Here is a 60,948-nt window from a genome sequence, read left to right on the forward strand (position 1 = left end):
TATACCAATGACTATTGTACCCTGTTTAATTCTGAGAAATAGTAACGTTTCATGGCTCCGAAGATCCCCTGATCTGTTAACATGTGATCTCTTCTTAGTGGCATCACCTTAAAAGCAAGATGTACTGTATTCAACCTGCTAGGATTTAAAACTGGAAGCCAAGATCTGAGCACTAATCATCAAAATTTGTGTTGAAATGGCGGCCTTATTAAATATCACTAGAGACTGAGGAAGTCTGTATAGAGATGGAACTCACCTGGAACAATTGTCAAATAAATTTCAGGTTTCTCTTCTTAATTGGCATATTTTGTACTATTAAATCTCATTAATAAATCATCAAATATCTTTTTAAAAATTTTTGTTCCAAAATTTTCTCTTTTCTTAAGATATATTAGAAAAAAAGAAGATTATTAATTTTGTAATCTAATATAATAGTAGTCTAATATCAGTAATTTGAATTTCGTTAACTTGAAAATTTTGATATGCAATTTTTTTTTATTTTCTGTCTTCTTAAAGTAAAATTTCTTTTAGTAGAAAATTTTAAACAGCTAACTTAATATGTAATCATATTTAAATTTATTTAGGATAGATAGATTATTAATATAGCAAAAATTATACTTTCAATTTAGTCAGTTTTCCTTGTTTGTTGTGGTTGTGTTTGGAGAGAGCAGCTGCTTCTTAAAAAAAAAAAACCATCACATAAGAAACTAGTGTTTTTAAGTTTGATTTATATCCTTCACTGAAAGTTAACAATAAAATTTATGTTCTATTTTCAGTATGTGACATCTGTCACAATTTCATTTTGATTTTTACTACATAATATATAATGCAGTAACAGATATTACCATGCATAGTTATGGTTTAGTAAATTCTTTGCTGGGTGAATTAAATTTGTTTATAATACTAAAGCTAGTTTTAATACTTGTGGATAGAGTACCAGTGATAGAGTTCTTGTGCTTAATAAATAGTACCAGGGAATAATTTATTTATTAATTTATATATCAACAACAGTCTGACATTCAGCAATAGTTACTGATGGTTGAATCTGTAGCAAGTGAAAAATGCCATGCCTGACAAGGACTCAAACCTGGAACCTGGATGAATGCAGAGATTTTATCTCTTCTGTCACAGAAATCATTGAAATAATACAGTGATATAGTGTAAAATAAATATATTTACTTGTTTATTTTATCAAAAGCTAACTCCCAGTTATTCTAAAAAATGACATACTGTTCAATCTTATCAGCAAGTGAAATTTCAGTAAAATGAAAAAATATTTCCCTTATACTTCGATTTATTAGTATTTGACTGCATAGATGTTTGTACAGAATGCTGACTTGAAAACCACAAAAAAGTGTGGTTTTTGATTTATATGAATAATCAAAGTTTTTTATTTAACAGGGTTCAAGTTATTGAGATTTGACTACATATTAAATTCTGCTTTTGTGTTTTATTTTGGCCCCCCAAATTATTTTTAGTTTTTCAATTCATGTGTATATATATATATATATATATATACGACATGATTTATTTAATAAATTTTAATATGACATGATTTATTTATTAAACATTTAGATGGTTACTGATCTTTGTAAAGTATTATTGGAATAAAACAGCTTTACTTAAGTTCATTAGTTTATTCTAGGGTTTTTATAAGAAGCATACAGGAAAGTTAAGGAAAGTTTTGGGGTACATAAGTTAAAATCTAATAATGTGTTAGATTTTAATTTATGTACCCCAAAATTTTCGTAAGCAAAGATGGTACACCGATTGGTACCGATTTATAATATAGAAGAAAAGGTCGATAGGTGAGTGAAATACATTGAAGAGTTATACAGAGGGAATTGAATTAATAACTGGTGTTATAGATGAAGAAGAGGAAGTCAAAGAGAATGAAAAAGAAGACACAATACTGAGATCTGAATTTAATAGAACATTAAAGGATTTGATTGGGAGAAAGGCTCCTGGGATAGGTGAAATACCTGCAGAATTACTGTGCAGTGCCGGTGAGGAAGAAATTGATATATTATACAATCTAGTCTGTAATATTTACAAAAAAGGGGAAGTTCAGTTAGAGATTAAAAAGAGTGTTATTGTCACGGTACCAAAGAAAGCAGGAGCAGATAAATGTGAATAATACAAAATAATTAGCTTAACTACTCATGTATCAAAAATTTTATCCAGAATTCTGCACAGAAGAATTGAGAGGAGAGTGGAAGAAGTGTTAGGAGAAGACCAATTTGCTTTTGCTTTCAGGAAAATTATATGGACAAGAGAAACAATTTTAGCACTCAGATTAATAGTAGAAGGAAGATTAAAGAAAAACAAACCAACATACATGGAATTTATAGACTTAGAAAGGCATTTGATAACATAGACTGGAATAAAATGTTCAGCATTTTAAAAAATTCAGGGTTCAAGTATAGAAATAGAACAATTGCTAACATTTACAGGAACCAAACTGCAGCAGTAATAATCAAAGAACATAAAAAGGGAGTCTGACAAGGATGTTCTCTAAACCCGTTATTTTTTAATCTTTACATAGAACTAGCCGTTGATGATGTTGAAGAACAATTTAGATCCGAAGTAAAAGTGCAAGGTGAAAAGATAAAGATGTTACAATTTGCCAATGATATGGTAATTCTTGCTGAGAGTAAAATAGATTTGTAAGAAATAATGAATGGCATGGATGAAGTCCTACGCAAGAGCTACTGTGTGAAAATAAACAAGAACAAAATTAAAGTAGGAATAATGTAGATGGACCTCTAAATATAAAAATAGGAAGAGAAAAAGATTACAGAGGTAGTAGAATTTTGTTATTTGGGAAGTAGAATTACTAAAGATGGATGAAGCAGGAGGGATATAAAATGCCGAATAGCATAGGCGAAATGAGCTTTCAGTCAAAAATTTGATTTTCTTACATCAAAAATTAATTTAAACGCCATCAAAACAGTTTTGAAAGTATATGTTAGGAGTGTAGCTTTATATGGAAGTGAAATGTGGTCAGTCAGAGTACCCGAGAAGAAAATATTAGAAGCTTTTGAAATGTGGTGCTATAGGAGAATGTTAAAAATCAGATGGGTGGATAAAGTGACAAATGAAGAGGTGTTGTGGCAAATTGATGAAGAGAAAACTATTTGGAAAAATATAGGTAAAAGAAGAGACAGACTTATAAGCCACATATTAAGGCATCCTGGGATAGTCATTTTAATATTGGAGGGACATGTAGATGGGAAAAATTGTGCAGGTAGGCAACGTTTGGAATGCATAAAACAAATTGTTAGGGATGTAGGATGTAAGGGGTATAACGAAATGAAACAACTGGCACTAGGTAGGGAGTTTTAGAGAGTTGTATCAAACCAGTCAAATGACTGAAGACAAAAAAAACAAAGTTATTGTTTTTCAAATATAAAAAACAGTGTTTTTTACCCCATTTTATTGGTTTTCACACTACATCTCTTTAAAACCTACTGTTCTTAGACCTATTTTATTCAATTTTTCAGGCCAAAAACTATAAAAATCACTAATTTTGTTCCCTTAATTAATGTTCTAAAAAATTCAGTATGACTTTATCTCGCCAGGTAGCTGAAATCTGAGTAAAATCTTTTACTACCTGTAACTTTCAAACAAAGCATTAGAGTGGGAGAAGACTTGGATTTTTGCCTGCTGAATGATTGATCAATCACATTTATGTCGTCATCAACTGGTACTTATCCAATATCAACCTGTCATTATGCTCACTGAGATTATTCAACTTTTACAGCAGTTACCTTTAATCAGTTATTGCTTCTGGTGCTGACTGCGTGGTGAACAAAAGATCATGGAGATGGATTGTTGAAAGAGTAAATTGGAATGGTTCCACCATTCAACCTTCTCATCACAGGGGTTCAAAATATTCTAGGAAACAATCCAAGGATATCATGTTCTTTCTTAAAGCCAGACATCTATATTCGATTATCTAATACTTCCTGTGTTATTGTGCGGATTGTTGGTTTTATTTTTTCTGTTATTTAGTTTATATATTGTTAGGCTTAGCACATGTGTTAAAAATTAGTTTATTGTTTTCATTATTGTAAAAATATTACTATTTCCTTACTTTTATGTATGTTTTCTTTTTGTTAAGAGATGCTTATTCAAAACATGTGATGTAGTTCTTAATTAAGTTGGAGTACTTATCTTGTCTTATGTGTGCATCTGTAATTAGATGTTATTATTATACATATTATATCTGGTCCTTTTTTGTATATGTGATTTTTTCCATGTGTTAATTATAATTTATAAGTTCATTTATTATTTATTTTATTTCAGTGTGTTTTCTTCGTCTGGTGTTTTGTGCCACTAGAAAATAATGGTTCAGTCATTATTTATCATAAAGTTATCCGTCCCATCTTTCTTCAGCATGAAGAAGGGATTGATAATGCTTTATCAAACATGGCTGCTTGCGGTAAGCTTTGGTCATAAATTTTTAATTTTTAAATCAATTGGCTTTTTCATTATGTTTTCCTATATTAGAATGAGTAAGAAATAAATGCATTATGGAATAATTTTTTTTTTCAGTACCATACCAACATAATTTAGATTTATTACAAGATGTAAAACGATCTGATAAGCTTCTCAAGAATTGAGTAACAATTTTTGATCATTCCTAAGAAGATGCACTACACCTTGTTGTCATGTATTAATGTTACTATAATTTCTGTTAAATTCTAATGTCTTGGGAAGTCAGTAATCATGAAACAACTTGCTGCATTCATTGCCCACCTAAAGTTACATTAAATCCAGTTCCTGTACATAGGAAAAATGTTTTATAGTTCTTTACATTCCAGCAGGTTTAAATTAATTCTGTTCGCCCAATACCTGTTTGGATATATGGATTTCTTAAATTTTAGCATTCTTATACAGTTTCCTCATACAAATTAAACTAATTTCAAAATAGTTTAAAACTAATGGTTGTAGAGTGAGTAAGTATATTGAAAATACATTTTTCTCTGTGCATCTTCATTGAAAAATTTGTGCAGAGATAAATGACACCAGTTTTTGGTTTAGCTAATAGCAGAATTTTAAAAAGTATGGAAGGAATTAAAAATATAATTAACTTCAATATTTTAGAATGAACCTTAAACTTAAAGTTTCTAAAATTGATTTTCATTTAATCTCAAAGTTTTCACACCACATACTATTTAATTTTAAAAATTAAAAAGTTTATATTTAATATCAGTTTGATAACACGAGTTACGAAGTTGTAAATAGTCTTCACAGATTTTAAGATGTTTTAAAAATTTTGGGGACATTCATTAAAATCTCATATTTAAAATATTAATTGAAATTTTTGATTAGCATTTCCCTGGGTTTCAGTTAGTTAGGTTTTATAGTAATATCTTTGGACATAAGTAGTTTTGTTTATATACATCATTGTTCTTTTTAACTTATCTTTTTATTGCTCATAGCTGAGTTAAGTTATATAATGTCACAGTTGGCAGCAGAAGTCATTTTCCTTAAGTGTGTGTAGCTCATCGGTTACAGGTTTTTTTATATTTTCCATCGTCCTGAAATTATGACCCTTCAACTTAGGGAAGAGGTAGATGTCACACGAAGCTAGATCTGGGAAGGCTGTGGAAGTAGGGGAATGTTTTCCTTCATCAGAAATTGTTAAGTTGAAAGCGAAGTGTGAGCTGGCACGTTATCGTGGTACAGCACCCAATCGTGTGCAATGTCCATTCGGACTCACTGGACCTGTTTTCAGTCTTTTCAAGACATCTTGGTAAAAGGCGCTTTTAACTGTCTGTCCTGGAGATACAAATTTTTTGCGCACAATATCACAGCTGTCGAAAAAAATAATCACTGTTTTCACCTTGGGTTTGCTCTCATGCGTACTTTCTTCAGACGAGGAGAACTTTTTGTGTGCCATTTTGAACTTGATATTTAGTCTCGGAATCTTATTCAAACGCCTACATTATTCATCGCTAGTTACTACTTTATCCAAAAAATTTGGTTCAATTTCAAGTCTTTCCAGTAAATCCTGACAATATTTCTACCTGGTTCGTTTTTGCTTCACAGACAAGTTTTTCACAGTAAGTTTCTAACAAATTTTTTGCATGTGGAAACTATCTGTTAAAATTCTATGAACTGCATTTTTATCCAGTTGAAACAAGTATGCACATGCAGCCAAGGTTTAACGTTGAAATAAATTTGCTAAATCATAAAACATAATTAGTAATTAACAGAAAGTAACAGGAAAAATAAAACAGAATTATTTCCAGATGCACATTAAGATGTAAAAGATAATATGAAATATTAAAATATAAAGAAAAAATACAGTAATTTGAAAAAATAAAGTATTAACCATATTTTGATACTAGTTGGTAAAGAGTTGTTTATATTTTTTATATATCACTCAAATATAACTACAGTCGCATAACTTTGGCTAGCTAGTCTACATGGATTTCTATTTTTGTCTTAATTTAATTAAAATTAATGAATGCATATTTTATGTATATGCAATTTTTAATTTTAATTTAAAATTAAAATTTAAAAAAATTTAGTTTTATTTCTGTTTTGATTTAATTGGAAAAGGATTTTTTAACAATTTTAAATCTCATGTATAGTTTAGGGTTTTTAATTTTAATGTCTAATTTGCAACAAACTATTTGAAAAATTTCATAGCAACTGATGATGCGAGGTACTTGCAAAAGCAAGCTCTTGCTTGGTTTATGGAATAAGATAGGTGTCATCCTATTTTATTTTATTAATTCTATACTCGAGTTGATAGAATTAATGTAATATATTTATTTATGTTTTGCAGGTCTACAAAATTAATTAAATTTCACTTTTTGGTCTTTCTACTAAAAATATATGTGTAAGATTAAGTTAAAATATTCAGTAATCAATCATTTTTACTTAGTTTTGAATTGTATTCTTTTTTAATAGTTTTTGATTAATTTAATGGGAAATTTCATCACTAGTGTATTTTATCAGAACTTATATTTCCTTTTTGTTTAATTTGTGGTTTGTGGTTTCTTCCTGTCTCACTAGTTCAGTAAATTTAGAAATGTGTGTATAGTTAAATTTCAATTAAATCCTCATTCTTCTTATTTTAAATGTGAATTTTTATTTTCATTAATATACTGAATTAAAATCTTTTTTGTATTTTTTTACAGATTTTTTTTTCATGAACAGCACACTTTTGTGTTTCCTCTTTCCTCATCCTACTCCCCATTTATCATTATTGTTGATTTTATTACAATTTTTACTTTATTTATTCTTGTTTAATCTTTTTCAGCCACTAAGGCTATTTCCAAAAAGCTGGCAGATGCTACACTTAACAGTAAGTCCGAATAATAAAAAAAAAAAGCAAAGCTAGATGCTTTCTAGGTGCTCACTGTCATTTTCTAGGTAACATTACATCTTTTTATTAAGCATGTTTTTTATTTACTTTGAAATGGTTTTTTTGTAAGGTCTTCCATAGTGGGTTACTTTCAAAGTTGATAAATTATATGTTGTCACTGATATTAAAAGCTTTAATATTTTATCAGCAGTAAGTAGTTAATTCCTTTATATTATTTTAATTGAATACATCGTTTTTTATTCGGTTTTTTTATGATGAAATATAAAAGATTAGATATTCGTATTATGAACACCAGTTTTTTTATCTTAATTTAATTGACATTGTTGCAACTGATCTGTTTTTATAAATATGATTTTTTTTTTACTTCATTAAAATCTTGTGATCAGTATAAAAACTGTCAAAAAAATTTGATAGTCATATTTTACTAATTTGTAATTTTTTATGCTGAATATACTGTATTTAATTATTACGTTTAAGTAGTCTTAATTAACATGTATAATCAATCATCTTATAAAAATTAGCATACAAACAACATAAGTGATGTAATTAATAATATATCTACAGAAATTATTTTATTTCTGTACATCTATACAATATACTCAAAAATAAAGATAAAACTAATTATATCTAATCCTTTAAATTTTTAATAAAAGCTGTTTTTTACTTGTTTTAATAAAAAAAATTCAATTCAGAAATAAAAGATTTCTAAGTATCAGTAAATTAATTACTAAGAAGAGATTGGCAATTCTTCATTAGCTGTCAACAACGTCTGAAGATTTAAACAAATATTGTTGATATTATCAAAAAAAAAAGTTAATAATTTATTTTATTTTGAATTCTTGCTAAACAAAGCAATTATCTAACTTCTGTTTTTGATTGTTTAATAATAAAACTTATCCATACAAAAGATCCTTGGCATCTAATTGGCCATATTCCAGTTTATATAAATAGTATAAAAAAATTTATCTGCTAACATTAAGATTTTAAATTTAAATTGAAAATGCCTAACAACAATTATAAACTAATCTTTCTATAGTAAAACAGAAATACAATGAAATTTCGCTGTAATGGAATTGAAGGGACCAACAGTTTTTCACGGTTGTACCATGATTTTGGTTATAAAAGAGATTAGAAGTTTAGTGTAATGTAACTCTAATAAACATTTTCATTATTCAAAAAATCTAAATGTAAAGAAAAGAAACACAGAGAGAGAAATGAAGACAAGCTTCTGAAAATATTTCCTTTAATAATGACATAAGCAAAATATTCTGGTATACAAGACATAATTTACACAATTAACAAATATATTATCTATCCCAATATATTGTCAAAGTAAATAGTCACTGCACTGTACTGATTGTTGAAAACATCCAAAAAAAACTGTACATTTTAATTAGTAGCATATACCTTCAATTTTACTTTTAATATGTATGATTTACCATTGTGGTCTATCCTACCTATGTTGTGGCTTTGAAAATGTATAGAAATCAGCCAACTAGCATTTAACACTGGTTTGTTGGCAGTATTTCTAGTTCACTTTCATAGTCTTCTTCACTTGTTTATTCTCAAAGAGAGTGTTTTTGATGATAGTATTGTCATCAAAAACTGCTGAGGTAGCTAAACCAACATCGACCCCTATATAAAGATCCAAATCTGTTTCCTAAAGAGGACTGTTGAATATTAAGTTGTTTGATCCACTCATTTAGTGAAAGATATCTTCATCATAAATATTGTTTTTCTGGGTTTAGAATAAGGCCAACATGTTGAAATGAATTTTTTTACTTTCGTAAAAATTTTCTTCCCTGTTTTTTGCAGTATACAGATCATAATGCTTAAATAGATTTTTTTTTAAATGATTTTTTACTAAGCCTTTTTCTTTGGCTACCTAATATTTTATATATGAGGGATGTTCAATAATTAAAGAGACAAATTGACATAGAGAAAAATCTATTTATTCAATGACAATGAAACTACGCTACTTTTCATGTCCCACCATTCTATGAGCTTTGCTGTGATTCCCACAGCACAGAAATCTTTACCTTGCTGATTGAACCATTCATGTAAGCGCTTTTTTGACCACTTTGTTGCCATCAGACTTCTTGCTATATAAAAAGACTTTGAGTGGGCCAAACAAATGAAAATCAGTTGGGGCTAAGTCTTGTAAGATCTAGAAAGTCATCAGCTCATTGGCTTGAGTCAACTATTTTTAGAACCTGTCTCAAACACATTTTGCAATAATTCAGCACATCATTAATGATTGAATGTGCTGTTCCAACATTAATATTATACAAACTATTAGTTTGGGAAATTTTGACTCGCCTGTCTTTACAAATAAGATCATTTATTGCAGCGTGGTATTCGAAACTTCAACTGGTCTTCCAGAGCAGTGGAGATCAGTCGCTGGTTCTGTCCAAATTAAACTGTTCCACCCACTTATACATGTTAATATGGTTTAAATACTTTTCACTATACTGTTTCAGCATTATTGAGTAAATTTCTGCCAGTTTCACACCTTCCGATAGCAAAAATCTTATCACTGAATGTTGCTCTTCCGGCGTATTTCAAGCAGAGCTGAAATTCTGAAATCAAAAGTGATTATATTTAGATTAATTATGATTGAACAGTTGATTAAATGTGTTCCCATGGTTGCCATCTTGACTTTTAAAAGTTTCAATTTCATTGAGTGAACCTTTTTTCTATTCATCAATTTGTCTCGTTAATTATTGAACTTCCCTTGTATTTTGACATACTGGTTCATCGGCTGCGAATAGTTATAGTTAATGTTATATTATATAACATTATTAATATATTAATGTTATATTATATAATTAATATATCCCTCCCTCTTTACAGATATTTATCAGTAACTATTTACCAATCGACCTTTCTTAATTTATCACCTTGTAAACTAATTTCTTCAAAACTTTCATAAGCTACCTATGCTCATTTGTTTCTTTGATATTTTACTTGTAGATTTTCAGTATTCTTTAAATATCTCAGGTTCTTTGACTTGCAATTACTAATAACAAACCTTTATCAATTTCTGATATATTGGTACAGACTTGGTCCTTAGATAATTTTCTTCTGACGTTTTTCACCATTAAATTTATAAAATACTCCTTTCATGAAGATTGAATTTGTTGTCTTCCATAAAAGCATTACTTACACAAGTCTGCTTTCTTAATTTCATTTTTTCAAACAAAATACTATGACTACTTGAATCTTTCCATTCAACTATTAGAAATTCTAATCTTCAGTTGAAAGAAATCGAGTAAAGAATTCAACTTTTAGTTTTATTACTCTGCTTTTTATTTGAATATTTGATCTTTGTTTGCTGTAACCACTGCAGAACTGCTTGATCAATTTACTTGAATTCTAGTGCACAAATCTTTTTTTTCCCCATACAAAACCAAGGTTAGCTAAGTTAAGCTGCATTAAATTTTAATTTTTTTTTCAGTTTTAAATAAAAATTTGTAATAAATTTTTTCTAGGTGGAGCTGGTGATGAGTGAAGGCTAAGTTGTATGCAGTATATATTTGTCTGCCAAGCTGTGCTATATTTATAAAAGTATATTCATTGTATCTTACCATTTTATTATTTTTTTTAATATGATTAATTTTATTTAGCACAATTTTGTACTCTTTTATACTATATACACTCAAGTATTGTAATTTTAAACCTTTAAAAATTATTCATGGGATGTTTTTGTTTAAATGGTAAAATTTCATTGTTAAAATGTTGTACTTGAAATATGAAAATAAAATCAAAAGAAATTTATTATTTTAATTTATTTTTTTATTTTTTTTTTGAAGTGCACTCATTTAATATTACTATGAAGATTTATATGTTTTGACACATTTATATAGTTCTGGCTTATCTCTATTTTTATAGATACTTCTTTCTTCAGTTATTCGAAAATAAGTTTTTGTAACTTTTTTATCCAAAGTTTAGTGTGGTTGATTAAAATGGGTTGTTGTTGAACAGTAAACATAACTAGATGAGTTTAAATATGTTTAACAAATGTTAATGTGTTTAAATATTGGACTTCTAACTTGCCCCTGCTCAAACATTTTCAACCTTAATTGAGCGTAATTCAAGAATGATTAATCTTCATCAAATTTTGTAATGCATAACTTCAGATTCACTATCATGATTCAGATTCACTAGTCATCTTTAATATGGCACATACCCACTACAACACACAACATAGCTGCATTTTCAGTAGTTTAATTCATTGCATTTTTACCTGTAATTTTTCAAATGTGTTGTAGCTTGTGAGATTGAATGTAATTTAATAAATAATAATTTTTAAAATGAGTGACAGTGAAACAGATACTGTTACAAAGAAGGGAAAACCATTGGGTACATGATGGATTGTGCCCAACAAAGTCTTGTACAGAGTTAGAACCCGTCACTGATACCATGCATAAGAGGAGACTAGGATTCTTGGACATCATGAAAATGCAAGATTCAAGACTTTTGAAACAGCTAGTACAGTACAATCTTGACTCGAAAAACACCAAGACAGGATGCAGATGGATCAGAGAAATAAGAAAGCATCTGAAGGAAATTGGCCTTACATCAGAAGACACCATAGATAAGATAAAATTAAACAAGAAAATCAAGAACAAAAAACTCAAAACATGAACATTTTCAACAGTGGAAAAGACATAAAGATCGAAACGTATGAAAAAGTACTGGGAGGACCACAAGGCCTGAATAGTCCCATTGAAGAAACTTGGGTAATGGACTGACTAAAGTGATGCTATGCAGTCATAAAAGATAATAATAATTAAGTTTAATAGTAAAAAGCATAAATTGTATGACAAATGCTAATTTTTTTCTGTATATTCTATGTAAATTTAAAAACATTCTGTGGTTGTAATTAACTAACAATAAACCATGTAATACTAAGTAACTATTTTCGAATAGACTAGTTATTAAAGTAAACATACAAAAGTGCAAGTTTACAGTACTGTAGTCAGGTGGAAAAGAGCAATGTTTTTTACCAGGAGGCAAATTGAAAATTTGTTTTTTTCTCTGGCTATTTCTATCCACCTCTATCCTTTTTTATTTATTGTAATTTTTTTCACTATCTAATGGAACGTTTACCACATATCTCAATTATTTTATTTTTTCCCTGGTTTTATGTTAGTGGACATAGTGCTCTTTTCCTCCAATATGAAATTAATAAATAATGTAAATTTCATGATTAAAAAAAAGCACTACGTCCTGTGTAATGCAAAGGAATAGTACAATTAAAATTAAAAGGAATTACAATTACAATTACAATTAAAAGGAATAGTATAATTAAAATTGATGTAACAATGTAAAACATTGTAGTTTATTTTGAATGTATAAAATAACAGTAGATTTAACAATTATATGGCAAAAGATAATAATTATTACAGTAGAAATAATTATCTTTGTTACTAAAACACAATAAAAAAAATACTTTGATATAAAATGAAATAAAATTAATATCTTATACGTAATAATCCATGTGCATTATTTTCATACATTCAAATCAACACTGTTAGCAAGTTGACAACAACTTGCGAAAAAACGCAAAAGAAAATTAGAAATGAAAAGTTACAAGATAATCTAATGACGAAATATACACTTAAATTTAAATTCTTACTTAAAACAGTAACCTTTAAAAAGATTTAATACAGTTTTATTTAAATTTTAAACAAATAAATATACCAGAATATAGTAATTGTAGACTGTAAAATGACATAATATTATTTAAAAACTACCTACTATTGTAATTATATTTCTAAAACAAAAAAAATTATAACATCATATTTCCAAAAAAAATATCAGAATAAAAAATTAGGAAATAATAAAATTGCAATTAAATTAGTTCTAAATACAAAAAAAAAATCCAAAAATCTAAAGTAAACTCATCAATGCAATAGTTATAAAAAGGAAGTTAAAAAAAATTAAATATTTCAATAATAATGTACTTATGAAAAATATTGTCACATTTAAAAAGAATTCTTATTCCTGTAAGAATGCATTTTATAACAGCTTAAAAACTGTAATAGTGTGCCTCTTTTACAAATACGAAAAAATTATAACATAATATTAAGAAAAAAAAATTTGTTAGTATAAGTTTTAAGTGTCATTTTCAGCTTCATAACCATCTTCAACTGGCAAGTCTTAAGCACTTGTGGAGTGGTGTAAATTTTTATAAAAATCATGAAAGTCACTTGGCAAAAACTGTAAAACTGACATAAGATCATTACATTTTTGGGTAGAGATTTCTTTCATTGCATCAGAGATGGTAGACAATCCTGTGCATTTTCTTAATTGATTAACTTCTCTAACTCATTATCGTCAAATGTTTCTTTAACGTAAGTGATACTGATTTTTCATGACTTGTAGGTGAGTACATTATGAGAGTAATAGTGAGTATTTATTTACAACTTGCTTTCTGTAAACAAAAGAAGTTTTTATGTTCATGTATTCTCTTACAGTTTGCCAGTTTTCTCGTTGTTTTGTCTTTTTTTGCAAATACAAAGTCTGAAGCTTTTTGAAGTTATGTATTTCCATGTAAACTGTGTATTTATTGGAATTGCCATATCAACTGTTGTCAGTCCCAAGGGGTTGAAATAGTAAGTCGCTTGTATTTCTCCTTTTCCTCTCTGTGACTCCATGGATAGCATCCATCCATGTGAGTATGTCCTTTTAGAAGGAATTTGTGATTTTTAACTTTGATTTGTAGTTGTTCAAAATCCAGAAAAAGCAACTGACATTTTTATTTTGCCCGCAGCAATTATCAGTCCACAAACTTATTTCATTAACATCAGTATTAGAAATTATTTCTTCAGCTGATTTTATTATTGCAGATGCAATTTCATTCCCTCCTCAGCCTGCTTTCGATTCATCTCGCATAATGTGACTAATTGAACCATCACTAGAATCATAAAGAGTGTAGTTAAATGTCCACAACTTTAGTTTATAAAAGCGTATAGTACTAGTGCAGAGGGGTGTAGGGAGACACTTTTGAAGATCTCTGGTCAGGACTTGAAAGTTTTTGTTACTTTTCGAAGATGTAGTGTCAAGTTTTTTTAGAGTATATCAATTCTCTACTTCTTGGAGATGATTTTGTTGATCGGTTTTTATTTTTTCTCTTTCTTCTTCTGAAGATGCACACTTTAACTACGCTATAAAAGTATCGTAGCAAGTATCTATTCTATTTCTAGAGGTGTAAACAATAAATTATATTTTTTATTAAAAATATCACCAACCAGTAGCCTAAAATATTTTTTTTGTCAACATTATTGTCATTGCAGAATTTCAAACAATCTGTGCATTTCAGCAATAGAAGTCCTGGTTCTAGACATTTCTTTCCTGTACATTCTCTACAATAATGGCTTTCATAATACAGGAATAAAGCTATGTGTTTACATACTAAGTTAACAGCTTCTTGTAGAATCTTATTTGCTAGATATCCCTTTCCTTGTAAATATGGTTCCATAATTCCCCCTTTTTTTAATAGCATTTATGACCATTCTGTTTGAAATAGAAACTATATTCAAGAACATTAATCTACAAACTTTAATTTTTTCATTATTTTTGGTAAATGTGTAAATCAAAGTTTGGTTTGCTGCCATCTCTTTCCTGTGATTTTTTAATGGGTTAACTTCTAAACGCAAAGCCGCAAATTGGTGTTTATTAATAAAATCTTTTTTATCATCCCAATATTTATTAAATATAGCAAACTTTATGTTTTATGTAATTTTCTCATAACACTTAAATCTGCACAAATCCTCTGGCAGGTTCGAGAAGCGGTTTTCCCCTCCAACCTAGCCGGTGGTAGGAGCATTTTATTCTGCGACTCCTCGACTGGGCTGCCGAACAGACGGTCCGTCGAGGTATAAGAGGTTTAGACGCTCACCAGGACTTGTGACAGGTGATATAGGTTTCTAACAAACTGTGATTGTAGTGTCTGGCAACACAGTTGGTGTAGTGTCGGAAACAGCGATGGAGCAACCCGGGGGAGGTTGCATGGATGACTTGGTCGGTGTAGCCAAGGACCTGGTCTCCGGTGACCCCTTCTTGCCGAGGAGGTCACTCGTCAGAGGCCCCGGTCCTCCGATAAGGAGGTCACGGAAGGCCCTCGGGCAGTGGAGCGTCCAAGTGGTGCGGCATTGCAGCAAATCCTGCCTGAAACCGCGGTTCCAAGCTGTCCGGTGAAGGCGAAAGCTGGGCCCGTCCAGCGAGGACCAGGCAGAGAGGGGGGCGCCAGGTCAGAAGTGCGGCGCCCTACGAAGTCCGGGAAGGAGGAAAGCGGGGACGCTACATCCGTTCCCGCACCCAAGGCTCCGGAGGTTAAGCTTGTCGAAAGGCGGGAGGCCTCGGGGGCTGGAAGTATGGGACGGATTGAGGAGATGAGGGCTGAGTGGGCCAAGATCTCCTCTAAGAAGGAATCGAGAGTCGCGGTGGAATTACGCCACTTAGTCGACTCGTATTTAAGCGAATGTATGTTGATGGTGACCGGGCTGGCTTTAAAGTGTGAGGGCCTCCAGGGTGCAAACCTTGCGTTGGATTCGGTCGTCAGTCGACTATCCGGCAAGGTGGACCAGGTGGTGGAAGGAGTCCGCAGCTTCAAGCCTGTAACGGGCGAGGCTTTGGGCGAGTTCCACAAATCTATAAAGAGAGTGGAGGAGAAGGTAAAGAAGCCTGTCTGTCTCCTTCGCCTCGATAACTGCCGCGCCTGCGCCTAAGCGGGTAGGTCCGCCGCCGCCAGCACAGGCGCCGGCCAAAATTAAGCGGGCCACTGTAAAGGTGGTCCCAATTAAGCCTGGTCAGGGGGCTTCGTCGGCTATGACGGAGCTAACCCTCAAGAAGATCCTGGACCCGAGGAAGGAAAAGTTCCAGATTTCCCGGGTCACGAAAACCAGGGATCATGGCGTAGTCCTGGAGGTCATAAATGAGCGACAGGCGAAACAACTGCTGGAGGCCGAAGTTCTTGCTAAGAACGGGCTGAAGGCTCAGCTGCTGGCCGAGCGGAAGCCGCAGATATTGGTGTACGATATGCCAAGGGCAACGCGGGTGGAGGAGCCTGAAATCCTTGCAGCGATACACGGTCAAAATCCAATATTGGATATGACCGTCGAGGACTTCCTTAGGGAAACTAAGGTGATCCGGCAGCTGGGGAGAAAGGAATCCCTGAAGAGTCACTGGGTACTCGAGACCTCGCCAAAGATCCGGCAGGTCTTAGTGGCCAGTGGAAGATTGTTTTTTGGGTGGAAGGCCTGTAGAGTGGTCGACCATATTTAGGTAGCCCGATGTTTTAAATGTCAGGGATTTGGGCACACCGCTCTCCGATGCCGTGCGCAGAAGGAGATGTGTGGCCACTGTGCCGCTCCGGGGCACAGGGCAACCAACTGCCCTGACAAGTCGACGCCACCGAAGTGTGCCGCCTGCTGCCAGGTGAAAGGCAGTAATTCTGGACACAGGGTAGGGGGTTGGCTGTGCAAGGCGTACGATATAGCACGAGCTCGAGCTGTTAACAACACAGCTTATGGCGACGCTTGTACGGTCAGAAGCCCTTGGGAACATCTTCCACTTCGAACGCATACGCCTGGGGCAGATTAATCTGCATCATTCCCGGGCAGCCATGAGGCTCCTTGAGGAGTACAACCTTGAGGTCCTCTTGGTCCAGGAGCCGTACGCAGTCGCGGATAGGGTGGTCGGCTTCCACGGGGTGAAAGTTATTCATTCATTCTCGTGGGGGACGGCCGCTCTCTGCGATTGTGGTTGGCTCTGACGATTTGGGTGTATTCTGGATGACCCAGTGGTCAGATGAGCAATTCACCGTCGTGCGGATCACGAGGGGTACGCTCGATGTTGTACTCGTGTCGGGATACTTCCAGCTTGGATGGAGTATCGATGACTTGTTGGCGAAGTTGGGCGGGATTCTGGACAGTCTCCCGGGCACCAGAGTGCTGGTTGCCCTGGATGCTAACGCCAAGTCTACCGCCTGGGGTTCACCACTCACAGACCCCAGAGGCGCTGGTCTCGAACAGTTCGCAGAAGCCAGGAACCTCTACCTAATTAATGATGCGGAGCAGCCACCAACTTTCTCCAGCGAACTGGGGGAAAGTTATATAGACGTCACCTTGGTGACGGGTGACCTGCTTCGAAGGATAGGTAGTTGGACTGTCTGGCCCGAGGCCAGTGTGAGCGATCATAGGCTTATAACCCATGAAATTGCTTACGGAGGCGGTCCAAGGGCACCAAATCCAGGTCGCTACAACCTAAGGGGCCTGGATCGACACAGGCTGAGGCGGGTATGCGATGCTGCATTGCAGGGATTGCGGTGGAGCATGGAGTCTAGGGAGGAGGTGGAATTGATGGCGGAGCTAATCGGCCGGGCCATCAAGACTGGTTGCGACGAGGTCTTACGGCGGCCTAGGCCAATGGACGGACCCGTCACAAGCAACCAGTCCGCTGATCTGAGCGTGCCTGGAGCCGTCATGACCCCATTTTCCGGGGGGTCGTCTGTGGAAGGCAGACGGAGGCCCGGCAAGAAATGGTGGTCCTCTGACCTTAGCGTGCTGCGCGCAAGAGTGAGGTCCGCGCGGATAAGGTACCAGCGTTGCCCCCCAACGGGGACCATCGTTAACCACGTGCACGCTGAGCGTCTTCGGATCTACCGGCGTGCCCGTAATACATATGTTCACGCCATCAAGGAAGCCAAACTCAAGTTTTGGAAAGACTCCATGCGGGAATTGCAGCGCGATTCCTGGCAGCTCGCGAAGACCTGTTACCGACCGAAGCCATTGCACGTGTTGTCCAGTGTTCGGTGCGGGTTAGGTGGTCGTGACCACACTTTAACATCTGTGGCGACTTACCGGGCGTTCCTGGATACTCTGTTTCCAGATGCTCCGGAGGGGGAAGCGGAAATCGGCGTTAGGGCGGGTGAAACACCATTCCCTGGCGTTCGGACCGTGGAACCCGAAGATATAGACCGAGTGGTTTCTCGAATGGCACTAAAGAAGGCACCGGGGATTGACCAACTTGACCCGGATATTTTCCATCATTTATTGCCTGTCATAAGAGAGCCACTGGGCAGACTGTTCACGGGATGACTAAGCTGGGGCTGCTTTCCGGCTTGCTGGAAGGTGGCTTTGGTAAGGGTAATCCTGAAACCTGGAAAGGATCCTGGTGAGGTCGGCAGTTATCGACCCATCAGCCTCTTGCCGGTTCTCGGCAAGTTGCTTGAAAGGCTGGTTGTGGAACGGCTCGAAGAAGGCATCGATATGAGCTGTATTCTAAATCGAGGCCAATATGGCTTCATGAAAGGGGTTGGCACCGAGGATTGCATCTTAAATGCTCTTACCGAGGTGGAAAGCGCCGACTGCAAATATGTTTTGGCTATTTTTATTGATATAGAGGCAGCATTTCCTTCCTTGTGTTGGAGTTCTGTCCTCTATGCTATGGAAGGCCGCGATGTTCCCGAAGCCATACAGGCCGTGGTACGAGACTATTTGTCTAACCGTACGGCCCTGTTTAAAGATGCGCACCTAGTTGTGGAAAAATCCGTCACCAGGGGAAGCCCGCAGGGTTCCGTTCTCGGTCCCCTGCTGTGGAACCTGGTGTTCGATGGATTTCTGGGGTTGACATTCCCAGAAGGAGTCACGGCCCAGGCTTTCGCCGATGACTGTCTCCTTTTAGTTCGTGGAAATTCACGACCACAGCTGGAAAGTAGAGCGCAGGCGGCCTTGTCAACCGCCGAAGGCTGGATGGACATGCAAAATTTAAAGATTTCTGTGCCCAAGACGAAGTTTATGCTTCTAAAGGGCGCAGACAAATTATCATGCAGTCGAAACCCCCACATTAAGTATAAAGGCTGTGTAATCAGCCGAGTAAGGGTTCATAAGTACCTAGGTGTTTTGTTTGATGATAAGTTGCTTTTTGGCAACCACATCAAACAAGTTGCGGCGGACGCTGTCTCTGTGATGCACAAATTTAGAAGGATTGCTCGGAAAGACTACGGGCTGTCTGGTCGCCAAATGTACTTGGTGTACCGAGGTGTCTTCGAGAGTATGATCGCATACGCGGCGCATAGGTTGGACAGAAATAGAGCACTGCTTCTAAATTTAAGGAGTGCCCAGCGCAGAGCCTTAATTGTATGCACTGGTGTTTTTAAAACAACCTCCTATGAGGCTACTACCGTATTGGAAAAGGCTCTCCCAATCGATTTAGTGGTGAAAGTTCGAGCAGCCATGTGGAAGTTGCGAAGAGGTCGGGAAGCCGAGGTATTTGGGATGCGGTTTCGGGCCGGGCTAGAACCGGAACGGAACGACTATCACAATGCACCGGGTCTAAATTTCGAACAGTTGCCCATTTCCCGCCTGCGGAAGAGGCTTTGGGGCCTCGCGATGGAGGCATGGCAGCATGAATGGCACACCACGTCTAAGAGAAGATCTCTGTATAGATTTATACAGGATCTGGGGGGATGGTATGCCTCAAGTTCATTTTTAAGGGCGGCGAGTGCCCAAGTGCTCACCAACCACGTGAATTTGATGCAATATCTGTTCAGGTTTCGCCTAGCGGCTGATGAGTTGTGCGTCTGTGGGGAGGTCCAGTCGAACGAACATCTAATGTTCGACTACCCTGCTCTTGGGGGAGCCAGAGACCGGACCACCCTGGAACTTAGAGGTCAGGGGGAAAACTGGCCGCTCATAAACGGCGAGTCAATGTGGCGTGAGCCGCATTGTCGGACCGTGTGGGAGTTCCTCGATGAGGTTGCGATGTTCAACCGTCATCGGTAGTTTAATTTTAATGGGGATTTACTGATTCCTGTGGCGTGTCGGTGGAAAACCTTCCCGGAATTAATGGCTGCCATCAGCCAATAAAGCTCCAAGCGCTTTAAATGGTGGACAGACACTAGCGGGCAAACAGCGACCGAGGCGTGGCGGTTTAAATTACCGTCTTTTATTTGTTTGTAACTTCTATAGTTTTAATTGTAACAAGGGGTGCGCCTCCCCGATTTAGTTTTAATGTGACAAGTGAGCGGTAGGGACACATAGGCGGGTGCTGTATGGCGCTCAGCTTAACCGCTCACGCAAGATAGTTGCTCATTAGGAGCCATTAATGTAAACGAGGTCGCAAATCTGTTTCGAGGCTCAGTAGCCGTTTCTTGGCACGGTACATTTGGTCTATGCTCTAGGGCGACCGAATGGGGTGGTGGCGGGAGAAATGCCAGCTAACCAACAAATCCCAATATTTATTAAATATAGCAAACTTTATGTTTTATGTAATTTTCTCATAACACTTAAATCTGCACAAACCCCGTGGTGGTTTCCCCTTATTGATAATATATTCTTTTCCAGCTACACATTTAGCCTTCCATTTGTTACTGACCATTCCTGTGGGTTCCTGCCACATTTCCTTCCTACTTGTACAGTTTTTAGCTTGTTAACAACCTTCCTCGTGATATTAATTCTGAAATTTTCACCATCTGAATTTGAATTTTCTCCTTGTAGTACAAACATTTTGTCATTATCTGTGTCAATTGCTTCACTGCTGCTCAAAAACAAGTCACTTCTGCCCTAGAAATTTGCTGCCCAGGATATGGCTGTTCATTGGTTTTTTTGAACAGGAGGCTTGATTATAGTAATAACTCATAGTACTTGTACTTTCTGCTTTAGGCATACCTGACTCTTCTTTGTCAGAAATTGACGTTCCTGGTGCATGAAGATCAAATGAATGCAGAACTGTTGAAATTGAGAGCAATAAAACACTATCTGGGCATAATGGTAGTAATAAAATTAGAAGTGCCAAGGGAAATGTTTATATGTCCAAATAGTGCCTTTTTCTTTGGTATCATCTGTACATGCTGTATTATAGTGCTATTTAAACCTGCTAAATCATGTTTTATGTAACTGAGGGCATAATGCTGTATACCACTGAAAAGAGCATAAAACGTTAGGGACTATGGTGCAAAAATACTCACTTTCAAAAAATTTGGATGTAGTGCCCTTTTCCTCTGGAATACTACTAAAATAATATTAAACGTACAGCGTGCATCATCTGGAATCATATATAAATAATTAATTAGCCAAGATATAAATAAGATTGAAAATTAAAAGCAAGTTGGTATATGTTCAATAGCTAGGTTTTCAAAATGCCTCATGAATCACATACTGTACTGCCCCAGTCATAATAAAAAGTTCTGCTGCTGCTCTTTTTTGAAGTTTATTTCAGTTAATTAAAACAATGAAACTCAGCTCACAAAGCAACTATACAACTACTTCTGATAAAGACCAAAAACAACTGGTTCAAAGAGATCCAAGATGAATTGGGTATAACAATGAAACAGATTGGGAAAAGACAAGAGAAGAGAATTCTGAAAAACAAGGACATAAGACTTAAACTGAAAATATTTGAATGGAAACCATACACTATGACTGATGACCAAAGGGCAATCAGAGCAGAAAGAATGAAAAAGTTGTGGTAACAAAAGAGGAAGCTAGAAGCAAAACCTTCAACTCATTTTTCAGAGACATAAATGTATACGGACTGATTCAAGTGCTTCTATGTGGGTGGAAATTATAAAAAAAATTTAAAACAAGAATATTTCCATAATAATCGTATAAATAGTATGACATACAAAAATCAAGAAACAGAAGCATTAAGAATGACACAAATTTAATAAATAATTAATGTTTTTACATGATTATATTTTAAACAAAAGAAAAACAATTGTAGAAAATCTGTATGATTTTACAAGTTTATGCACAAATTTTACAAAATCATGAGTAAAATTACTTTTCATTTGAGTTATACACTTGTACACATTTTTTGGTTACTAATTAACAAGTAATGAAGAACTAAGGAAAACAATAGTGTAAAACCCTTACATACTTTTTTCTTTTCTGTAGAGGAAGCTCCTCTGGTCCTGCAGCAAGTTTAGTTTCAGATAATCTATATGAATGAAAGTTTTTTAACAAAATTTGGTCTACACAGGCACTATGAAGATTTTTTACTTTCGTTTAACACTGATATGCAGATTGTATCATTCATATATCCATTATATTCACCCACAAAATCCGAGTAGGTTAAATAAAATACATTTTGTGAATTCTGAATGTCTAAACTAAGCTTGTTATAAGTCTCAACATAACTTTTCTGCACAGACACTAATTTTTTGTTTTAAGGCACAGATTTCTCTCCTTTCGTGTTTCTAAGGTGATTTCTTCACGTGACCTACATTTTTATTAGTCTGTGCATAAAACTAAGATATTTAAAGCCAAAGAAACTAAATCAATAAAGAGTTAGAAATAATAAAAATATAATACTTTTTGAATCCTACAGAGTTCGACGTTTGAATTCCATATCAAATTAAGGACTTGTTTAGGTTATTTTGTTTTTAATTTACTACAAATACTTTTTTTTTTTTGCTGAATCCCTTTATTAACTTACAATCAGCTTCTACAATTAAGCTATAAATAAGACATATAACTGACCATCACTTGAAAGAGGACCACCCAATGATAATCCTCAAGTAATACAAAAACAAGTAGTATAACAACAAGCAAACAATAGTATAACATAAATACATTTGATAGTACCTTACACACATACATTTGATACATAACACACATTACAATGCATTTGATAGTATATACATACATAGATACATTTGATAGTGCCTTTGAATGTCCAGTCAACAGTAACATTAAAAGAACAAAATAAATAACGTTAAATAGAACAGTAACTTTGAAAGGGATAAGAAACAATAAACATGAGCACCAAGTTACCAAACCAGATCTTCATAACAGGCCATCAACAAGATCAAGGACATGGAGCCTTTTTACTTTTCTAACGTCCTCACTGTTGTCTAGCAGATTTAAAGCGACAGATGCCTTTCAACAGACACCTTTAGGAACCTTCCACATGTAGTCATATTGAATATGCCACATGATTGTGCCATAGCCCATTTCTTATCACAATCACAATACCCCCATACGCCCTTCCTCAGGATGGTTGATTGTGTATACTGGACAACCCCTAACTCTCAAATAGTTCCTACCAGTAAAATGAGTTTCTGAAATAAGAACGACATCTAATAATAATAATAATAAGCTCGCAGATCATCTCCAGTTCCTTATACCATTGATGTTTTATACAGCCAGTTTCAGGTAATTCCTCATCAACAAAGTTTAGAAATCAGCTTCATCATTAGAACCAAGAGGTTCCCAATCTGTAAAACCAAGAACTCAGTGTTACTTTGTTAGCTTTTCAAATCTATTCAGTGTAACCGAAGCCTTATTATCGGTTCCTGCCACTGCCTCAGCAAAGGACCTGGATGCGGAGTCCAATGAATATTGCCAGTGTCACATTTACTAATATTCGCATTACTACTGGCCCGTTAACCTAAAGACAGGAAATCATGGCCTAGGTCATACAATTTAACCCACCGGGTTGGTCTAGTGGTAATTGCATCTTCCCAAATCAGCTGATTTGGAAGTTGAGAGTTCCAGTGTTCATGTTCTAGTAAAGGCAATTACTTTTACATGAATTTGAATACTAGATCGTGGATACTGGTGTTCTTTGGTGGTTTCAATTAACCACACATCTTGGGAATGGTTGAATTGAGACTGTACAAGACTACACTTCATTTACACTCATACATATCATCCTCTAAAGTAATTCCTGGATGCTAAACAGAAAAAAGAAAGAAAAGATAGTACAATTTGCCTCTCAGACCCTTGGACCTTACAGGAGCATGACTCATTCTCCTCATCTCTTTCCTCTCAAAGTGTTCAGTTTCATGTCCTCCTTATTAATGATAAACAATGTAACACTTTTCTTCTTACTTATGTAAGGCATATAAATATGTTACTCTAGCTGAGTTCAACAGCTGTTTTATAATATATATTTTGTATTAATAATACTACTGTAAATTAATTCAGTTTAGATGTACTAATAGTCAATTCAATTCAATTAAAAATGTAGTTAAAGTTAAATCAGTTCAATAAAAGCTGTATTTAAAGTTAATTCAGTTCTGTTAAAGATATAACTTAAATGTGAATCTAAATAAAATATAATACTTCTTAAAATATAAATATTGTATATGTACATCATAATTAATCTCAACAATGTGAAATAAATTAACTACTAATAATTCAATACTAAAATAAATAAAATGTATCTAAATCTGTTATAAATTACATATAATAAAAATATAATTGTATAAATAACGTTCCACTTACTAACAATTTTCAAATATATAGCCAACTACTTTGGAGTTGCTACTCCCCAAGATCGGGGATTTCTAAAAGATGTTAATTCAAAATTCATATGACGTATGTATAATTATATTAAATTAAAATGTTTATAATACTAGGTCATTAATATATAAAAAATAATTTATGTCAATAAGACTGTAATGTCATGTCCATAAGGTGTTTATGACTTATATTAGAAAATTAAATCTAAAAAATATAATTGATCACACAAACAAGGTATTTATTGAAAGAATTTTATTTCTTTCAATATCTTTCTTATATCCATCGGCATAAGTTCTGGATACTGGAAGGTGCATTTAGACACAGTTATTCGAACACAAGGATCTCCTTATTGACCCTGCAACCTTTATAATTTGCAGGATGATCCTCAGGACATAGAGGACAAATTTCCGGTGTGCTCCTATCTACCTTCTGGTAATCAGGGGTCCTGTGTCCCCCTGCACACTTCACACAGCAATACGATGTCATGCAATTATTTTTAGTGTGACTGTACTGTTGACACCTCATATACTGCACCAACCCTGTTGTTTTCTTTAGTGTTTCAAATCTAACCCAACAGTTTGCTATGTATTTTATACCGAACACCTCTTTATTATTATCCTTAAGTTCCAGATTTACGAAAAAAAATCACCAACGGCTCCCGTTACTCGGTGGGGTGTGTTTACGATGCTCCGAACCTTGTGCCCCAGACTGTGTAACTGCAACTGTAATCGAATGGTAAAGATTCTTAAGCACCACCCGATAAGCCCTATCAGGTTATTCTCGGGGAGAATATGAATTATTTTTTTGTAGTTCTCAATATACTTCGACAGCAACCTAAGTTGCTTACTGTTTATAATTCTCACGTTGTATTCCGCCTTGTTCACTACCAATTCCAAGTCATACAGCTTCGTGATAGCCGAAATACCATACAATACTATCGTTGGCAGTTTAACCTCTTCCTTTTGTGGAGCAACACCATCACACTATCAAATCTACTCGAGAGAGGTATGTCAATCCCAGAAGTTGTGTCGGCTACCTGCAACGTGCGTAAAACCGGCACTGTTTTCAATGGTGAAGCGGCCGGAATCTATTCCAAAATATGAGTCACTGCTATTACCTGTAGAACCACTCATATTTTGAACTATCTCATCCCTTATTAATTTCCTCCGCGACGACTTCCGTGGATCTCGGTTGGAGTAACTGAATGGGTCACGTTTTCTACTCACCTACGTGCTGTTGCTCACCGCCTTGCAGATGCCGTTTGCTGATCGGTTGCCATGCGTTACAGCCGTAAACTGGTCTTTGGCATCGCCGCGACCGCTAGGATATGTAGCCTAGCCAAGACCTATAACTGAAAAATAAAAGAAAAACACAAACCTGAAGAAAACAAACCCTTAATACAACTAACAGAGCAAAGCAAACTCAAACTAACACACAATTGAAAAAATAAAAATAATTGACTCTAACGAGGAGCAACTTGTAGATAGATCCGAACTTAAATGTTATTATTATTTTTAATTTATTTACACCCTATTATTTTTAATTTATTTTACTTGAACATATCAGTTACGTATAAAAACAGAAAATATAATTTAAATTGCCTCACTGTAAACAGCTGTCGTAAACTCCGCTTCTTAACATGTGATCTGGTAAACATTTTATAATCTTTAACCTCAAAGTCTAAAATAAGTATATGTATGATAGTGAAAGAGAGTGCAGTTATTTTATTTTAAATTTCTTTTAGTTTTATGAATAATGGACAGACAGCTACCAAACATTTTAATTACAGGTAAGTTTCTATTTGATCACTTTAAAGTTTTCTGGCATTTCTGTATACATAACAAAAATTAAAATTCAAGAGGTGGCAAACATAAACATTACGGTCACATTCACAAATAAAAGTAATCATAAAGAATAAGCCTTATGTCGTGTGATTTTTAATCACCGATATATTTGTGGGATTTACCCTATGGTTAATCTAATCAAATATAACATTTAAATGTGCTACCTGTTTGTACTGTTAATTAAAATTAATTTTTGTGAATATTTATGTAAGGCTAGGTTACAATTGCCTGTTATTTAGTTCCTAAAGTATGTTCTTATTTTAAATTAAGAACTTCTCTTGCTGTAACTTCATATATTTGTTGAAGAACAGAAATATTTGTTATGGTGTAGAACATTTTCACATTTATATTAACAGACCTGCTAATATGCAAGTTTAAAAATCTGTAGATCAAGTTGAAATGGCATAAGTTAACATTAAACAATATAGTTATATAGGGAGTTTTGGTATCACCTCCATACTAATAATTCTGTTTGTATTTATACTAAGCTACTGAGTATAGAGTATGTAAAATTGTTCAGACATAAAAAGAAATGAATGTGTTAATAATACTTGTTAGGCAAGGTTTAGATTAATATTCCCTTTGAACTGCTTACTTAACAATTATTCCAAAAGACCTCATTGCATAAAACATTCTATTCAATTGATAAATCATTCATTTATTGACTGCTTTGAGGATTGGTAGACTCAGAGAATGAGAAACTTGTGACTGAATTGCACTTAGTAATCGAAGCAATGGTTATATTTAGCATATTACTTTTTTAACATACTCACCATATTAATTATTCTATTATTAATCTAATTAGATTTTCACCATCACTTTCTTTATCCTCCTGCCAGTAAAGTATGATTCAAATTGCATTACTTGTAATCCCAGCCACTTATATCTTGTACTGTAGTCAACCTTAACACCTAATGCTAGATTCATTACTGAAGATTTCAGTTAAGGGAACATCAGCTACAAAACCTAGTGTTGAAATATGCAAATCCTTCAAACTTTCAAAATCTGCTCTCCAATCCTTTTACAATAAACTTGAAAAACCATTGATCTGTTTCATCCAGGTAGCAGGGAGAAAAAGAACACATATTTTGAGAAATGAATACAGATTGTTCGTAAAATCATAGTGGGGTTTTAAATGGTTATAGCTTCTTAACAAAGAATTGGAGAGAGATGAACTGTATAATAAATGAAAGAGAAACACTCCAAGTTTATGTATGCAAAAGCTAGCGCTTGTGCATTGTGTTTCAAATACAGCATGTACGCATTAGTCATCATGTTTGCAGTGCACAGGAAGTTCAATATATGTTGTGGTTTGTTATGTTTGAGTCGGTTACATGTGATAGGTGTGAATACCACATTGTGTGTATAATGAAGAACCCCCTTGCATAAAAATAGCACTTGGTGATGAGACAAACAACTCAAAGAAACAGGCAGCCTACTGAAGTAAACAATCCAGGGTGGCTGTGTTTGCATCAGATCAGTGTTTCATCAAATACTGATGGCTATCAGTATCTGATGAAACGATGGAAGCAGTGTGAACAAATTTCTTGCGCAGCCTTAAGAAATTCGTGCAGAAATGTTCTAGACAGTTGAGCATTCCTAAAACAACTGTCACAATGTATTAAAAAAACTTACGTTTCACTGCACACAAACTTCAGATGTTACAACTTTATCCACAGGACAAAGTATTACAATTTGATTATGGTGTAGACATTCTGGATAGTTCGAGCAGGGTGATGGTTTTTTAACACGTTCATTTTCAGTGATGAAGCAATGTTTCATGTTTCTGGATGAGTACATTGGCATAATGTTCATATATGAGGTACTGAACATGCTGTTATTGAATATCAGCATGACAGTAAAAATGTGAATGTGTGGTACCCTATTAGATAAGACAAGAGTTATTGGCCCCTTTTTTTGTTAAAAAGAGTATAATGGGAAAGATCTTCCTGGGTATGCAGCGCCACAAATACCAGAAAATTCCATTTCTCAGTTTGAAGGAGCTCCTCCACATTTTGCCGCAATCATGCAGGGTTTTCTTAACAAGACATTTCCTCAGCAATGGGTCAGTTGAGAAGGGTGGATTGCCTGGTCCTCATGGCCTCCAGACCTTACTCCCATGGATTTCTATTTTTGGGTTATGTAAAAATACAAGTGTATCCGTTCAAGTTTAAAATCTGGACCATTTAAAAGAAAGGATCTGTGAAGCTGTTTGTTCTATCTCACTGGATTTTCTCTGCCTTGTATGGGAAGAGGCTGAATATCTTCTTAGTGTTTGCAGGGCAACTGAAGAAGGGCACATCGAAATCTACTAAACAGGTAAGAAACTTGGAGAGTTTCTCTTTTTCATTTAACATACAGTTCATGTCTCTACAACGCTTTGTTCTGAAGCTATAACCATTTAAAACCCCACTATTATTGTATGGATACATTGTATAATACAATCAAATGTCCCAAATTTTAATTTTTTTTTTCATCTCATCTCCAGCCAACAGAACAAATTTACTATAAAAAAGATCAGTGTTTTAGATATGATTCTCCAGATATGGTAGAGGCCATGAAATGACATACTTCCAAACATCTGTGTGCTATTGATGCTAAATATATCCAATGTACATGTAGCATTTTTTTTTTCACCTTCACTGTTTGCCCTCACTTTGAACAGGTTACTAGCACAACTTATATGAAGGTAGTCACAAAAGATTGGTGATCACTTCTATTCAAGTCATGCATTGTTTTTTGTGATTGAGAACAACCTTTTGGGTTGTTCACTCCTTGAAAAAATGTATAGTATTAAAAATTTGTGAATTATAAAAATTGACAATTCATCATAATTCTGAAGAATTTCATAGTAAGTAAAAATTAAAAATCTCTATCATTACACTTTTCTGATTAAAAAGACATTATATTGTTACTATACACATCAAGAGAAACAAACTGTGTATTTCTGGGATTTTTATGCCCGATTTTTAAATTTAAAAAAATTAAGATTAGAAAATTCTCTTATGAATTTCTGATCAAGTCTTCTGGAAATTACAAATAGCTGGTATACCTTTTTTCACATGTGATAAAAACTTAATGTCAATTCACATTTAAAAAATTTCTGTTGCAGCATGAATTATTTGTGAACATGAAAAATGTTAAATGACGTACAGAGCATATATATATTTTTTTATTAATGCACATAATATGTGTTTGCTTGTCTAGTTTTAAGTTCCTTTTTTAAGACGTTTAAATGTAATTCTGGAGAAAAAATATAAAAATGCACAAATTAGCTTCAACATTCCCTTATTTTTCCAAAGGAAATATAATAATAATATATTATACTAATATAGTAATGAAATTCTGCATTTAAACAATTATTAAAAAATATTTTATTTATTTTCAGGTACCCCTGGGGTTGGTAAGTCCACTCTATGTGATGAGCTAGCAAAAAGAACTGGTTTTGAGTGGCTAGAAGTCAGCAAAATCGCTAAACAGTGTGATTGCCTAGAATCATACGATGAAAAATATGAATGTCATGTGCTTGATGAGGATAAGGTAGGGATTCTGTTCAGAATTTTTTTTTCTTAATCATCAGTAATCTTTATCTGTAAAGCAACTTGTCCTGACTGACTGATATTCAATGCCCAGCAAAAACTACTGAAGATAAATTGATAAAAATTTGTATACATGTTCTTCTTATGATGAAATTCTGAGTTTAAAAGGCTAAAATGGTGTAACAATGAAATTTACTACTTTTTAATTTCTCAGTAACAAATGAAGATATCAACTTGATTTTTGGTATGCTTAATTTTTTATGTAAATATCTAAATGTCAATTTCTAGATTTTTTTTTAATTCAGTACTGAAAGGGATGAAGAAAGGTAAAAAAATTTAAATACCGATTTCTGATTTCCCCCATTTCTGACCATACTAAACAAGATATTTATTAAATTGGTGCATGCAAATATTCTTCAGATAAATATCTAAAACCCATTTTTGGGTTTTTCTGAATTTTGATATTTTAAGGGGTGCGATGGTGTATAGCATGGCAGCTCAACCAATACAACTTGTTACTGTATATTTGACAAAACTGTCTGCACCTGCCTCCAGTTACTTGATTAAAAAACATAAAATAAAAGTAATTAAAAAATTAAAATAAATGAGAAGCAATTTATAAAACTGATATTGTTTTATAAATTGAACAGGCTTTAATTTTTATTTATCATTATTATTCTGACAAGTATGAGTTTAATGAACACAACAGGGTTCACGGGCAGAGCCCTACGACTAAATGGGAAGGGCAAGCCATGACTGGCTAAATATCCCCTGACCGCGACAGGAAACGCAAGTAACCATATAGCACAGGTGAAGCCGTAACAGGGATGCTAGGACATTTAATATGTCATCGGTAAAGATGTATTATCATATATAGAGCGAGTCAGAAGTATGAAAACCCAACAACTTTAAAACCTTTTCAGATAGAATTCTGTAAACCCACCAAGTTGATCTAGTGGTGAACGCGTCATAGTAAATCAGCTGATTTTGAAGTCAAGAGTTCTAAGGTTCAAATCCTAGTAAAGGCAGTTACTTTTATATGGATTTGAATACTAGATCATGATACTGATGTTCTTTGGTGGTAGGGTTTCAATTAACAACATATCTCAGGAATGGTCGACATGAGACTGTACAAGACTACACTTCATTTCATTCATATAGACATATCATCCTCTTTCAACCTCTGCAATAGTACCTTCCAATGATTCTGGAGGCTACACATAAAAAGAAGGTAAAGATAGGAATTTCAGGATAAGGTGATGGTCAACTACTTCAGTCCCTTCTTGAGGGGGTTGTAATTGAGATATTATAAATAGTAACACCCTTTCTGTGTACGTAATTTTAAACCCAATTTATTATGTTTAAGATTATAAAGTTGGTATAAATAAAAAATTGATATGACGTTTGTACCCAAAATGGCAGTAATAATAAAATTGAATAAAAAAATTAAACTTAATTAAAATTTAATCTTATTTAATTGAAATTTATTTAAAAAGTTAAATTAAATTTTTTTTAATTTTTATTTTTTAACAAAAATTGTTTTTGTTCTTGTTTAATGAGAAGTAAATAAAAATATTTTCATCTCATCATGCTAATCATCATTTATGATCTCTTACCATTGATGCCCGATTATGATGATGATGATGAGGTAGAGTATGTATACAAAGAAATTGACGAAGCAATTAAACACATAAAAGGAGATGAAAATTAATTAATAGTGGGAGATTGGAATGCAAGTATTGGAAAAGGCAAGGAAGGAAATATAGTGGGTGAATATGGGTTGGGCAAAAGTAATGAAAGAGGGGACCCACTTATAGAGTTTTGCATGAAAAATATAATTTAATAGTTGCCAACAACCAGTTTAAGAATCATAATAGAAGAATATACACATGGAAAAAGCTAGGCGATACTGCAAGGTATAGATAGATAGATGATAGATTATATCATGGTTAAGCAAAGATTTAGAAATCAACTCGTCAACTGCAAAACTTACCCTGGAGCAGATATTGATAGCAACCATAATTTAGTGATAATGAAATGTAGACTGGGGTTTAAAAACCATAAGAAAAGGTGTCAGATAAATCGGTGGAATTTAGAGAAGCTTGTTGAAGAGGAGGTACAGCAAATTTTTAAGCAGGACATCGCAAGAGGTCTGAGTAAAAAAGATAAAGTAGAAATTGTAGAAGAAGAATGGGAGAATGTTAAAAAGTAAATTCTTAAATTAGCAGAAGCAAACTTAGGCAGAACAAAGAGAACTGGTAAACTGGAAAACCTTAGATTTCAGATGATATATTGCAGCTGATGGATGAACGTAGAAAATATAATAATGCTAGTAATGAAGAAACTAAAAGGAACTATAGACAATTAAGATATACTATAAACAGGAAGTGCAAACTAGTGAAAGAAGTGGATTAAAGAAAAGTGTTCAGAAGTGGAAAGAGAAATGAACATTGATAAAATAGACGGAGCATACAGGAAAGTTAAGGAAAATTTTGGGGTACATAAATTAAAATCTAATAATGTGTTAAACAAAGATGGTACACCAATATATAATACGAAAGGTAAAGTCGATAGATGGGTGGAATATATTGAAGAGTTATACGGAGGAAATGAATTAGAAAATGGTGTTATAGAGGAAGAAGCGGAAGTCGAAGAGGATGAAAGGGGAGAAACCATACTGAGATCTGAATTTAAGAGAGCATTAAACGATTTGAATGGCAGGAAGGCTCCTGGAATAGACGGAATGCCTGTAGAGTTATTGTGCAGTACAGATAAGGAAGCGATTGATAGATTATACAAACTGGTGTGTAATATTTATGAAATATTATAATTATAATATTATATAAATATAATATTATATTATAATTCTGTCAGACTTCAAAAAGAAAGTTATAGTCATGATACCAAAGAAATCAGGAGCAGATAAATGTAAAGAATACAGAACAATTAGCTTAACTAGCTATGCATTGTAAATCTTAACTAGAATTCTGTACAGAAGAATTGAGAGGAGAGTGGAAGAAGTATTAGGAGAAGACCAATTTGGTTTCAGAAAAGGTATAGGGACAAGGGAAGCAATTTTAGGCCTCAGATTAATAGTAGAAGGAAGATTAATGAAAAACAAACCAACATACTTGGCATTTATAGACCTAGAAAAGGCATTGATAAAGTAGACTGGAATAAAATGTTCAGCATTTTAAAAAATTTAGGGTTCAAATACAGATTTAGAAGAACGATTGCTAACATTTACAGGAACCAAACAGCAACAGTAATAATTGAAGAACATAAGAAAGAAGTCGTAATAAGAAAGGGAGTCTGACAAGGATGTTCCTTATCCCCATTAGTTTTTAATCTTTACATAGAACTAGCAGTTAATGATGTTAAAGAACAATTTAGATCCGGAGTAACAGTACAAGGTGAAAAGATAAAGATAAAGTACAAGGTAACAGTACTACGATTTGCTGATGATATAGTAATTCTAGCTGAGAGTAAAAAAGATTTAGAAGAAACAATGAACGTCATGGATGAAGTCCTATGCAAGAAATATCGCATGAAAATAAACAAGAACAAAACGAAAGTAATGAAATGTAGTAGAAATAATGAAGATGGACCACCGATTCTGAAAATAGGAAGAGAAAAGATTATCGAAGTAGAAGAAATTTGTTATTTGGGAAGTAGAATTATTACAGATGGACGAAGCAGAAGTGATATAAAATGCCGAATAGCACAGGCGAAATGAGCTTTCAGTCAGAAATATAATTTGTTTACATCAAAAATTAATTTAAATGGCAGAGAAAAGATTTTTGAAAGTATATGATTGGAGCGTTACTTTATATGGAAGTGAAACTTGGATGATCGGAGTATCTGAGAAGAAAAGATTAGAAGCTTTTGAAATGTGGTGCTAGAGGAGAATGTTAAAAATCAGGTGGGTGGATAAAGTGACAAATGAAGAGATGTTGTGCAAATCGATGAAGAAAGAAGCATTTGGAAAAATATAGTTAAAAGAAGACACAGACTTATCGACCACATATTAAGGTGTCCTGGAGTAGTCGCTTTAATATTAGAAGGTCAGGTAGAAGGAAAAAATTGTGCAGGCAGGCTAAATTTGGAATATGTAAAACAAATTGTTAGGGATGTAGGATGTAGAGGGTATACCAAAATGAAACGACTAGCACTGGGAATCTTGGAGAGCTGCATCAAACCAGTCAAATGACTGAAGATAAAAAAAAACCATTGATGCAAAAATGAAGCTTACTTCATTGTTGTCTAATACTCCAATCAGTAATGTTCCATTACTACACTGTTTAGTTTCTTATGAGAATTTATTGTGATCAGTTGGCTGAAGGTAGATTTTGTCTTACCTTCACCACATTTGTAAGCCACTTTTATTATTTATATAATTTTTGGTGCAAGAACTTAATGAAGATGACTAAAATCGAAGTCTTGCGTTCTGTGAAATTAAATTATGATGAACAATATTTTTGTGCAGATTCTAATTTATTAAATAAATAAGTGATTAGGACCTATATTTTTATTAATGGAAATCCAAAAAAATTACAATGAAATCGTAAACCGTATGGTAAGAGTCTTGCAGATATCAATTCTTCCGCTCAAAAAATAAAAATTTGTATAATATAAATAAAAATGTTTTTAACAAAATAATACTGATATCAAAAAAGGTAAGACACTATACATTTCTATTATCAAAATCTGTTAATTTAGAATTTAAAACAAAAACATGTTAAATATATGTAATAGACAATAGATATACAATAATAGATAATAAACAATGTTTAAGCATTCCATGTAATAAGCAAAAAAGAGAAAAATTTGTTACAAAACTCTTACTGGTCCTATGGAATGCTTAAACATTGTTTATTATCTATTATTTTATATCTATTGTCTATTACATATATTTTTTTTTAATCAAAATTCTAAATTAATAACAGATTTTGATAATAGAAATGTAGTGTCTTACCTTTTTTTGATAACAGTATCATTTTGTTAAAAACAGTTATTACAGAAATTTTTGTTTTTTGAGCAGAAGAAATATCTGTGAGACTCTTACCATACAGTTTACAATTTCATTGTAATTTTTTTTGACATCATTGCATTTTGTTATATTATTCTTTTATTTGTTTTACAAATTACATTTATGGATTTATTATTAAAATTTATTGCCTTTCTAGAACAAAAGTATACACATTTTTTGAATTTCTCAGCCAATTATTTTTGTTGATAGTCATATCATTCACTTCATACCATATTTTTCCTTTTTTAATTAAATTAGTATGATAACCTTCATGAATTGAAGATCTGTGATGTAATATTGTGTAACCCTCAATTTTTATTGTATCCGTGGACAAACTTTTTATATTATTATTAATGAACTTTTTTTTATTTCTTCAATTAGTTCAAATAGTTCTAATTATAGAATAAAAATTTTAGGAGTCAAATTTATTTTTGTTTTATGTAACAAATTTTTGTTGCCATATTTGCAACACTTTCCTACTGTTTGTGTTTTATTAACAGCTACAATCTCTTGTAAACTAATACTTTTTTTTAATGAAGTGATGGGAATTAAAACAATTGTTTCATCTTCAATACTTTCATTTACATAAGAACATAAGAGCATTTACTATTAAAACAAGCTGTAGTATATTTTCTATTAAATTTTATTATTTCAAGTACATCAAATTTTTGTTTGCTACTTAGTACTATCAAGTACTGCTACGTAGCAGTGCGATTGTAAACCCACCTTTTTTTAGGAAAAAGTGACATATTTGAGTCCTGCGGTACATCAAATGGAAGAAAAAAACATTGTCTATCAAAATTGAAGGTATTTTTATAAAGTATTCTTTATTACAAATCTAATTGAACTGAAATATAATGTTTTCATGCCTATTTTTTTTATTTTCCCCTTTTTCATTTCACTTTTAGGTTAGGTAATGTTCAGAACTGTAAACATAGTTCGTTGACTTTGCCATGCCGTCTAGTTCTGTGGACTCTTACCGATGAAGTTCTAATGAGCTTCTTGATTAAAATGTAGTGAAATATGAGGTTTACCTCTCAAGCATATCATTCCATACATTCAAAATGTTGTAGGCCCCAATTTCCAAAACATTTGGTTTCAACAAGATGGTGGCTGCCTCAGTTCAGTCTTCAGGAATGTGAAATTTTAAATTCATTTTTTTCTTGGAAGATGGATTAGCCAAAAGGGCCAAACAGCATGATCGGCGAGATCATCCGACTTGTCACCATTGGGAATTACTTTCTGTGGGACCACTTAAAAAGGTATTGTTTATCATAATAAGTCCTAAGTTGTCGATGATTTACAAAACAGAATTTGAGAATCAACACAAAATATCACTAGGTAATCATTGAATAATACAGTATCGTCCTTTTAAAAGTGACTGGCACACTGTCAAACAAAAGAAGGACATTCTGAACATATTAAGATGAAATGTTAGTAAATAAATAAACAGTTTGCTTAATAAATTTTTTTTTAAATAAATTTATTCTATAATATTCATTTAATCAAATTTTTAAATTATTTATTTGCGATAACAATTCCTTAAATTCAGAATGTAATTTTTTAAAAATCCAAACTTTATCCCGCTAGCATTTTGGGTACAGATATCATACCAACTTTTTATTTATACAATTTTTCTTGTCTTAAACAGACTTTTAAAATGATATATCACATAAAGGGTATTATCATTTAAAATATTTGAATTACAACCCCTAGGCCACCCTCCCCAAGAAGGGGTTGAAATTTTATTTCTCATCAAAAGGTAAAGTAGTTTACAGATAACTTATCCTGAACGTTACAGTAGTATGTCTGGAACAATTTTAACGTTGTTGAGGGGTTTCCATACTTTTGACTTATTCTGCATATAAATGCGAATAACATCAATAACATCACATGAGAACCAGCAGAGTGATTGCTTTCAAATTTTCAGAATATGTTCAAGCCTTAGATCGAGGCTCTAGCCCCCTTGGGGGTTAAGATATTAAAGATAATTATTAAAGAAACAAAAATTAAACCTTTTACATCATTATATTTCTATCACTATGACAACTGAGATATAATGAAATAAAATGAATAATTATTTTTTAATTACTATCCGTAAAATATTCACTATTCTCAGTATCATGAGGATAACAAACACGTAGGGGATCCAGGGGCCGAAGTCCCCTGGCTGGTACCTATATATATATATATATATATATATATTTACATGTCATGTAGTAGTCTTCAACTGTTGAAGATAAATTGATGAAAATTTGCATATAGGTTCTTCTTATGGTAAGTACACACTAAGAAAGGATTTTTTTTAAATTACGAGTTTAAAGAGTTAAAATTGAATAACAATGAAATTTACTGTAATTTTTCAGTAACAAATAATGATATTACCTTGATTTTTGGTAAGTGTAATCTTCATGTGAATATAAAAACTATTTCCAAATCTTTTGAAATTTTGAGTTAAAATGATTTTTTTTTTAAACCTGTCAATTTTTTTTAATTTCTTGGTAACAAATGAAGAAATCACCTTGATTTTTGGTTTTTATAATCTTCTTGTGAATATCTATAAATCAATTTCTAAATTTTCTGAAATCCTACCCTGAAGGGGGTGAAAAGGTTAAAAAAAAATGTTTAACAGTGATTACAAATTTTTCTCATTTCCGATTATACTAAAAACATATTCACTAAATTTGGGCCTGCAGATACTCTTGAGATGAATGTCTAAAAAACATTTTCAAGTTTTTTAAAATTTGGATTTTTTAAGGGGTGTGACAGTGTGTGGGATGGCAGCTCAATCAAAAGCTTCCTGTTATTGTATATGTGAAGTGAATGTCTGCACCTGCCTCCAGTTACTTGACTAAAAACCTTAAATAAAAAAAAAATTGACCGTGATGGGAAATTCAAGTAACCATTTAGTGCAGGTGAAGCTGCGACAGGAATGCTTGTATATGTAATGACTTATTAAAGTGTATATTTTAATTAATAACTATGAAATATGCAATTTATAAACTGATTTAACCATTAGAGTGCTTTTGTAATTTTCTATTATAAATTTTTACTCTAAAAATTAAGCTTTCTTTTTTGTAAAACCTTATATTTGAAAGTTGACTGGATACGTCGAGTTATATGAAATTGCTGTTGAGGTGAGACTTCTTTGATTACTGAGATTTGTTAATCATAACCCGAAATATATAATTTTAATAACTGATTTTACATGCTTGTTAAAATTATTAAATTAATTTTTGTAATATTGTAACCTATTGCAATATTCATGGTTGATTATACAGTTCAGTTTATCATATCAAATTGTCTGATTCTTTTACAAATAAATAGGTGGGAGGTTTATTGGAAATCATCTTCTCTTTGCTCTAATTAATATGTTAAACATTTATGTTCACGTTGTAAAGTACCAGTAAAATATTATTTTTTCTGATTATTATTATACTCTTAGTATAAATCATAAAAGTGTTATTATTTAATTTTTTTACTAACTTCCGTGCAGTCAGATGTGTTTCTTCAATTTTGTTGAACTAAGCTTAGAGTTGATGAAGATCATAACAAATGAAATCTGTTATTGAGTAAATTTGTTGCTAATTTAGTAATAGATTTTTTGTTCAAATTATTCAGAATGTGTAAAAATGAGTACACACAAATTTGAAATCCCAAGAAATTTTAATGCGAGAGGAAAATTAAAAAATTCTACGTTAGTTAAGTGGTAATAGGAAAGAAAAAGATAAATAGCTGCAATGTGCATATTTTGGAATTAAAAAATTAAACCAACAAAAAATAGTTAATTCCAAACTAATACTTTTCCAGTTCTTTAAATTTTGACCTTAAGAAGTTGGCAGCATATTAAAAACTGACAATATTACCCTTAACTTGGTTTTGACTTCAAAAAGTTGAAATTAAATGAAGATTTTAATTTTTATTGTAGGTTTTAAAGCTAGTTTTAACATATTTAAAAAAATGTTTACTTTATTTTACAATTAATTTTTATTTAAAATTTTATTTTATTTAAAAAATTAGCTAACTTACATTAGCTAATTTTTTTTAAATGTTACATACAAATATTTTGAATATCAATGTCATTACAATGATAATATATTGACAGTATATGAGAAATACTTCTAATCATAATGTAGACAATCTTTTTTGTCCTTATAAAAAGATTTTCTATTTAAATAAATGAAAAAGTTACAATGGGACTACCAGACAAATTACCTCTAATAAATATTTTTTTTAAAAATCATCAAAATTGTCCATTTAGTGAAGAGTAAAGTTGAAAATAAAATAAAATAAATTGGTCAAAACAATACGTTCTTTTTGGACAATGAATATTTAACTACAAGAAAAATCTTAATCAGTTCTATTTATGCACCAAATTTACAATTAATCTATATATTTTGGTATTATATATGAAAAAACATAAAAATTAACTCAAAATTAACTGTTCAATTTTTTCTATGTACACATACTGTAAAAATCTGTACAGAAGATGCTAATTTAGAAACTAAGCTTGGTGAAGTAATAACTATTTTGCTCACAAGTAAACTTTGTATGATTGAAAACATTAGTTTTAGTAATGATAATGTCCTGTAAAATGTTAATTCAGTACATTGTGTGAATTATTTAAAAATAATTATCTTTGTCTATTTATGATGTTTTAGCTTCTTGATGAATTAGAAGGACGAATGGTTCAAGGAGGTAAAATAGTCGATTACCATGGATGTGATTTCTTCCCAGAAAGGTGGTTTGATATTGTATTTGTTTTAAGAACTAACAATACAATCTTGTATGACAGATTAATTGAAAGGTAAATTAATTATTTGATTTTTTAATGCACCAAGTTTTATTAAATGCAAATAAAATAAGCGCTGTACATCATGTAATTAAGTAATCAATTCGTTTAATTTTTTTCTAACAGAAAATTTCAAGTAATACTGTTGTACTTTTATTTAAATAATAATTACTTTTATCTGTATTCAAAACATTTAACAAGCCAAGGTGAATAATAAATATCAAAATGAATATACATCTACAACAACCAACCTTACATAAAATCTCAGTTTTTGGAATCATAAATCACAATTACACAACATACCCGTATGTTGTATTGATTTTTCACAGAAAAATCAAAAGTACTCAAAGAAAATAGAATATCTACCTTTTACAAGTGGATATAACCATAAACTTATTGATTCTGTTCTACACAAAATAAATAAAAACAGATGTACCTAAAATATAAAATATGTCAGTAATACTTCAGGGCTGTTGCAAGGTTCATTTACAGTTAATGTTTTTGAACAAATGATTAAATTTAGATTGTATTTAGAAATTTTTTCAGTGATAAGCAGTTGGATTTGCATTGTGGTTTAAATGCTGAAAATGGTATACTAGATTTTATGCATAATTTCAATAAATAGCAGTAACAATAAACTTGCTAAAATAAATTTTTTCTGGATTTACACATAGTATTTGATGTAGTGAAACAACATTTTTTTTTTTATAAATTGAATTTAATAGGGATAAAAGGGATTACTCATAATTTCTTTAAATATGTTTACTACAAAACGTTCAGACAATAAAAGTAAATGGGACACTGAATGTGCCAGTAATAATTAAATACACTGATAAAAATAATTTTTGTTTCCTAACATACAATACATGATTTTAATCTATTTTTTGATGCTGAAAACAAATATGAACTCAGAATCTTTCTATCGCCCACCATTTTTGAAAAAGTTTTAAATTTTAATTAAAGGATTTTTTCATCGTATAGTTAGCATTTTAAGCTCCTATATTGTAGTTTATTATCTCATTTTTTATTGTTTAACTTTGTGAACATAATTTGTAAGTTATAAATAAACAATACTAGACAGAATTAAATCACATCATAGTCACATATTATGACATCATATCTAATACTGAAGAGTAAACCTTCATGGACAAGATTAATCATGTATGTGCAAGTGAAAACATGTAGCTGAAAACACAGCTGTGTTGTTTGTATTAAGCACTGGATTTAGGAATGAATTAATAAAAATAATAATAATAATAATTGGCAAATAATAATAATAGTAGTCTTTGATGCCATTGACTCTCAAAAAAGATAGATAATAACAATATTGCGGGACGCACCCACGGCATACATTGAGAGAGCATATATTATTCCAATTGCAAAATAAAGATAAAAATCTGGCCGATCACAATAGTTACCGTCCTATTTCTTTGACGTTCACTATTGATTCACGTGTGCTATTTTATTCACCCTTATTGTTGTCTTAAGTTTTTTGACAGTGCAGTATCATAATGCCTTGAAATTGTGTAAATGATGTATGCACTAATTGTTCTGTGTATTTAAGAGGATGGCTGAAAGGTACACAGAAGGCTTTGCCAGTTGGTGTACCTATGGTTTGGTGTGAACCAAAGGATCATGTAACTGAGTATTTTTGTTTAACAATTGTGTCTGGAATTTCTAAAAAATCAAAACATTCTGTAAAATACCTTTCATTGCTATCTACAATTAGGCCTGTACCTCACAGTGAAATTATTCCAGTTCCTGAGCCATCTGTGAATGTATGTTACGAAAGCAGCGATGAAGAATCAGGCAGTTCTGAAGAAGACAACAATGATTTTGATTTTGAATTATCATCCAACAAGCCACATCTTATATCAAAAGGCGAAATTTAAATGACTTTGTTAGGGATTTAAATTTATCAAAAAATCAAGCTAAACTGTTAGGATCAAGACTGCATGGTTGGAATTTACTTTAAAAAAAAAATACAATAATTTCAGGCTTTCGAAGCCAACAGAAAGAACTTTCTCAGTACTTTATTGATGAAAATAATTTGATAATTATTTGGTTAATATTAATGAGCTTATGTTGCACTTGGTATAATTTCATAAATCTGAGGACTGGCGCCTTTTCATAGATCTGTCCAAGTATAGTTTAAAAATGGTTCTACTACTCAACGGTAACAAATATCCTTTAATACCAATCGCTTATGGTATTAATTTGAAAGAGTCATACGATGTGATGAAAGACATTCTTGAAAAAATAAATTATAAAAAACATAGCTGGAACATATGTGGTAATTTGAAAGTTATAGATATTGTGTTAGGTATGCAGTTAGGCTATACTAAATACATGTGTTTTCTTTGTGAATGGGACAACCAAGCCAGGGATAAATGTTATGTTAACAAAGGAGTGGAAGAAACGAAACAACTTAACTCCAGATGGGAAAAATATTATTCATGAGCCCTTAGTTGAACCCAAAAACATATTTTTACTCCCTCTCCATATCAAGCTAGGAATAATTAAAAATTTTGTAAAAGCAATGAAGAAGGATAATCCTGGATGTTTGTGAATCAGGCAGAAATTTACAAATGTAAGTGAAGGAAAAATTAAAGAAGGAATATTTGTTGGTCCTGAAATAAGAGAGTTGGTCAAAGATTATATATTTAACTCAATGTTAAATAATTTAGAAAGTGTAACTTGGCCTTCAGTTAAAGACATTTGCAAAAGGTTTCTTGGTAAACAAAAATCCAACAATTACCACGATATTGTTAATCAACTTCTTACTTCATACAGAGCTATGGAATATAATATCTCTTTGAAATTACATTTCCTCCACTCACATCTGGATTTTTTCCTGGACAACCTCGGAGACGTAAGTGACGAACATAGTGAATGTTTCCACTAAGGTAATTCGATGATGCAAAGCCACTATAAAGGGAAATGGAATACTAACACGCTAGCCGATTACTGTTGGACATTAATTTGATATGTGCCTGAGGCTGTTTATAAAAGAAAAGCATCAGCAAAATCATTCTAACACAGGTATGGCCATGAAAAATGCACGTGCACTCTTTATGGACAGACAACGAAGATTGAATCTCATAAAAACCTGATAGTTCCTTAAATAATTAAATGGTAATAAGTAAAAATCTATCAGTTTCAATGAAACTTTTGTAGCTGTTCTTAAACTAGTCTGAATTATAGCAAAATTGAAACTGTTTCGTAATATTGCTGGTACGATGGTTGAAACAAAAAATTAAAAAAGCTTGAAGACAATAAGACTAATTTCTTAACTTTAGTCTTTTTTGTAATGTTACTCATCTTATGATGATGTGTATTTGGTTTTAATTTCTATCACATTTTTGTTGTTATTTTTATGATTTTTGCTTCTGTAGGGTCGTTAAATTTTTTTTTTTTTTTTAAATGCGGCCTGCTTGTCTTGGACAGGTAGGTAGTTGCCTGCCGGATTCCAGGCAGAGATAGTAAAATAACTCCACCTTGCACAGGCAGTCAGCTGATTCTGATGAATGCAATGAGTTAGGATTTGGTTCTATCTGTAGCCACTAGTGAGTCCTGAACCAGTTTTGTGTTTTTGAACCACTTTAGTGACATGACAAAAATAGGAAATGTTGGTTCACCTTTCAAATGAGCCTACTTATTTTGCAGAAGTAGGATGCTAGTGGGTGAACAGCGCCTAATTTTGTTCTCTACTTTCAATGACTTATGGGTAATAGGAGAATATTGTGTTTTCTACAAGATGCCACTACATACATCAGATTTGGTTCTACCAGAAAGTGTGAATGATTACTCAAAGTATGCATGTGATTGCAGTGTTATAACATGAGTTCCTTGGGTTAGATGCATGTTGCTCGTGGGCTAGGTGTTATACCATCCTTTATTGTAGTAAGCCTGAAAGGTGCATATTCCTACTCTTATTGATGTAAAATTATGAAGTTATGTTGAAAACTATACTTTGCTAAAATTAAAATCTAAAACCAAATAAATTAGAAGTAGCTTGTTGGCACCTTGATGCCTTATTATATTATAAGTTGAATTATGGGAATTTTTTCTCATAAGACAAAGTGACTAGACTGTTACAGTAGATAATAAACTCTGATACATCAGGATATTGGCTGAGCTCTCCAATCTGGAATAACTGTTGAGAGGAGATTATTATTTGCCTTTAAAAAATAGGGGAACTAATCTTACACATTTACAACTAATGAATCAGACCAGTGCACCAGTTTTTGTTCAGCAACTGCCAGCTAATGACACCACATTCTTGTGAACTGCATTTGTTATGCAGCACTGTGTTGGAAATTAAATTAACAGCTAACATTGAAGGTATTATAGCAAACAATCTGAGGATGTTATAGAATATCTTGTTATTTCTTAAAGCCGGACATCTATATTCGATTAATACTACTTACTATGTTTTTTTAGTATTTTATATTGTTCGTTTCCTTTTGTTATTTTTTCTTGTGTTATTGTGCGATTTATTTGTTAAATAACAGAAAAATAAATATAAAATTAATAAATAAATCGCACAATAACACAGAGAAAAATAGGAAAAGGTAAAACACAGTATAAAATACTAAAAAAACATTATAGTAAGTATTAATCAATTATAGTTCATCATTATATTTAGCGCATGTTGTTTTAAAATTAGTTTATATATTGTAGAATCATTGCTTTCAGGCGCTAATAATGAATGTTTTTTATGCACATAAAAAATATTTTTTCTTGCACAGGAGTTATTCGCCAAAGAAGCTAGAAGAGAATGTCCAATGTGAAATATTTCAGATGCTGTTGGATGAAGCCAGAGAATCATATAAATCTGAAATAGTGCATGAGCTTCAAAGTGACACTGATGATGATATGGGAAGCAATATTGGAAGAATATTAGCTTGGATTAATCAATGGAAGAAAGATAATAATGTATTATGATTTATCAAAAATGTACAATTTTAATCATTTAAATAAGGCTTTCAGAACATTTTGTATTATATTATTAAAATACTTTATTTTAATATTGTTTTACTATTTTTTTCCCTTTCTCCATATTAATTTAGTTTTTAATTTTAAATTAAATAAGCATAAAATGTATTATGACCATTAATTTATCTCAACTTATAAAACTTATTTGGTAAAATGGTACTAACTGCAGAAAGAAATTACCAAAAAGAAATCTGTTTTTTATTAATGAACATTATTCTGACTACATTTTAGTAATCATATGAGTTGAAGAAAGAAAATAGCTAAGATCATGGGATAGCTTAAGAGATGGGATTCAGACAGACTAGATGAGAATAATATAAATTTAAAAATTTGAATTAGGAAAGAATACTTGAGGTAAAAAGGTAATGAAAAATTTATAGAACTGCTAGCAAGTTGAAATATTTGAACAAGACACTGGAGATGAAGATGGACATGAATCTTCATTGGAGGAAGATAGCAAGAACAATGTATAAATATTGGCAAGTGGGGACCTTGCACCGATTCACTGAACAATTTTCAGTAGCTACAAACAATTTTTAACTTATGATATTTTAGATCTCATAGTACTTGAAACTAACAGGTATGCATTTCAGCTCATTCAGGCAAAACCACTTAACCCCAGCTCTTTAATGCACAAATGGGTAGAAACAAACAGAAAAGAAATAAAACAATCTCTGGCTATTCTACTGATCATGGGCATCAATAAACTACCAAAAATATATCTCTATTGATCTTCTAGTAAGATGTACAGTAATGATTATAAAAATGTAATGACCCATAACAGATTTGATATGTTATTGAGGTGGTTGCATTTTTCTGAAAACAATGATCCTGAAGCCTATAATGATAGACTCTCAAAAATAAAATACATCTTGGAACTAGTCAATTTTAAGAAACACTTGTTCCAGGCAAAGAAATAGTAATTGATGAGATGATGGTACCATAGAGGGGCAGACTAGCTAGAGGGGCTTTATAGATAATATCTTCTTGTTGTCACATAAGAATGGTGTAAAATTTTAAGATATGCACACCTGAAGGATATACATATGACCTGAGAGTCTACGCAGGAAGAAACAATCCTACTGGAATTGCATGAAAAAATTCAACTGGGCATACTAGTAATATATGCATGGAACTACTAAGAGGACTTACACACTGTGGTAGGACACTATATTGATAATTTTTACACAAGTGCTAAACTATGTAAAGATTTACTGAACTCTGAAACATACATTTATGGGACTTTGCGAAGTAATAGGAAGGGAAATCCTATTACTTGTGCAATCCTTTGATTTGTGGAAAAAGAAATTGAAGAAAGAAGTGTGGGTGAGCAAAATGAAGAAGGAATTGAGTGATGAAATGGCTAGATAAACTAGTTAATGATTAGCTCTGTTTCACACCATACTGATCTACTAGTGCCAAGTGGGAAAAAAAATCGCAAGGGAGAAGATATAGTAAAACCTTCTGCCATTATTGCATATAACAAAGCCAAGAAAGAAGTTGATGTGTCTGATCACATGTCTTCATTCTACACGTCTGAGAAAAAGCCTTAAATGGTATTAAAAGGTTACTTTTTATGTGATGCTAGTAATTTACTACATGCATTTTGTTGATGATACATGCATGGGTAATTTACAACAACTTCAGTAACAACAGAAATAGGATGGATATGCTCAAATTTAGAGAAAATGCAATAAATGGGTTGTTGAAGATAGAAAATGAGAATGCAGGTGTGGTCAATAAAGCTAGCGAAAATGGAGCTGCCGATGAAACCGTGCGACAGACAAGGAGGAGAAAGCGCAGCAGGAGCATTCATAGAGTAAGAAAGTATGAAGGTTCAGCAAGAAGCAGTAGGAAGAGATGCACTGAGTGTTATATAAGAATTTAGAAAGAAATAGGTAGCAATGAAGGCATCAAAAGTTGTTAAATTTTGTGAAGACTGTGAAGGAGAGCCTACAATGTGCATTGCTAGTTTTAAAAAATTTAATGAATATTTCTGCTATGTTTGGTTACAAAATTTTTTATTAATCTTGTAATTTGATAATAATTTGTAACATTTTACTTTTTTATATATCTATCTTTGAACAAGTTTACAGTGTTCGTGTTCAGCTTTCCTTGAATAAACATGTTATTTTCCTGTAACTATATTCATGTAAATCTTGATTAAATTGTCTGACGACAAACCATGTTGATAGTACATAGATACACTTCTCATGTAGCTGTAATTATGATATATAGAGCCCCTGATAGACAAAGAGATTTTCAGAAGTAGTGCAGTGCTTCCTAGTGTGTAACCCACCAGAGGAACACTTACATTTATTAATATAAACCAGTTTGATTCACTGGTGGGTCACAATGTTGTGAACGTGTTAATAATTATTAATAATAAATTTGTTAAACATGGTTTCCGCTGATATATTTTAATAGCAAAAAATAATTAAAAAATTTTTTTAACTACCTTAGCAGCAAAAAAGATGTATTTTCTGAAGATCTTTCAGTTTTTTAAAACAAACAAAGTCACGACTATATTCTCATTTTAATTTTTTACTTATAATATTTTTAATCTTCAGATAGTTTGAAAAAAAACTGAAATATCTTTATAAAATGCATCTTTTTTGCTGGTAAGGTGGTTAAAAAAATTGTTCAACTATTTTTTATAATTATTAATAAATGAATATATTTAAATTAAAAAAAAAAATTAAAAAAAAAAGTCAGATTTGAACCCATGTGCCATCCTCTTGTAAGATCCAAATATTTCATTAAGATTTTACTTGGCTATAACTCTGGAACCAATGAAAATATCTATTACTTATGACATATCAATGAAAAGCAATTAATCCTATTTTTTTTTTTGGATTTTGGACTTTTTGGTTTAGTCGATTGCAATCAAAAGGGGAGGTGCACAACTAAATGTTGCAACAGTCCTAAATCCAAAATTTCAACATCCTACAGCTAATCTTTCTGAGTTATATGAGATACATAACTAGTTATGTGACAGACATCACAGCAAAACTAGTCAAAATGGATTCAGGGATGGTCAAAATGGATATTTCTGTTGAAATTTGAAAACAAAAGTTTTTTGTGATCACAATACTTTACTTCATACAAGGAAGTAAAAAGAGTATTTGATGAAAAATTAGAAAATAAGTAAAATAAAAAAAGGACTAGTACAACAATATAGCTTCTATCCATTATTTTTCAAATAGTATCTAGAAGAAGCAATAAAATAACTAAAAATAAATAAATTAGTTTGGAATAACAGTTAGTGATAAATAAAATTGGTAAGATTTATAGATGATATTATTTTTTTTGAAACTAAAAATGAAAAAGTAAATAATGAATGTTTGGATTCATTGCTACATGAGAAATTCAACTTCAAAGTAAATGAAGATAGAAAGATGAAGGTGAGAATGTGACAGAAAGGTAGATGTAATGTTAACCATGAAGGCAGGATTCAATATAATAAAAACAGTTGTATTTTATAATCTAGGTAGTAAAATAATAAATGATGGAAAATGTAAAGAAAATATCAAAAGCAGACATATGCAAGCCAGGAGAGCTTTTAAATGAAAATTTGTTGGTATCAAACAAGATTAAGAATCAGAAGTTTTGTTGTACTTTTTTAATGAAACATGGTAAGTAAATGAAGTCAGAAAAACAACAAATATAGGATTTCTCAAATGTAACCTGTTACAAGAAAACATTAACTATTACGAGGGTACAAAAAGGATAGGTTTAAAGAATTAAATCTAACCTTATGAATTAATTAACCTTAAGGAATTTATATGGAATAGAACCGTAGACTATTTATTTACTGATCAAACTCCTGTTTGGTTTGGATCATTGCTTACAACATTTACTCAAATCACTAGAGAAATTAGTAGTATTAAGACAGGAAAAATGATTAGCAGAAATGCAATTAGATTTTGCATGACTGCAAACAGAAAACCCGGCTGCTTATAGAATTCCTAAAACTGACTTAAAAGGTGTATTTCACAGAGTGAAATTAAAAGGTTAGGTGGACTTTAGTTTAACTGAGAGTATAATATGAATCTAGATGTGTATGTTAATTGTTGCATTAAAATTTATTTTAAAAAGATGTAAGTTTTCTAATTTTAGTGCACACATTATATATATTAATATGGCATTAAGAGATTTAAGGTTGATAAATTTAGTTCTAAAATAAATGTAAAGGATAAACAATAAAGAAAGACAAGAACTGGGACAGATGATGCAGATAAATGACAATGTAAACCAAGAAGATTGGCTCAGTATAGAAAAGAACGGAGAACACATGAAACTACTCAAACAACTGATATTAAAAAAAGAAAAGAATTAAAAGAATGTTATACAGACAGATGAGGATGTTACAAACATCTTCCATCTGTATACTGAATTAAAATAAGTGATGCAGTAAATAGCTTTAAAACTTATTTCAGCTGCTTCAAAGCTTGATAAAAAAATTCTTCAGCCAGTTTGAATTTGCATTGTACAATACCTGATAATGCTTAAGTGACATTAAAATAAATGTGATAAATCAAGTGACAAATAGGATGATAAAATGTATCGACATCCTATTTGATTTAATATCCTTGTTAAGATCCTATAAATAGAATCTATCAACATCATGATTATTTTTGGTATCAAATGGTGATTTGTGTGTGGTGTGGTGTATTTAGTTATTAATTTTGAATGTGACTATGAGAAGTTGAAAGGGGACAACCTTTGTCATAATCACTTTAGGAGCTAGGAGAACATGTGAGTTCCTAAACAAACATCATGCCCTCCCAAATTGTAATTCTCTAATAACTTAATCCTAAGAAGAAACTAGAAATGTAACAAAAAATATTTATTATTTTTAAAACTGTGTTACACCACTTTATTTTCAAAGAGGATTATTGTTGCAAAGTGGAAATTCAGTGCTGGTACTAACCAATGTAACTAGAATGTAAAAGATTATATTAATTTTTTTCTGGTTTTTCTATTCACTAATGAAAATCCCTTTCTTGAGACTCACAAGCCAGCAAGCAACAAATGTACATAAAAAAAACAGCCTGATAACTTGCTTAATAAAGCATAAATAAAAAATAATTATAATAGACATATTTTTATAAATCACAATCAATAAAATGTAATGAAGAAGCTGTAATTTCATTGAGATACTTATCTTCAATACGAGGTGCTACCCAAACGTTTGGGGAATTTGAATTTTGCGCGTGAACCATTGCTGGTACGACCTGCTGCCACTAGATGTGGCTAACAGTACTCATTGTGAATCAGTGTTCCAACAGCTGTGACGGTGAGAGGCTGCATTGCTGACTTTCGTGCAGTTGTGTTTTACTGCTTCGGCGAAGTTTTAATGACAAATTTTAAAGAGCAAAGAACCTGCATCAAATTTTGCTTCATGCTTAAAAAACCGGTACAGAAACCCATCGCATGCTTGTGAAACCATTTGGTGACAATATTATAAGTAAAAGTAAAACTTTTTTGTGGTACAAACAATTCAAAGATGGATGAACGACAGTCGATGACGATGAGCGTTCAGGAAGACTATCAACAAGCGCAACACCGGAAAACTTCGTGAAATTGGGAGAGGCTATTGTTGCAGATCATAGACAAACAATCCATGATGTTTGTGGAACCGTACAAATGTCATATGGGTCCATGCAAAACATTTTGTCGTACAATTTGAACATGAGATGCATTGCTGCAAAATTCGTATCGAGACTGTTGAACAGCAATCAGAAACAAAATCGCGTAGCTGTCTGTAGTGAATAGAAAAATTCAGCAAGAGATGACCCTAACTTCATCTCCAACATCATAACCGGTGATGAGACATCGAACACATTATCCATAAGGAATTTGTTCCTCTTGGTCAAACTGTCAATGGGATGTTCTATTGTTAAATTTTGAAGCAGTTACGTAAAAGCATTAGGCGCAAACATTCAGATCTGTGGGGTAACAACAGCTGGGTTCTGCACCATAACAACCGCGCCCGCACACACAACGCTAGCTGCTCGGAATTTCTTGGTTCCAATAAGAAGGTAGTGATTTCCCCCCACCCTATTCGCCTGACCTTGCCCCGTGCAACTTTTTTCTCATTCCAAAAATAAAATTTCAATTGAAAGGCCATCGTTTAACACAATTGACGAGATTCAGGAAGAAATGCAGAACATGCTTCGAACACTTACACCTGCAGACTTCCATGGATGCATAGAATCATGGGAAAAACGCTGGGATCACTGTATCAATGCCCAAAGGGATTACTTTGAAGGAGGCAGTGGAAATTGTGTAAGTTATGGTAAGCTATTTTATTTTTATGGTAAAATTCCCTAAACTTTTGGGTAGCACCTCGTATATTTTTACTCATGGCAACAATTAAAAATAACACAAAATACAATTATTAATTACAAAAATTTTATTACTTATTTACAAAATGTACAATATATATTACTATTGAGACTAGTCTGTTGACCCTAATTTTTCTTTCATCTGTTTTATTTTTGTGTCAATACTGGAGTAATATTTTAATTTTGTTAAAATTTCCCTAGCTGCAGCTATATCATCTTCATTAAAAGCTTTTGACAAGTTCCTAAAAAATTTCAGTAATTACATTTTAACAAATAATTATAAAACGATAAATTAAAAAATGAAGATTAAAGGTTTAATATAGCATTATTCATTAAATAATAATAAAAATCAATTTTAAAAGTAAAAAATTTTAATTTTGAACAACAGAAATAACTGAAATTAAGTTCTTTCAGTTTTAAATTTTGAAAAACTGAAATTAAGTGATGGGAACCTAACACCATCAACTCAAACAATAGTTAATATGCATGTATATGTATAAATCTCACTTCTCAGAAATGAAAATTTGCATTTATTATTTTTAAAAAGTTTTAGAACAATGAGCATCACTAATTTATAAAATTTTTTAAAAGTAAGATAAAAATAACACATTTGACATTTATATTTTCTGTTTGATTAAGAAATTAAAAATAGTTTAGTTGGTATTACAATACAATACAACTGCATGATATTATGTACCCATGTAATTAGAATATTCAGAAAATAAAGATTTCTTTTAAGCAGAAAAATAACAGACTGGTCATTAATCCTCAAAAAAATGTGCAACGGAATAGCATACTATGCTTACTATGTCTATAAAGTACATATACTCTAGACACAAAGCTCACTAAAATGCAATAGAGATTATTGTTACTGTGACTGGATTAGAATGATGTGTAGATATAACTAGTCCTGTCACAGTAATACTTTGCAGTACCATTTTAATTGTTTAAAATGACTGCCAATTTCACCAACTCTTGCCAATTACAAAGTATATTAATACATTATATTCCATAAAAAGAAAGAAAAGTGCTAAAATCTATTATCAGATTGTTTCTGTTTAATACCGTTAAGTGTAACGAATAAGCAAAATGAGGAAAATAGATGTTGGAAATTTCAAGTGAAGTTTTTTATAAAGAAAGGAATGGTAAGCTATCCACTGTGACTGATGAAATCATCCAACAAAATTGAAGAAAACAATCTTTGTTGACGTAAATTAAACAATGTCTAAAATTCTGAAGAACTGTTATTTTTAAAATAAATTATGAAAATAAAAGCTACCACAAGCTGTGCCAAAAAGCTGTCTGCTAATTAAATTATAATAAAAAAATGTTGCAGCAGCATAAGAATTGCTTGCTCAATATGAGGATAATGTTTATGATCATCTGAACTCCATAATGACGGAAAATGGAAATGACAATTGATACATCTGAAAAATATGTCAATCAGTCTAATGATGCCACTTCCATTTATCCCATCAGTTAAATGTTAACATCAACATAAAATACTCTTTGCAGTCACTTTCTGGAAGAGGAAGAACTGTGGAATAAATGGAAGAATTATTCTATCATAAATACCAATGCATATTGTGGGGCATCCAGTGGATTGGATGGGGCATCCACACTGGGGCATCCAGTGGACAATGCAGTGGGGCACCAATGCATTGCATAGCATCATTAGGCTGTACAAAACAAATATGAAGAATTTCTACATGAGAAGTCTGCTTGCTGCTCATCGCACAGATACTGTTACTTCAAGCAGGATATTTTCCCCACTTCTGCAAGTCACAGATCTTGGAGAAAAAAGTGTTATTTTCTTAAAACATTAAAAGAACATCTGGCTAGAAAACTTCCATCTGATGATGAGATTCAAGGTATGGCAATAAAAGAATATACAGAAAATTTCTGTGGTAACAAAATCCAGTAAATCATTCTCACAAACACTTACAAGTCAATGATTCTCAGATCTACACTGACTTGAAGCTGAACAATAAATACAGATATTCTTAAGCTGTAACAACTGAATCCAAAATTAAATGGTTTAAATATAATTTCTAGCCACTGCATGTTTATTTTTTAAATATCTTTCACATTGATGTTCTGCAAATGATATTAAACTTCCACTAGTGATAATCTATAAAATCTAACAAGGAATTATGTTATGAAGATAAAACATTAGTTTCAACACACCTGAGAATTAATAAAAAATGAAATCACACAATAAGAGTGATATTTTACATTTTGATTTTTTATTATTTTTTTTTTTTACAACAAAGTCAGTCTTCTGCAACTGATTATGTGTTGTGCTATTTTGGCTCACATCTTTACTTCTATAAAAATAAAAGTTTTTTTTTTAGCAAAAAAAGAATAGAACTACTTCAAAACAGCAGCGTCAGGAGAAAATAGATTTCCTACTTATCTGCTAAAAACCTAAAATTCTTAAGAATTTTATAATAAAATTTTTAACTGATCTACAAATATCTGAATGCAAGGAACTGAAAGACAATTAGACAAATTCTATGACATCAAAGATTGTTGACTTACCCAATCAAAGAATTGATGGTTTCTTTGTTTACTTTGTAAAGCTCATTTATTTTTTCACTATCGAATGTTGCTTCAACTTCTTCATTTTTTTCCATAATTTCCATTAAAAATGTTGAATCCATTTGAACCATCTCTTCACCACCGACATTTCCTTTTAATTTTAATAAGTATAAGCCTCGGTTAATAGGGTTATTTAAAGTGGAATATGCTTTATTTATCAAAGAAGAATATTCTGCAGATATATTTTTTTCTTCCTGAATTAAAAACACAGCAAAACACATACAATAATTATAAATATTTTCTTATTAAGAAATAATATAATCAGTTTAGCAAGCTGTTCACTATAACAAATAACTACAAATAATTTGCTAATAATAACTGATGGGAGCCACAAAGAAAAATCTACCCTTACTGACTATTCATCCTTAAAAGAATACTGCAACATGTTTTAAATTACCTTATTTAATTAACACACTCCTTGCTATCTGCTAATGCTCTTGGACTGCAATTTCAATCTAATCTTTTCATTTTACTGCATTTTTAACCAATATGGATTTTTAACCTGAAAACAGCTTTACAGTAGTTAATTAAGATTTTTATATCCACTTTCTTGTGTAACCTGTTTTGCTTAGACAATTTTTTTTATAACATTCATCTCAACATTTGAATTAGATTTCTACTACCATGTTACATTGCATTGTGCTACACAGTTATTATTTCACGTTTACATTATTTTACTCAAGTAATTATCAACTTTTAACACATAATAATTAGAAAAACTGATATAATTTCAAAAATATATGTGTAGAAAAAAGGTATAAGCTATTCAAAATGTCTTAAAAGTGTTGCATTTCTAATAGTTCAGTGGAAGGCATTGTATACCATGATAAACAAGATATCAGCAAAAAGCCAGTTACTTAGTCCAGCAATCCATTTCCACCCTATAGGTGAACTGAGCTTTCTCAAATTTGATAAATAATAATTAAAATTGATGCAAAATATAATAAATAATCCCACTAAACTGTAAGTAATATTAAAGAAAAGACAAATATTTGATAGAAATTATTGTGCACCAACACTGATGCTTTAAAGATAATAACTTGTGGAAGTATCATATTATTAGTAAAAACAAATTTTAATGGAATGGGATTAATTATATTATTTTTTTCAGTTTCTATTTAATTTCATTAATGCAGTGAACTTATTCTGTACTGCTTCATAAGTGATCTTTTTTACTTTTCTGAAAGTGGGACACATCCAAAACACGTCAACATGTGATTCAGTTATGATGAAGTTAAGAAAAGTAGATAAATGTACTCAATATAGAAATTGTATTGATCTAGCAGAAAATGTGAATGTTTAAATGATATTTCAAGTGTTTTAGAATAAACAGATTGTATGGGATAGAGTTTATTGCCTTATACAGAACCCTTGGAAATTTTTATTTAACACCAAAAATTCTTGGCCATACTCTTAGTTATTGTATTTTAACATTTTAATTGTTTCACATAATTATATATATGTATACATATGTAGTTCTTTATGGCTTGCAGCCATTTTATATACTTGTTACATTTTGCAGCTTCAGGCTAACACCCAATTGGAGCCATGATGAGAAGAATTTTGTAACATGAAAAATGTCAACCTGATTGGGATTTGAACCAGGATGTTCCAAATTAAAGGCAGAGAAACTACCACTTGGCTACAGAAGTCACCAAGTTTGAAATAGTGTTAATATAACTTTGAAACAATATAAATTTAATAAAAATCATAGTCTGGACATTAAATGAATATGTAACTAAGCTGCTTGACTTACATATCTACACTTTGTTTTCTTAACTAAATTGTGCTGAAATCATCAAATATTTGAAACAATTTGTTTTTTTTTTAAGATGAAAAACTTTATTAATCTTATTGGTCTTTAATTAGCTACTTAATGGTTTACACAATCCATATTTTTTATTATGTGTTTATTATGTATAAACACACACATGTATATGCATACACACATACATATGTTCAGTAAATCCTGTTGTAGACATAGGAACCTTAATCCAGTGGAATTCTGACAAATACTTTCTACAAAATAGGAAATCTCCTGCATTAACTTAAATGTCTTTCCAGCAGACAAAATTAATTCTTTATGATTACAAATAATAGGGCAGCTACAATTTGATATTAGCCATAGTTTCCAGAGAATAAATAGATACAATACATGAAATTTCTGATATTCAACATGCATCAAGCAATACTATTTCCACAATTCAAATTAAAGAAATATAAAATAAACATTAGTCTGGTTAGTTTTAATTAATTAAACAATTGTTTTTTATATGTAAATTTCTACTTAATATAAATGGTATCTAATCATACATGTTATTTATTAATAATTATAGACAACAAAAAGTAACAAAACCGAGATTTCCATTACTCTTACAAATACAAACTGTTATATGTTAGCCTAAGTGTTCAAATTATTGGCCTCAAAAAGGGAAAATTTCTTATTTGGCATAGATAAATTAAAAATGTTTAATGATAAAATGTTACATTAAATACATTTATTTTTGCTTAGAAATTTATGGCATATGTATCATGTTTTACTTTACAAGACTTAACTAATGAATTATATAATATAATACAGTGGTTTTGAAAACTAGATTTTATTTATATAGGATATTTAATAATATAATAAATGAAATAAACATACTTATAATTCTCATTATCACTACTATTTGAGATATACAATCAACTACGAAGAAATTAAATTACTTAACTAATTTGTAATCTAAAACTATGTATGCATGGCATACGTAACCAATACTAGGTTGAGGTAATAACATCATTTTCTTGAATTTTGAGTTCATTAATAGTCTTTCTTTAAATCTGTGTTTACTTAGTTTATCTTGTGTTTACCTTGGTTTTTGCATATCACTACATAAAATAAGAAGAAATATGTTAAATAAATTGATGAAACGTAGTCGGCTGAATGATATAATATGGTACTGATATAATAAAAACAGCAATTTGAAAATAAAAAATATCAATTAACAAACAGACAGTGAGGAAAATTTTAAAAAATTAATAGAAAAAATAAAATGAATTATTGACCAAAGAGTTCATAACTGCTAGTTACTAACATAATAATAAAGGGGGACTTGCATAACTGTCATTTGCATGTAGTACATTGAATAGAAGGTTTAACAATAACTTATGTTTCAAATAATATAAAACATAAACAGATAAAAGAACATACACAATTCAAACCAAAAATTTTTTTGAATAACATTCTAAATACATGCCAGCTTAACTCAAAAAATCTACAGGAAGAGTAAGAAAAACAGCATCAGCCACAGAAAGTAGCTACTGAAATAACTGAAAGCATTATGACATCAGTTCTTGAAAACTATATTTATAGATTACACTACAAATTTCCATATGCTAGCTTCAAGTTTGTGCATTGAAGAAAACAATAAAACCCAACTACTTTTTACCTTTAATTTATCTACATTTGTTGTTTAAACAAAAATACTTACAGTAGTTTTATTAGAAAACTTGTCAGGATGTAAAACAGACTGTAACTGACGATACTTTTTAGCAAGCTCAGCTAATTTTAAATCATAAGTTATATTTAGTCCTAATAATTCAAAATAATTATTTTTTTCATTTACTTTTTGCAATGAATTACAATTATTACAAAATAAATTTGAAACAGTAACTCCACAATTCCAACAGTGAATACCTTGAGTAGAAAAATAACAGTAAAGGATTTTTAAAGGTGAATGTTGAACCGTTACATTTTCTAATAATGGATATCTGCGATTTGATAAACAATAATTTTGGATACTAGAAGTCGAACATTTCTGTAAAAATGCTGCCACACAATATTTTGAAAAAGCCGAAACTAAACAGTGTTGCTTTAATAAATTCATTACTAACATCGAAATCAAGCTACAAAACTCATTACCAAAATTAACAGATGTCGATTACCGAAAAAAACAATTATTTTATAACCTACCAAAACACCGGAGAATCGATATATCGATCTATACCTTCATCAATATTCTCGATAACATTTGGAAAATATCGATTTGAGGACACGAATATGATTTTGTATTGAAAACTTACAAACTTACTAACTTGACTTTGTATTAAAACTATATTGAGAACTATAGAGCAATTATATGATCAATTCAAAATTGAATCGTTCACCGAACTGAAACGCATAACTTTTACGTACAACAGTTGATTTTCTTTTTCCTGCTCTTTCCCTATAAAAAAGGTTTAAAGCTAAATTGAGACAACAAACTAGATTAATATTATTATATCACTTGAGGTGTTTGGAGTCCGTACGATATAGAAGGCGTATGTTACCGCCAAAGATGTTTTATTGAGAGATATTCTGGTTTTGGTTTCTTTGTGTTGGGGAAAAGAAGGCTTTGGTCAACGATAATTTAATGTTGGCTGACGGAGGAAATCAGTCTCTTAAAAAAGTTGTGATGTTGTTTTTGGACTTTAGAAATGACCGCAGTTCTTTTGAGAATGTCGGCAAACGCAGCCCGAGAGTTTTCAGTGGTTATTAAACCATTACAAGTTCACCTGATTTGGTTGGGACCACTTCTGCTGTCATTCTGTTGCCGAATTGCGAAAAAAACACTTGATGCCGATGGCCACACCGTCATTGACTCCAGAAAATGAAGCAAGTAAAGGGCTAATTATCACAGGAAAGTCCTTTAAAGTCTTAGCTGGCCTTAACCAGTATCTTTTAGGATCGGATTATCCTGCAATTCGTACAATCACTCTACGGTAATTCAGATATCATAAGTGGGCTGCTGACGCAGCTCGCTGGTATTGCGGCGAATATCGGGAACTTCACAAGGGTTCTATATATCGATATCCTTTGCAGATTTGACACTTCGGTTTTAAAAGTAACCCCAAGGAAGGTAAAGGCTCGCAAGAGAAAGCATACTGGTGTATTGTCGTTCTTCTTTACGTGTTTTTCTCACGAGCCGTATATGCATGCATCACGGATTGCATTTAAAGTGAAGTTTTGTATTCAAACTCTAAGGTAATAAATAACATTAACAACTACTTCCCTAAAAATAAAATAAATTATAATAATACTAATTTATCATTCATCGCCTAAGAAATAAATCTGATGAGTTAAAATATTCCTTTCCAATGAGTTAACAGATTTTGTATGTTTTACAGAACAATCAGTATGTTTTACATTCAATACGATTTTATATGTTTTTCCGGCTGACCAATTCAGATCCCTTTCTAACCTGTATAATCTCAGCTTGCTTAAGATTTTTTATAAAATTGCACATAAAAGTACAGGAATTTTCATTTTCTTAGACATTCTTTTTGATTAGTTACAAGTTATTGTTTGTGTATTCACAGACGTAAATTTTTTGTGTTGTGTTTAATATATCACTGCTCCCAAAATAAAAAATTACTATATAACTTTTTTTATCTTATTTATATTTTTAAATTTACTAGACCCTTGAAATAAAATAAAAACCCTTTTTATTGTTTTTTTAATCCTTTTTTGAATTTTTAGTAATGAATTAACATGGTTGTGTGTAGTTGTATGGTTGTATACTGGTGTTCATAATCTTAGACAGTGACTAGCAGACGACTATTGAGACCATATTAAATATAATATATATATATATTATATAATATAATATATATTTATATATTATAACAGAACCAGTATAATGGACCAGGTAATGGGTTTCTTCCAATTAAGAAGAAAGAAAGAGAAAATAAAGAAGAATCTAAAACAAATTAAAGGGATTCTTTTCTTCAAATAACAGGTCTTTTAATATTTTTTTTTTTGTAATACAGACAATGGCACTTCCAAAAGCTCTTGTTCGACCAGAAGAATTACTGGACCTGTATAAGGACTTATAGAAAAAAATAAGGGTGTGGACAATGAAAATTGTTAGGCTTCAACAATTAAAGGGACAAATCAAGTATTGGTTCTGCAGGCCAGGGGATATAAATACTACCAGAAACTAGCATACAGAGTGAGTAGTTCTGCGAAGCTGTGTTTGACGCATTTGTGATAACAGTGATATCAGTAAGCATGTGGTAACAAGTGAAGAGTACGTCACAAGTATTACAGTGTGGACAGTGGGTAAATGCAAGAAGTTGTTCTGTGAGTTAATGGTAAACAGTAGTGAAAGTGACAGTATTCCATTCAGTCATAAAGTGTGGGGTAGTTCTTTTATAAACAGTAAATGCAATAATATTTGCAGAAAGTTAATTGTATGAACTCTAAACTGTTCTATTGTTATCTTGTTGTTAATGCAATATTAGTGTCTAGTAGTCATTATAACATTTTTAGTAAATTGGACTGCATATTGGTACATATACTGTATTGAACTATCATATATTAATTTAACTATCATTAAATAAATATTGTCTTTCTATTTAAATTACATTTTATATACATATATTTGTATTATTTTTTATTTATTTATTTATTTTTTTTAAAGTTTTAGAAGCATTGACCACTTTGGTCATTAGGCCCTTATCATATAAAAAAAAAAAATATTAAAAATTTCTTTTCCTCTCCTATAAAGAACTAACAACATAGTCAGAAACTAGTCTTGTCAAAAAAAGCATCTAGAAATAGACTTGTCAAAGGTTATTGAAACCCTGAAAACAAACACAAGTAAAGGCCTTTACTTTTTTATAAATATTTGAACCATTTTTTATGAAATGTGGTCAAAAACTATCAAAAAACACTTCACTATCATAAAAATTAAGACATGCAGTGAAAAACTCTTAAACACGATGAGAAGGGTGTAAAGGATCCTTGCCACTTAATAACACAAATTACATCTAATGAAAGGTGTTCAAAAACACTCCATGTCAAACAAAAATTAAAAGATATACCTTTTGTCAAAGTTCTTCAAAAGAAACACAATTACAAGCTTTTCTTAAATTCTATTGCCTAGGTTTATCATCAGACCATGCTTTTTTGCTTCTCTTTTCCATCTTCCTAAAGGCCTAGATATCAAATTCCAAGGTATCTGAGGCCTCGAAGATGGAATCATCCAATCCTCTGCAGTAAAGCATGGAGAATGCTTTGCTACTAGCATCAGACAATACAAACTCAAATGCTTTACAATACGAACTCAAAAAGTCCCTTTACATGTTAATAGCATAGTACAGTTAGACATGTAGATAAACATTGTTATGAATACAAAACAATACAAAAAAAAAGTATATTTTTTTAATGTTG

General features: G+C 31.9%; 3 protein-coding genes across 5 annotated transcripts in view; 2 read left to right on the top strand and 1 right to left on the bottom strand.

Moving 5' to 3' along the window:
* LOC142321692 (receptor expression-enhancing protein 5-like) overlaps positions 1–11,131 on the top strand; it is an 18,518-nt gene extending 7,387 nt beyond the window's left edge. For 2 of the 3 annotated variants that reach the window (XM_075359979.1, XM_075359980.1), the window contains exons 3-5: positions 4,309–4,444; positions 7,280–7,324; positions 10,837–11,131. In XM_075359979.1, the coding sequence (XP_075216094.1) occupies positions 4,309–4,444; positions 7,280–7,324; positions 10,837–10,856 (201 nt within the window). In that variant the 3' untranslated portion in view covers positions 10,857–11,131. Of the gene's footprint in view, positions 1–4,308; positions 4,445–7,279; positions 7,393–10,836 lie in introns of all 3 variants that reach the window. The other variant, XR_012755701.1, reaches the window with a different exon arrangement.
* Positions 11,132–26,232: 15,101 nt separating this feature from the next.
* Ak6 (adenylate kinase isoenzyme 6) lies at positions 26,233–44,834 on the top strand. Its single transcript, XM_075358896.1, has 4 exons — positions 26,233–26,389; positions 29,833–29,984; positions 39,674–39,819; positions 44,556–44,834. The coding sequence occupies exons 1-4, from the start codon at positions 26,356–26,358 to the stop codon at positions 44,749–44,751; spliced, it is 528 nt and encodes a 175-aa protein (XP_075215011.1). The 5' UTR covers positions 26,233–26,355; the 3' UTR covers positions 44,752–44,834.
* Positions 44,835–51,197: 6,363 nt separating this feature from the next.
* On the bottom strand, positions 51,198–57,852 carry Hsc20 (iron-sulfur cluster co-chaperone protein HscB-like protein, mitochondrial). Its single transcript, XM_075359981.1, has 3 exons — positions 57,227–57,852; positions 53,694–53,947; positions 51,198–51,394 (listed from the first exon to the last, which is right to left on the bottom strand). Exons 1-3 carry the CDS (start codon positions 57,629–57,631, stop codon positions 51,265–51,267), a joined length of 789 nt encoding a protein of 262 aa, XP_075216096.1. The 5' UTR covers positions 57,632–57,852; the 3' UTR covers positions 51,198–51,264.
* Positions 57,853–60,948: the final 3,096 nt, after the last annotated feature.

Source organism: Lycorma delicatula, chromosome 3 (genome assembly GCF_047948215.1).
Source record: "Lycorma delicatula isolate Av1 chromosome 3, ASM4794821v1, whole genome shotgun sequence".
Lineage (NCBI taxonomy): Eukaryota > Metazoa > Arthropoda > Insecta > Hemiptera > Fulgoridae > Lycorma > Lycorma delicatula.

Coding starts and splice junctions, on each gene's coding strand:
- Ak6 (XM_075358896.1), top strand. CDS start 26,356: ATGGACAGACAGCTACCAAACATTTTAATTACAG. Junction 26,390..29,832: donor ACCAAACATTTTAATTACAG/GTAAGTTTCTAT, acceptor ATTTATTTTCAG/GTACCCCTGGGGTTGGTAAG. Junction 29,985..39,673: donor ATGTGCTTGATGAGGATAAG/GTAGGGATTCTG, acceptor ATGATGTTTTAG/CTTCTTGATGAATTAGAAGG.
- Hsc20 (XM_075359981.1), bottom strand. CDS start 57,631: ATGTTAGTAATGAATTTATTAAAGCAACACTGTTTAGTTTCGGCTTTT. Junction 53,948..57,226: donor AGTTTTCTAATAAAACTACT/GTAAGTATTTTT, acceptor TTTTTAATTCAG/GAAGAAAAAAATATATCTGC. Junction 51,395..53,693: donor ACCATCAATTCTTTGATTGG/GTAAGTCAACAA, acceptor GAAATTTTTTAG/GAACTTGTCAAAAGCTTTTA.